This window comes from Phodopus roborovskii, unplaced genomic scaffold, assembly GCF_943737965.1.
Source record: "Phodopus roborovskii unplaced genomic scaffold, PHOROB, whole genome shotgun sequence".
NCBI lineage: Eukaryota > Metazoa > Chordata > Mammalia > Rodentia > Cricetidae > Phodopus > Phodopus roborovskii.
In genome coordinates, this window is record NW_026126623.1 from 3488749 (window position 1) to 3560389 (window position 71641).

The window sequence follows — 71641 nt, forward strand, 5'->3', positions numbered from 1 at the left end:
CTGCTTGTTGCTGATTTTTTCCCCCCATACAATTACCTGGCAGCTAGGAAATGCTCGCCCCCCCCCATATCGACCTGCAGGAGTTACTTCTCCCCCCCAAAAAAAAGCGGCTTTAGTCTTCTCGTCCTCTACTAGCCCCCAGGGAGAATCACTGGCTTTAGCATTAAGGAGTGAGGGGAAAAAATCTTTACATTCTCTGTAGGTGTAAGATACTGTAAGAATTGGGGAAGGTTGCTGATGCTCTACACCTCTCTCTCCCTGCTTGCACCTGGAAAGCCAGTCCTGAGAAGAAGAAATAGTCTTTTCCTGCAGTCTGTCATTCTGCTACCACAAATAACCCGGTGTGAGAAATACCCCAGGCTTGAGAATATTGATAGATGATGGTAGCGATATTCGCAATCGATCCTTTAATAGGCAGATGTCATAAATCATGTTCAATGCCCTGACAGAACGGTACTTCACTTAATAATATAATTAAGATTAAAACTCCAGAGGTATTGAGGCAGCAGCTATTGATAGCTGGGAAAAAAATGCATTCTGGATGCTACAATGTGATGCAATATAATTTGGGAAAAATATAACCTTTTCCCAAAAGATGAAGTCTTACCAGTATTCTATCCCTCAGCTCTTTTGGCCTTGATTACCGACCTCACCCCTAACAGCTCTTTCTTTACCAGTCACACAGACTAAGGATAGCTTTGAATGAGTCAGTCTGCTTTCTAGCCTTCAATATGGAGTCTAAAGAATTTTCACAAGACCTAAGAAACATTTTTTGTTTCTTTCAATACCATTATATCCCTCAATAAAGTTTTCCAAATTGCACATAGAGGACAGCACATTCATATACGCCAGGCAACACCAACCCTGCATCCTAGCCTGTGCCCTTTGAGACTGCTCTGCAGTCAAAACCATGGGCATCCGGATAGGTAACAAGGTCCTGGGAAGTATCATGAAGTGACAGGCTCCTATCCTAGGGTGAAAGTCTGTCATCTGCATCCTGGAGTTGATTGGAAGTGCAGCTTAAAATGATTCTAAAGGGTGGAATATTAATCAGATCAACCAGAGCTGACAGATGAGAAATATCTGATAGTTAGTAGCAATTTACAACTTTGTTATTAGTTAAGAATTGTCTGCCTTGTAAGAGTAATTAATAACGCAGAGAGGAGCCATTTGGAAATCCCCCTGCTATTCTTCTCATTTCCCTCTGTCTCTTAAGGAAGGAAAGAGAAAGGAAACAAATGAGTGATCAGCAGAAACAGGGTGGGGGGGTCCAAAAACCAAAATTCTGCACTTGTGGGAGGCCAAAACTGGAAAAAATATAGAAGGGGGGGAGAGTAACCCCCTGGGAAGTAATCAGTAAATAAGGAAAATACTGAGGGAGGGCTAATAAATGGGAAAATAAATTCTGTAACCACACACCATGCTGGCCAAAGGATAAGTTTCACGTGGCCCAGAAATGCCATCAAAATGGACAGAGCTGCTTCAGTGTAACTCTGTAGCCTAACTCAGCCCTGAGCTCCAGGCAGAGCTCAGTGCTTTGTCTGTGTTGCTATCCTTAACAATGTACTTCTTTACAGTCCAGGAGCAGACATGGGCAGGCTCTTTCCTGGAGTCCCATTCCTGGAGATCCTAACCGGTTTTCATGTGTCTAGTATCAGTTCTCTTCCAGGTCCTGGCCAATCTTCCCTACCCCTAAAACACACACTCATTTTACATTGATTATTGGATGGCTTCAGCACCATTAAAACCACATTTCAAAATAAAGACTTGTTGGAATACTATAAATCTTTTCAGCACTGCAGTTTGGGCAACCATTTCAATCAACAGACTGGCTGTTTTTAAAAAAAAAAAAAAAATCTCAAGAAATTCCCAGCTTTCTGCACAGAAAAGGAAGAACTGCTATTTTGTTAATTTTTTTTAACTTGTTAAATGAGGTGATTTTTCAGATTCAGTTTTTTGTTGTTGTTTTAGGTTGCTTTGCTTTTGTTTGTTTGTTTGTTTGCTCGTTTAAATGAGAGGAAAGAGAAAAACAAATCTCAACTTTGGAAAACTTTATCTGGTCACAATTACAAGCTGTGGTTTTGCCTCACTAAGTCCAGGCTGGATCAACAAAGGGTAGCTGGAAATGCAGATGTATTGGCCTCTAAATGGAAAGATTCACTTGGTATAAGAGGTTAACTCTGAGTTCCTTCACTGTGACTGGCTTCAGCAAATGCCTCAGTGGAGTTAGAATCAAAGTGGTTCTGAGAAGCTTGCAAAAGACACCGGGAGGACATATAAATACACTCATTCACTCCAACCAGATCATCTCTTCCCTTGTCTTTTCCACTGTCACTGGAAACCTCCAACTTCCTCTCCAGGTAGCTAGGAGCATCTCCACCTGGCTGCTTTGTCACTGCTTTGTACCTTTTGCTTTTCCTAGACATTATTGAAAGAATGAGGGGAGGTGGGAAAAGTAAAAAGGGGGGGAAATGAATGAATTCGGATAAGCCAGACTATGTTTGTAAATAGTGTGCATGGAGAAGAAAGATAGGATGGTGGTGGTGGTGGGGGGGTCCAGGATTTAAAAAAGGCTAATTGGTTGGTAAATGAACAAAATGAGTTTTCAAGAAATGGGGTTGGTGTGGGAGGAGAAGAGAAGGGAGGGAGGGAGGGAGGGAGGGAGAGAGAGAGAGAGAGAGAGAGAGAGAGAGAGAGAGAGAGAGAGAGAGAATATGAAATGACTCTATCAGTAACTCTAAGCTTAGAGAAAACAGCAAATAGCAGCCTGAATCCAAGCAGACTATGGAAATGCTAATGAGAGGAAACTAACCTTCGGGTTGGGTCCCTGACATAGGCCCTCCACTGAATGTCTGACCCAGGGGCTGCCAGAAGCTTCTCTCTACACCAGGAAAATGAGATAATCACTCTGCAACCCACTAGCCTTGGTACAAACTAGCTCGGAGCTACTGATATGGACAGCAGAGAGCAACTAGCAGCTCCTTGCAAAGAAAAGGAAAACAAATACTAGGCTACCAACCAGTTCTGCAGTCAGGAGTGGAGAGCAAACCTGGCTATGTTCTTGCTCAGAGCCTCTCCAGACAGAAGGAGGTGGCAAGCCAAGGAAATGAGAAATCACTTCATCCTTTTTGCCCTACTACCAAAGAACCCAGAGAACTAGGTCTCAGTGAGGACATGTAAAGGACAAGTGGATTTTATGTCCACGAGCACTGGGCCAGAGAAACTCTGCCTGGCCAGAAGGAATGTAGTGGGTTAGGGCTGTGTTAGTAAAGAGAGAAGGTGAAGATAAAGGACACAGAAACAGACTGAAATTCAAAGAGAAATTCTTAAAAGTGGCTCCCTGTTTTACATACACAGACACACCAACACACACACACACACACACACACACACACACACACACAGAGAGAGAGAGAGAGAGAGATGGGGTTATTAGACAAATAAGCCAACAACTAAACATGTTCTCCTTCTGTAGTAGGCTAAGAGGGGTTGGAATTGCAGGCCTGGGACAGACTTTACTACCTTGCTCATTCTCGCCCCGCTCCCTCCATTTCTCCTTCCCCCTTTCTCTGTTTCATCACAATATCTCAGAAGTTCCTGATGGAGAAGAGGTGGCTAGCTAAGCCAGGGACAATTCCTTATTGGAGGAAAGGAGGTCGTGTTTCCAAGTAGAGACATCAGCAAACCGCAATCTTAGTGACAATGACAGCACAAAATTATGTTTAATGTTGGAAGGGGGAAAGGGGAAATATAAAATTAGCACAGAGAAAATGTTTGCCAGACCTTCTAGCAATTAGGGCAGAAGCTTTGCCTGGTCAGACTAGTGGGGGGTCTACTGGGGTGGGGAGCTGTGGGCTGCCAGGCTAGTGCCCTAGGTCTAAGCAAAGGGCTCACCTTGTATGGAGCCTTCACTCCCCAGGAAGGACAGGAACACTTCTGAAGGCCATTAGGGACACTCACTCTGCCAAATCACTTCACTTGGTTCTAAAACTTTTTGGAGAGGAAAGGATGTTCTAGCTATCCTGGCTGGCTTGTCCTGAAGCCAAAGGGCTTCATAATTCGTGGTGAGACTGGTGAAGGGGGCAGGGGTGTTCAAGCCTCAGGGAGCAATAAGGAGAAGAAATATATATATATATATATATATATATATATATATATATATATTCAGAACTTGCTATCTGTCTCTGCAGCCACCTATGGGCCATGCAGAGCCCATAACTTCCCCTCTTTGTCCTCTGGGCCAGATAGGCACAACTGTATTCTCATGAACAGGGCCAAGGGCAAAGGGACTACCAATAGCCTAAGGGACTGCCCCAGAGACAGCCAGGGAAATGGGAGTGGCAGCCCTTTGACAGAAGCAGCACTTTCTGCTGAGTGTAGGTGATCACTCATGAACTGATTTTTACAAGAGAGAAAAGGAGAGAAATCAGAAGAAACAATGGAGAGCCTCCTTTTGCTCTGGTTGTAAAGAATAAATTTTACCTTTGTCATGAAACCAGTGTACTATGTGGTTATTAAACAGTTTCCCTTCTTGATGTCAGGCTTGGTGGGGGGGGGTAGAGAAAGTAATGAAAAAATCATTTGCAAATAATACAAATTAATAAGCAAATTTATTAAGAAAAACCTAAAACAGACATGTAAAAAGCAGGAGACAAGAACCTGCTGTGAAGACAGGTGGGGGCGGGGGGGGGGTGAGGTGGTCTCAGTATTGCAGAAGAAATCAGAGGAAAAAATGAGGGATAGAGCAATTGTCATTCCTTACATAGTACTAGCTAGTCCACCTTCTTTTAAAAAGAAGGGGTAGAGCAGCCAGCCTGGGAGGATGTAGTTTTATATTTGTATTTTAGCAACAAGTATCAAAAGATCTAAACTAATTGATTGCCGAGTTCCTTGGCCCTCCTCCAAACAGCAATATAGATTTAATTGTATGTTGCTTAAAACTCCATTTCTTGAACAGTGTGAAACATGTAATAAAAGTCACAAACCGTATCGAAGATTCCCCCTCCACAAAAGCATAAATACTCTGACACTTGAAAAAAAAATCTTAGCTAACACTCCTAATAGGTTAAAAGGGGGGGGGGTCTGAAGGGGTAACTACATAATAAAATTTAAACTGTTAATCCATTTTAACTCATTCAAAATAACCTGCGGTTGTGGGTGGTGTTTTACTCCGGAGGGGTCATGGTGAGGAGACCCACACCACACACCTGACTTGCTCAGATGCATTCCATCTAAACCGCATTCCACTTAAAGGAAAGAAGTTCTACCCTTTGGAACAGGGCAGGCACAGATCTGAAAGTTGCATCCTTACTACCCAGCCAGGAGCTCTACAGCTAGCTGTCCGAAGCTACTCCACCGCCTTTGCTCTCTCTCCCTCCAGACTCAGCCAGACTCCAGGCAGCTACTGGGCTGCAGACGCGGCCCAGCCATTGCTCCTAAACTCCGTGCAGCACAGCGACATCCTTCTTCTGCCCCTCCCGGGCAGCCCTTGTTCGCCCCATTGTCCTCTGTTATCCGTGCCCCGGTGTGGCTGTTCCAGTCTAAAGTCAGCCCAGGTGCCCCCTCGAGCAGCTGCAGCTTGAAGAATGGAAGAGAGACCCAGCGCCACGCCTGCGATTTGGTCCAGGATCAAGCGCTGCAGCCAAGTTCCTGGCCGCCATCAAGCAGGAGGCTCCGCGCATTGCGGCCGTGCCCTGTCGTGGCCACGAGGGCCGGCTGCAGGCAGAGAGCTGTAAAAAATCCACGTGAGCTGCCCCTCCTCCTGCAGCCCGTAGCGGCCCCTGACACTGCAGCATTGAAGCCGGTCCGGAGGTCCCCAAGGTCTCCAAGTGTGACAGTACTCAGCATAGCGGGTAGATGGCACAATTTTCTAACATTTAGAGAGAGGAACCCACGCTGGGAGCAATAAGTCCATTTAAAAGCCCTTTATTTAAGAGGAACAAAGATAACTGACAAGCGAAGTACAGAGACATCTCAATGAAATTTCCAAAGAAGAAAGAGAAATCAGAGGCCAAAGCAAATGCGAGTGGGCTGGCCTGAACAGGCCCTCACTTTCCTCTGCTTCAGAAAGAAAGGAGAAATAGAAAAGACAGAAAAAGAAAAATGTGCTAGTCTTAAGGATCACAACCCAAACCGAATGCTGAAAATCTATGCTCCGGAGGACTTTAAAATAGACAGGTGGATGCGACAGGGTCAGGCAGGAGGTGGTGAGGGGAGAGAGAAACAGGTTCAGTTTAGGGGAAGAGGGCAGGAAGTTGTGACCCCACTCTTGAAGGTTGCCTCTGGTTGGTCTTGGTGGGATCAGGGGGCTTGAGGTGAGGTAGATGCGGCCTGGAGATTAGACTCATCTTAGAACTGTGGCTATATAGAATGGCGCCCATAGTGTCCAGCGGGGACCCCAGGCTTTTAAAACCTGGCCAAAGCCAGGACATTAAAGCCCCCACAGATTCAGGAACAATTGTGATCTCTACAAAACCAAAAGAGATGCCGTGCCCCTACTGATACCTCAGGATAAAGCCAAGACACTCATCCTGCCAGTGGAATCTCTCCTCCCCACTTCCCATCTGCCAATCTCTAAGTCAGATACCCCCATACTCTCAGAGAGAGAGAGGGGGGAGGAGATTTAAGGGGGAGACACCAGGAGATGGATGAGACCCCCTTCTGGTCCTCCTGGTCGGGAGTTGTCCCTGACAACCCTGACCTGTCTGCCTAGCTTGTGCAGGGGCACAGCAGCTAACGCCCGCAGGGGGTCAAATGATTGTATTTGGGTGGGTGCTCGCCGACATATTTGCTGAGTAAACCTCCCTCGCTGTGCTGAAGGCGAATCCCCGTTGATAAATCCATCATTACCGTTTGGATTCAGGGAGGCAGCCACGCCACTAAATTCATCTTACATTTGTAGCGCTTTAATAGACATTTATTAAATGCTTTTAGAGAGAGGCATGGGGCGCCTGATTACATCCTAGTTATAGACAGAACATAAAGACCCACGTTAACACCCATTTGCAGGAAGGAAGGAAGAGGTGGGGAGGGGGTGGTAAGGCAGAGGGATGAAGCATAGAGAGATGGGGAGGGCGGGGGGCCATAGAGCCTGGGCGTTATTAACAAGGCTTGCCTGGCAAGGAGGCGCAAGGAGAGAGCCACGGGAAGTCTCAGGCTGTGGAGAGAAGCATCCGCTCCTCCGTGTCCCCACCAATTCATGCACTGGGGTCTCCCATTCTCTCTGCCAGAACATAAGGGATGCTTGCACTATCTCCACCCCTCTCTTTACTTTATTTCAGGTCTCTTCAGATAAAATAGGAAGGAATAGAAGAGGCATTCTTGAACTTCAGAGTCCTAAGAACCCATTTAGGGCATCCTCTGCCTCACACCTCCTTACAAGATAACTACAGAGCTAGGCCAGATATAAGCAGATGTTTCTACCACCTAGCAGGCCATCCCCACCCCCACCCCGCTTAAGGTCTCTCTGGACTGGCTTGGCAAGTTGTACAGCAGAATCTCTTTTCTTTCTAGCACTAGAAATGACTACGATGCCACATTTGAGCTTTGTACCATTTCTTAACTGGAAACTTGTCCTGGGCTAGTCCCCTCCCAACCACAAACACATACTCTGAGAGCTGAGTCTGAAGGGGGTGCCTAGGCCATTAAAGAGCCTAATGCTATGCAGAGAGGCCCAAAAGCCTCACCCTAATAGCTTAGTGCCTCTACTTGGACATCTGCGGAATGGCTCTCCCCTTGTCCTTATTGCCTGGGGACATAGCAACTGACCCGTCCCAGAGAGCAGCAGACCGATCTCTTGGCCCTCCCAGGCTCCTGGTAAGGAGCATTTCCGCTATCTGAAAGTTGCCATAAGAAAATAAATACAAGTGACATTGTACTGGGCCAAAGCTCATTAGTTCGTTGTCCAGGCCTAATAAAGGAACAGAAGCGCAAATTATAGAGTTCAGCTTCAACACACGCTCTGTCACCCGAGATCAACGTACCGCGAGCCTGATTCCAATTGCTCCGAACTTGCTGTGCAGTTCGCCCCCACCCCCTCCTCACAAGCAGGAGGTTGGGTGGAAAAATATAGTTCCAAAGGGAGTAATGATCAAGCTTTTCCTCTCGGAAGCCTGCACCACCTCATTTCCCATCAGTAATCCCAATAAAATTAACGTCGTGGCTGCAATTGAAAAGAGGAGAGCTCGCGACACTCCTGAAATAACACAATCTTCCCAGCAAAAGGTAAAAAGCAAAACGGCCCTTTGTTCGGCTAATTAACGAAGGCCCAACTCCGAAAGCACATGTGTTTGCCTAACTAATCACAAGCATGCTTCTTTCAAGGAATGTCATTTTCAGGGGCTACTGGGATAGGGGCTGGAGAGAGGGACACCACCTCCATAAGCCCTTTTTGCCTGGAGGTCTCTCACCCTGGCCTAAAATCCAGAAGGGCAATCCCAGAAGCCCATCTTTCACACCTTTCTTCTCATCCACCCAACCCCAGAGGCCCAGTCAGTAGCAAAGGACCTCCACTACCCTACAGCCAGACCTTCAAGTCACCAGGCGAGGGGGGTTAAGTTTTAATGACACAGATGCCATATTAAATGAGGCAGTTTTACAGTTCAGGTTGAATACGACGACACTAACTTATTACAAGTGTGTTATCAGAAGGACGGTAAGATTTATAACTCCAAGAGTTAGCTTTGTGCCCTAATGACAATGGATGCCGGGGAGGAAATCTGTTCTGGATTAGAGGAGCTGGGAGTCCCAGGTTTTTAAGTCCAAGAGGACCCATACCAGCCTGGCCCCTTTGTGTCTCCAAAGGAAAGGTTCTCCCTTTCCTGTTTCACCAGGAAACTGGCTCTGCTTGTGGGGTTAGCACCTCACTCAGCTTTTCAGCCTGAGTATGAAAGAGAAAATAAGGGAAGGGAGGCAGGAGACTGAATGGGACCTGGGGATGCGGGTGGGATGGCAGACAGGCCTGAGCCCTTCCCTTCCCAGCAGGCAAACTCTTCCCCATCTTTCTTTAGCATACAAAAGATAGCTTTCCCCTAAACCAATACAGTCAACAAACTTTAAAAAACCGGGGTCCTATTACAAACCAACGCCCAGCACTAACTGCTTTAAAATTACTGCATAATTAGATTTAGTTGAATTTCACCATTAATTAGGCAGCCGCGCTGCAGGGAGCCTTTGAAATCTGAGAAAATGGGAAAAAATCATCTGAAGCACGTTTTTTAAAACCCAACTTCAATAAATCTTGACGGGGCCTGGAATTCAGAGGACCCTCCCTTCCCTCCCAGGTGGTTGATAGGGTTCCCCAGGTCTAGACTAGGTTTGGAACTAGATGGGAGAAGACAATCGCCCCACATCGAACCAGAGGGGATAGGTCCCAGTCTAGGTTTTCTGCAGAGGCCTGGGAACACTTTCTGGGAGGCCCCAGCCGCCCATGCCTGCTCACAGACCCATGAGAGGAAGACATTCTTCCTCTGAAGATGCGCTCCAGCAAGTGGCACAGTCCACGAGGGTTCCTATACAACTGGGCCTTGTGATCACCCTCCTGGAAGCCGCCTTAGGCCCCTTCTCGGTTCTACTCTCCAGTGAAATCTCTGTCCGCAAAGCCACCTTTCCCCGAACTTTGATGAGCAAGCAGCAAGCTTATCAATCAGGCAGGGTTCGCACATCCCCCACCCCCAAGCAGGTCCCAGGCCCGCTGGAAGCCCAAAGTAGTCTCTGCTTTAATGTGAGCGGGGAACTGACCTAGGTCTGTAAATACTGGCTTCTCCCCCTCCCCCTATACCATTCAAACACTTAAGATTGTTTGTGGATCCCGATTTTTATTCTTCACATTTGGTTCTGGGGGGGGGACATGAAATCAACTCTCCTGAATATATGGGGGGGATGTCAAAAAAGAGGGGTTAGGTTCCGGGTTACCAACATTTTCTCTACAAACGCGATTGCTTTAATTACAGAATAATCGAGGGCTACTCTTACTCTTGCCAGCCAGAGTTTAAAAGAGGGATTTCTGCCTGCAGACCGAATAGCCTTCAAGTCCCCCCCCCCAATCTTTTTTTTTTTTTTTCTTCCTTCTTTTTGGTAACCAATGTGTTTTCTATTACCCGGCCGTGCGGTGCCTGGCAGCCGGCGCTCGCGGTGCAATGGGAGACGCCATGTTGGCTCAGCTCATAGGACCAAGTCAAAAGCGAGCTTGCAGGCAGAGTTTTCACACGCTCGAGCTCCCCCTGACCGCCCTCCGCCCCCGCTCCCCCGCCCGTCGCCGCTCGGTGCACGTCCCGGGAGAGCAGCTGGGCGCTCTCGGCACCCCGGACTTTCCCGGGCTCGAGCGGAACGCTGCGGCAATGGCAGTGGGGGGCGGGGGCTTGGGGGGGAGCACTTTCCCGCAGCCGCTGCCAACTCCCGACCCGGTCCCCACCGACTGCCCGACGCTACCACCAGGCAGTCGCCAGGGACCCAGCTCTGGACGCCGCCCGCTAACTTTGAGCCCCAGGCCCTCGCCCCTGCCACCTCCCCCCCACCCGCCCGCCCCAGCCAAGCTTTAAGTGAAAGGCCGAGGCAGGGCGACTGCGAGCCGAGCGAACCGGCTAGAACTAACCCCCTCCCCCTCTCCAAGCTCAATCTTCTCCCAGGTTTGTTTGAAAGTGGCAAGAAGGAGCGATCGCCCCTCTCTCTCCTCGGACCATTGTTGCATTTCGCCTCTAACTGGGTCCTCTCACACCACCGAGCGCCAGGAGGAGGGGGAGTGGGGTTGGGAAAAGAAATAAAGCGAGCTCAGATCAGATGTAGGAGGGGGAAAAAACAGCAAGGAAAAAGAGACACTTAAAGGGAAAGAGTCGCCATGTTTAGCAGCTTTTTTTTCTTTCTTTTTCTTTTTCTTTCTTTTTTTTTTTTCTTTTTAAGATCTCGTCAATTTCACACAGAACGCACTCGCTGGGTCCCAGCCCTCGTCTTTTGTCTAATTCAGTCGCAGCAAAGATCTTTTGTTCTAACTCAGCGTGAAAAGAAAAACTTTCTTTAAATGCAATAAACTTAAACCGAACTCAAGACTCTAAACAGATCCTCCTCCGGCCACTCTAACGTATACAAGGGGTTTTGTTTTAACCCGTTGAAAATTTCTGAGTCCTGTTTTTTTCTGCCTCGAAGACCCCCAAGCTCATCGCTGAAACTTAGAGAGAGCCTGAGAGAGATTTTTCAACACCTAGGACACATACTTAAAAGCATAATAAAACAGGGACTGTCTTTTGCTTTGAAAATCATAAATTATAATTTAATGCCAATAATAATTTACAACAAATGGCTGTTTACAATAAGCTAACACAAAACAAACAAGGAAAAGGGCCTATGTTTTACTTAGCAGAGAAACTTCACACACTCACATGGATAGCACTTGCAAGAGAGAAAAATAAACAACCAACAAAACCTCCATCTAAAGGTCAGATGCTGTGCTGTAAAACATACTTTATATTTATATGTATCTACAGAGAGAAGGTGAGGGTCAGATGGAGAGTTCTGCCTAAATCAGGCAGAGTTTTCAGGTCTGCATGTGTGAACCAGAACTGAGCATCCAAGTTTAATGCACTTTACAAAATGATCCTTTTTCAGCCCCCTCCCACATTTTAAGATTAAACCTCAACATGGTAAAAGTAATGTCAGGGAGGGCAGCTTGGAAAGTCTAAATAAGAACAAATTGTAGGCTCCCAGCACAGAGCTTTTTACAAACCAGGAAAAGAGAATGAGGGACTGGACCAAACAGTAGACTTCCCAGACCAGCACACCCTGTGAAGTTTTTTTGTTTTTGTTTTTAATATTCTCTCTCTCTCTCTCTCTCTCTCTCTCTCTCTCTCTCTCTCTCTCCCTTTAAAAATTGGCTTCTAAGAACGAAGGATCCCAAGAGCAGTACAGATTGTATTTATACAATCTGAAATGTCCAAATGTCCATGGATTTGTATGTACATAACTCCAATGGAAAAGATTCCCTTGACCTGTGGTCATGCTCTCACAGACTGAAGAGGGAGGGGGAGGGGAAAGGCAGACCAACTGCAAGTTATCATATATACATGAAAAACAGACCCTTCATCGCTAGCAGCTACATCACTGTATTCAAAATCCTCTCAACAGCCAAGCTAGATGAGAACCACAGATTTTTTTTTTTAAAAAAAAATCACACTTACTTAAGGAAAAACTCATTCCGAACAACTGCTCTCTATTTACAGTGCTGTGATTAGCTTGCTTGACCAATCCTCTGTATAACTGTCAGAAATCTACAAAAGAGCATTTTTTTCTTTTTTCCTGATCATAAAATAGATACTGATCTCGAGATTTCTAATACTTTTCACAATACCATCCCTAAGCAGGCACTTAAGTGTGACAAATATAAGGGCCTCTTTTTTTTTTTTTTCTCCTGGAAAATCCATTTTTAATTAAAAGGAGGATTAGGTGAATGGGGGTGGCTTTACTATATCAGTGTGGCACTTCCTAAACCATAGATAAACCATTAACTTCAACTCCCCCCCCCCATACACACACCCAAATTAAACAGGCAAATACACTAGTCTACCTTTGAGCAAACTGACTGAGGGGAGTAAACAAACGGGGCCGCTGGCTCAGGGAGAACTCACAGGGGCTCAGCTTGATGGAAAGACAGTGAGTGGGGACAGCCAAGCAGGTTTCAGATATCAAATAATATTTTAATTTCTGAATACTTTCAATTTTCCTTGGAATATAACACACAAAGACTCGACCAAACAGTTCAGTTATTATAACTTTTACAGTATACAGAAATGTTGCACTTAAAAAAAAACCTTCAGTTTTTTTAAAAACACAAACTGTAAACTCTAAGATACTGAATCAATCACGTTACCTATAAGTGCCAACAGTGTTATTTTGTCATGCTGATTTCAATGGTATTTTTTAAAAAGGGGAAATATCAACAATTATAATACAAAGGGCTTGCAAATATACAAACAGATATAGGATTCATAACAATTCAAGAACTAAGAGGGGGGGACCCAATTCAAATTACAAAAGTTCACTTTTTATTCAAAACCTCAGCTTGTGTCTTGGACACATTTCTTGGCTGCCAATAAATTCCACAGTTCCTTCTCTTTCTTAAAATATTTTTAAAAAGCTAAGTTTTTCTTGGTATGGGGAGGGGGAGGGGAAGCTGTGTTGCATGTGATCCCTCCAACTTGCTAATTAGAGTGCTCAACTTCACCTAAAAAATTTGGCCACCACTTGTAAGTGCGTTTCCATCATCGCTGAGTTGCCTTTTAAAGTTTTATGTCTTCCTATGATAGTTTCATGGACTCAGTTTTAATTCTTGCAGAACATATATTTTAATGATACACAGTTTTTAAGAAGCCAAGATTATATCAAAACTTATTATAGAACCACAGAATAAACTGGTTTGGAACCAGGAAAGTACAAAAAAAGGAAAAAAAATAAAGAAAGAAAGAAAGAACAGCTAGAGGTACATAGACACAGGACAATTAATAATTTGGGAAAAAAAACTTACTTTGTCCATTCTGCTAATTTTCTCTCAAACTCCTTAAATGCACTTTTAGCAGTATTTTTCAAAAATTTACCAAAAGGAAAAAAAAAGACTAATTCCTTTTTATACAAAAATGATAAGTAACAAGTTGTTCTGCCCAACACAGGAGTTGTTTTCTTTTTTAATGCATTTTGTAAAGTTCCTTTGACAGTCTCTCTCACTCTTTTTTGAAATTCACAGTCCATTAAATTCTTCCCCCTCTTCTTTTAGCAAACTTGTAACATCCTTTCTTAACAGAAGGAAATTAAGCAAACAAAACCAGTCTTTTGCCTTTTCTTTCTCTGTTTCACTCCCCCTTCTTATTTTGATTTATTTATTTATTGAATTGCCATATACGGCCAGTTAAAACTGCTGCCGGACAGTAACATATCCCGGATGAGGGTTTCGATGGGGGTTTTACCTACCAAACGGACGAAAAACAATTGCTCTATGACTGAGGAGGAGACCGTGCGGAGGGAAGGGAGGCGAAGCAAAAGCTTTCCGAACCGCGTTGGCTGGTTGGGGTACTGGCTCCTAACGTACTCTTCCAAAGCACACTGGGACTTTTCCTGCAAGCTTTCCACATGGGCTACATCAGACAGACCACAGGCATCTGGAAGAAAGTTTAAAAAAATAAAAAGTGGGGAAAGAGGGAGAGAGAGAATTCATCAGATTAAGAGGCTTGAAATGGGTCACCTGAGATGTGCACTCAGTACTCTGTCAAAGTAACCCATCTAGAGTGGGAGCAAATGCCTATACACTGAAAACTTCAAGGGGGAGGAGGGAGGTGACAAAGCTTGAGATGGTCCGGGAATGTTTACTAAAACAAACAAACAAAAACACTGCTTGGGTGCTACAGGGTTTCACTGCTTTAGTCCTCAGGCTGGGTCACACTGGGAGGCCCAAGAAAAGGTATATTGGTGTATCTGGCCCTATTTAGTACATAGACAGACAGACAAAACCAAAACCACCAATGCTTGCTTCTTCCCCCATCCTCTGAATTTGGCTTATTATATAGTGTGTATAGGAGGAGGGGTGACAACCTGGCCCAGCTTTCAGTAATGGCGTCCAAGACCCAGCCTCAGATTCTCCCAAAGAGAGCGACTCATTTTTCCATAGTCTTTGAAACTGATTTAAGTGGCCCTTTAAAACTGATCTTGTCAGTTTAGCCTATTGAAGGGCAGCCATGCAAACTGTGATCTCTCTGTTCATTTGAGCTGTTTCTTTCCCCTCCTTTTCTTCTCTCTCCCTTTTCTCCCACCCCCCCCTTTTTTTTTAAGCCCAGGTCTCTCCAAGAATCATCCTCCTTCCTGTTATCTTCAGGAAAACACTTTTCTTTTTTCTGATACGTGAAATTACAATAAGTGCCTTTGAAATGAGAGACTTCTTGGTGAAGGCAGTTCAGGTTGTGACCTGACCTTTCAGGGCTTCCCAGACAAGACTGGGGTTAACACATGCATACTGTGAATCATTAAAACAGATATTCAAAAACAGTCACCACCACCTCCACCCCTACCACCAGAACACACATGCATCCTCCTCCCCTGTGTCCAGGATTCCGTGTGGTGTCTACAGATGCCTAGGTGTCTGTGGTCAGGAATGAAAAGATCTGTTTGTCTAGGACTCCTTCCCTCCTCATTGGTACTGCGTGTCTCCCTCGGAATCAGATAACAGGAACCTTTATCTCTTTGTGAGGCCATCTGCATTCTCCATACAGGCCTGCACATCTTGCAAACAGTAATAAATTAAACTGTTTCAACAGTACCAGGCATTTCTTTCCTTGAAAGACCAGGGATAAAGGCAAAGAACTAACAATGATATCAAGAAATTAACAGCCATCCCCATCATATGAGACCATGGGCTGGGTATCAGGTTATGAGAAGGGGGTGAAGGTGGTTATGGGATAGGAACAGTGTGCCCCTACATTTGTGGCAGTCAGACACTCTAGACATGGTATGCTCATGAGAAGAGTACACCAGATTCAATCCTCTCCTGGCTTGGCCAGAGTGCTGCCCTCTGATTGATTATCTAAGGACTTTGGAAGGTAGGGTTTGGGGTGATGGGGGGTGTTCTGTGAGAAAAACAGTAACTCATACAAGACAGCAGGTTGAGAATGAGCCTGCAATAGACTCCACTAAAGATTTCTTTAACAAGAAAGAAGAAACTGTGGCCCTCGTAACTGTTTGTCCCATAAACTCACACATCTTGTCTAGGTTTCTCACTGTAAGCTTACAGATCTGGAGTGGGTGACTAGGTTCCAGGCCCTGCCACTGTCCAAATGTTTGTTATTCTTAGTCAGGAACCCTGTTCTCTGATCAGCCATGACAAAGGAATCAGCTGACAACTTAGTACAAGAATGTGAAGGGTGGGGGTGATTTCCGCCCACCTGGGCTATGGCTGAACTGAGCCTGGAGGCAGCCAAAAGGCTCAGGTGTGGCCCGAAATGGAAAGCCAGACACTTTCAAAAATCATTTGGCCTCAAGAGTTAATGAATATCAGATCTATTACTCACACAAGTTAAACTACATGCAAACTAATTAGATTTCCTAATGCAGTCAGTCAATGATGGTTTTATATCTCCAGCAACATTCATAACCAGCCCAAGTTGGCACACACTTTGGGTTGCTTGAAAATTGCCTTAAGTGTTTGCCTGAACAGGGGAAACCAGAGGCCAGCCTTCTGGAATTATGGTAGTCCCTCAGCCCCTCTGGCCTCTTTCTGACAGCATTCCCTCTTCCTGGCAGTCTGTATGAGAATGTGATTTTGAAAACTGCTGCTCTCAGGTTAGAGTTGCCTGGAGCCCCAAGTCCTACTGAGTTCACAAGCAAACTTTCCCCCTGCAGGAACAAACTTTCTCCCACAGAGATGATGCCAGGGCTGCAATGTGCCCAGGGGCATCTCTTTGAGGTGTCAGACTGGGTGCAAAAAAAAAAAAAAAAAAAAAAAAAAAAAAAAAAGAGCTTGAGGAGTTTCCCTGGGGCCCTGGGGCAACTAGGCCCGAAGTGCCTGGGCTTAGGGAGGAAGCAGGAGAATGTATTCCAGGTTGGATGCTGAGGGAAAAGAAAGGGGCCTGAGAGGCCTAAGGCCCCTCTGGGAGTCAATGTATTGAACACCCTTCTGCACACCAGGACAAGCCAGCAGTTCTATCAAGTTCCCACTCCAAAAAATAATAATAAAAAATTAAAAAGTAAAAACACTCTACAGTTTGACCTTTTAAGAGGGAAGTTGGGCTGGACACTTTTCCAGGCTCTAACACTGCCCTGGGATTTCTTGGGTACCGAGAACAAGTCTCCATCCTACCTGAGGTGAACAGGACTATGGCCTTGAGGCAGCTGTACTCGGCAGAATCGACGTGCAGTGCCTTCAGCTTCTCCACTTGCTCTTGGAAGATCCTTATGTGGTCCATAAAGGCGACCACTCGGTCTGCCGACATGGGTGAAGCGTGCAGGCCAGCAGCGGCAAGGAGCGGGGCGACATGGAGGGGCATGGAGCACTGTGCTGCATTCAACACGAACAACTCGCTCCAGGTGAGGCGAAGGAGGGCCACCTGGTCCGTGATCTGCAGGTCAGGGAAGAAGGGGATGTTCCGGGCCCACTCAACGGCGCTGAAGAGCATCCGCGCGGCCAGTTCGCAAATGTTCTCGATGCCCATGATGTTGTTAGGCTGCATGCACTGGCTGCCGAAGCGAGACGTAGGGTAGGGCTCAGCGCGCAGCAGCAGGGAAATATATCCGGACAGGTACGAGTGGCAATTGAGGGGGTCCCCGTTGGTCAGCGCGAACTGCCCGTGGGTAGGCTGGGTGGGCGGCATCCTGCCCCTCTGGACAGCTGCAGGGAGGAAAGGGGACACTCCACAGTTAATGATTAGCCTTGATCTCGCATCCTTCTACATGACCCCAACCTGTCCAAGGCCCCAGAACAGCGCCAAGAACCAGACAGGCCTGCTACAGCCGGGCCCGGCAACCACTCCAAATCACCACCCAATCTAGCTCTGATCGCCAGAGCTCAACACTTGCCTGTGAGGCCCATCTGGGCTGCTCTGCTGAGAACCCAGAATTGGTCACTTTGCCTGGGGGTCACCTCAGCTGTGAGCGGAATGTAGCATTCGGGGGACACCTTTCTTACCCCCCCCCGCTAAACAGCTGATATTTCTTATTGATTAGAGAAGGGACGCGAGTGGAGTATGGGGGGAGGGGGAGACGCTTTTTTTTTTTTTTTTTTTTTTAACCAGACATCAAGGTTTACCCCAGATGGCCTGCGGCCACTCCAGAACCACTGTACCGAAAGCATGTAACCCCAACCCCAGCCCAGGAGGGAAACCCCAGCGAGAGACAGAGTCTAGGTCCCACGTCTTTGCCTGATCAGTGAGCTCGGAGGAGCGGAGACAAGGGAGAGGGCGGAGAAAGAGAGGCCGGCAGAGACGAGAGGAAGCCGGAGAGAGGCAGGGAGCCCGCTGTGGCAGGGCGCTGGCAGAGCCCGGGCAAGGCCCGTGACCGCCAGGGAAAGCCAGAGAGGCTCAGGCTCCTGCTGTTATCTGACTCTGGACCGAGAGAGTCGCTCTCGCAGAAACACAAAGAAACCCGGCTTTGGCTCGCCCCAACCCGGAGCCCGCGCCCGGCGCGGAGCGCGCCATTGGTAGAGCACTGTTCCCGGCTCTGGGCGAATTTTCTATCACAAAGACCCAACTGGTGCAGAGCGAAAGCAGCGGCCCAAGGCCCCTTGCCCACACTTTCCTACTCCCTACAGTGCTCTCTTCGTTTCAAAAGTGAAAGGAAAAAAGAAAAAAAAAAAAGAAGAAGAAAGAAAAACAAGAGGTTTTGTTTTTTAAGTAGAATGTTAATCCACGGAGGGGGGTCACATGAGTGCTGCCCAGGAGGCAGCGTTAATACGGCGAAGTGCATAAAATTGCCATTTGTAATTTGAACCTTCTGTACAAAAGTACAATCTCAGGTTTTTTTTTTTTTGAGAAGGTGGGGGTTGGGGAGTGGGGTAAGGAGGAGGGACATATGTTAAACATGCAGGAAAGGCAAGGAAAGAGAAAGAGACAGGACTTTAAAACAACAACAAACAACAATCCACCGCTTGCAGAAAGGTGAACTCGAATGAACTCTCAAATCAATGCAATGGAAAGGAAAAGCAGCTTGAAAAGAGTGGACAAGGAAAGTCTGCTAAAGCATGCCGACTGAAGGGTGGGGGTGGGGGTGGTCTGGGCTGCAGTGCAGACCCTGCACCAAATCCCCTTTGGCTGCACCACGTAGAGCTTGGGGCTTCTGTGTCCTTACCCATAGCAGGCTAGCCAAACGCACCCAGGGCCCCAGGACCGCGGGCGAAGGGGGGGAGAAATGAGAAGCCGATACCTTCCCGTCTCATGCCCACTTTGAGGCACTTTTTGAGGCGGCAGTACTGGCACTGGTTGCGGTGGTGCTGGTCGATGGGACAGTTCCGGTTGGCGCGGCACGTGTAGCTCAGGTTCCTCCGCACGCTGCGCTTGAAGAAGCTCTTGCAGCCCTCGCACGTGAACTGGCCGTAGTGCTTGCCGCTTGACTTGTCCCCGCACACCACACACTCGATGTGCTGCTGCTGCTGCTGCTTGTCGCTGCCGGGGCCGCCAGGACCGCCCTGGCCGCCAGCCGCTGTCTGGGCCGGCGTGCTGGCCGGGCCCCCTTGGCCCGGCGTCTGTGGCGTGTGCGGGGCGCCAGGCGGCGGGCCCGGCACGGGCGGCGCCTGCGAGGCCTGGCTGCCCTGAGAGCCGGGCACCTCGTCCTGGGGGTCGCGCCACGTGCTGACTACCATTGCCATATCTATGGGGGCTGCGTCCGGACTTCTGCTCCCCTGGCTGCGGGCGGCGGCGGGGTGGCGGCGGTTCCCGGGTCTCGGGCTCCGGCGCGCCGCCTTTTGTGTATGCGAGGGTGCGAGAGGGCGCGGGAGGGCGCCCCGGGTGGCTCAGGGCTAGTTGATTGAGGTTGGTTAGTTTTTCCTTTTTTGTTTTTGCTTTTGCAAAGTTTTGTCGATTGCTTGTCTGGCCCGGTGTGTTTGTTTTGTTTGTTTCCCTCGGCTCAGCTTTGTTGGTTGGGGGGGGGGGCTTTCCGTCAAGAGGGGAGGGCAAGAGGACAGGGGAGAGAGAGTGGGAGCAGAACGTGGAGAGAGGGAGGGGAGGGAGAGCTGCAAGTCGATTGTCTGGCTTCAAGACAGAAGTAGGAGGCAAAAAAAAAAAAAAAATCTCTCCAAAGATCTCGCTCGCTCTCACTCTCCCTCCCTCTCTCCCTCTCTCGTTCACTCTCTCGCTCTCAGATCTAGAGTGCAGCTGAGGAGTTGGAGGAGGAGGAAGAGGAGGAGGAGGAAGAGGAGAAGGAGAGGCGACTGTCCGGGGGCCAAGTCCAGGGCAGCCCACAGTCAGCCATTCAGGAAAGCCATCGAAATCAGGAGCACTGGGAAAGCGGAGGCGCCGGGCGCGGGCGCGCCCTGGGAGCCAGGCAGGCCGGGGCGGAGGCCGGCGGCCCGCGGAGTGGCCGGAGCTCTGCCCGGGTCCGGGGGAATCAGCATGAAAGTGGTCCGCGTCCGGCGCTGCGCGGCGTCGTCCTGGCGCTGGGCCGCCGCTGCCTCCTGCCCCGGGCGCCTGGCGCGCGCCGCGCTCGCTCCGGACGCCGCCGCCGCCGCTCTTGGAGGCCGCTCGCTGCTCCCCGTGGGCCGCCCGGGCCGCCGCCGCCGCCGCCGAAGCCTCCGGGTCGGGCCCGGAGCCGCCGCGTCTAGCGCCGCCGCCGCCGGTGGAGTCGCTGCTGCCTCTGCTGCCGCCGCCGGAGCTGCTGCTGGTGCTGCTGCTGCCGCCGCCGCCTCACACACATAGGGAAAGAGTCAACTCGCCGGCGGCGGGGGAGAGATGATAAGAGAGAAAGGAGGGCAGATCAGCACCTAGAAGCGCATCCTTCGTGCGCAGAGGGGGGAGAAACGGAGAGAAAGAATGAAAGAGGGAAGAGCAGCCCGGCAGCCGGGGAAAGGAGGCAACTCCGGCAGAGGAGGAGGAGAAGAAAACACACACGCGCGCACGCACGCACACACCGCGGAGAGAAAAGAGCAGAATCAAAGTGATCAAATATGCTAAAAAGGGGGGCGCGGGAGGGAATGCGATTTATAGGCGCCGGGGCTGGCAGAAGTGGCTTCTCCGCGATCAGCTCACTGAGCTCTCTATATAGTGAACTTTGACACGACTGCTGCAACTTAGCGCACGTTACCATGGCGACGGCGCGCCTTATAAGGCAGCCGCCGGGGTTGGCCTGGCCCGGCGCGCGCGCGCCGCCCCCTCGCCGTCATTGGCCGGAGCGCGGCGGCCCCGCCATGGCGGCAGCGGGAGCTGCTCGGTCCTAGTGCGAGAGCTATCTCGATTGCCGCGCGGGGCGCACGGGGACTGAGGGGGGCGGGGAGGGGTGGCCGTGCCGCCCGGGCGAGCGACTGGGGGATGGGCCCCGGCAGGCCCGGGAGCGCGGACCCCGTTCGTCCCGCACCCGGCACCCGAGGTGACCGCCCCAGCGGCGAGGCGAGCGCGCAGGGCACACACTACGCCTCTTAAAGGCTCCTCGAGAGGTTGAGGATGGAGACTAAGACTTTAGTCTCTTGCAACTTGGTGTTGCCATTAAATGCGCGGCTCGCGCTCCACCCGGGGCTCTGGCACGTTAGGTAGAGCCCGCGAAGCCAAAGACGGATAGTGTTTCCCTCTTCTTTGTAGAGGGGTACACAGCGGAGGTGATAAGGTGCCGGGATCTGAGCTTGTAAAAGAAAGATTTGGCTAGTCCCGTGTGGTGGCAAGTCCTTTGCTTAATGAACTCTCATCACTTGCTCTGTTTGGTAGCTCCTTTTTTGTTTGTTTTATAGGAAAAGAAGCCGTTCAATATCTGCCTTTTTCTTTGGAGGGTTAATATTTTATAGATTTGTGGCCTGACATTTTAATTGCTCAAATGAAGGATCTCGGATGCTGAGAAGCACAAGTAGACTTCACCTCATTGTCATGACGGAATTAAAATAAATTCCCCTCAACTTCATTCTCTCTCATTGGTTTTAGCTAGCTGGCCAGCCAGTGACCTGTCACACACCCGGTCATGAAAAGAGGGAGAGAAAGACCTTTCTGTCCGCTGATGGACAGGCGGAGGCAGCCGCTTAGCCTCGCTTGTGCACAGCTTCTGTACACACATGTAAACGCACATGTATCAGATGCGCATTTGTCAATGTACACAGACAAAGACGTCCAAGACGATGCTTTGAGGTCATAGAACAGTTGAATACGGACTTCATTGTTCAAATTCTCTTTAAACATCCATATAGTCATTAAAACACACCCAGAGAGCCTGCTCCAAATTGGAAATAATACCAGCATAACTCACAAGAACCACAAACAAGCCATAGTCTTCACCCCACAGTCTATGTCATTTTGCCCAGGATGCTCAAACCTGTGTCTTTGAATGTGTGCCCGAGTTTTAAACATCAAATATATAGAACCACCCCCCAGGACACATTATATTCCACTGGCTAAACTTGCTGTTTGATTAGGACCAGTTAGTTGATTGTGAGGACTCCACACTTGTATGGGAAATTTGTGTTTAATAGGGAATACTTTGCACCAAGTCAAAACTAAAATCGTAAGTCAAACAGGTTTACCAACAATGAAATTATTTTTTACACAAAAGATGCTGAGCTGCTGGGGAAGGGGGACACTACAAAGAGCAAATTGGCAACTTCAACTTCTGAAAATCATCTTTGACAGCATAAAATTTTGGCAATATTAAAGTTACTTTAATAAAATAAACCGGACATGTAATTGACATGGGTAGACTGCACTTTCAGGCAGTTTCTTTTACACATACAGGCAGAGCATGAGAAGACGAGCACATGAAGATGAGGGCAGACAGAAGCTGGCTTTTCGGCAAGGAAAAAAAAAGAATATATATATATATATATATATGTATACATATATATATATTCCTCCTTAGCCTTCTCTTTCTCTAGTGAAATCACATATTGCACTGAAAGATCATATTGCTGTGGTTATTTGAATGTTTTAAGAAATAATAAGCTGTAGCAGGTACTAAACTATCATAAACCTGGTGTGTTAAATAAGGTGGCCACAGAGTAAAACTGGGCTGAGCCTTGCTGGCTGATTAGAGATACCACATAACTTTCTCCTACAGAGAACAAGAAAGAAAGATGGAAAATAAATCATTTCAGAGAAGTCTGGGATTTTTCTTTTAATTCCTGTTTTGAGGAATTATTTGATCTTGCAAATGTCAGATTATACAGGGAAGTTCAGCATATAGTGAGACTGAGGATGACACAGGAAATCTAATAGGTATTCCCATCTTGGTTTAATAGATGAGCATAATTGATTATAGAGAAATGTTAATCTTGCCTCTCCAAGTGCAGCCATTTTCTTGGCAAGATTACTTTTTGCACACACACAGAGATGGTTTTTGAGGAGAAGCTTTGCACATACACACACACACACACACACACACACACACACACACAGAGAGAGAGAGAGAGAGAGAGAGAGAGAGAGAGAGAGAGAGAATTTGAAGGCTGTAATTTCTTTAGGTAGAAAAATGAAGAATTTCCCACGAACAAAACTGCAGCCAGTTAGACACATGGCCACACAGCTACCATCAAGTCAGGGCTGATTCATTTGAAGGCTCATTTAGCTATAAAAATGCTGTTTAAAGGGGGGGGGAATCACTATATAAATTATAGTTAATTTTACTACGTGGATGGAGAGACAGGACAGCTGGACTGAAGGGTTAAAAAAAAAGCAAAAATATTTTTAAATACCTATTTCAAGGATGATCAGTTGTCTTAACTCTAAGATTTAAAAGTCCTGATTAAAAGATACATATCTACATATTATTTTTAAAAACTCAACCAAGCCTTTTACTGCAAATGTAAATTTATTTTAATGAGAATTGTGGCAAGCTTTATTTGTCTGTTCGAAGTTAGGGAAAAACATTTGTCTTAATCTGGGAGGAAAAAAATCCCCAACTCCCAGGAATATGGTTCCTTGCAGAAAGTGGTTGGCTGTAATTCTTTACAGATTAAATCACAATATGAATACAGACCCCAGCAATGCCGAGTTTAACTCTGAGCTCAGTAGAATCCAGCATCCATTCAATTTCTCCTTTCCCTCAATCTAGTCGTGTGTGTTTCTCTCTTCCACCACACTGGAGTTCCGTGAATAGGGAAGGGGCTTCCATTGTGTCCCTCTGAACTTCCAAGTCAATGCAATTTTTAACCACTGGCTTGTGGTACTTTGAAAATCACCAGGGGCTGTCAGAGTTGGGTCCTCTGAAAAATTTACAGTGCTAAATCAGAGCATATGCTGGGAGGGAAAAAAATTGCTTAAGATTGGAGCAAGTACAGTATCTGTCTGCCCCCTAGTGTAAGAGTCCTCGCTGCCTAAAATCCAACTTTAAAAGAAAAGGAGCCCTTAAAGGGAAACGACTTGGGGCTCACGTAGGCATAGGAGAATGAAACTTCTGTACATTTTAATCTGAATAATTCTTCAGGATTTAAAATTATTTGGCTGTGGCTTAGTTGGACTGCACTGGGATCTCGCTGCCTCTCTACGTTTCTCGAGTCACTGATGAAGAGGTGATTTTTTTTTTTTTTAAACTGGGTTTATGAGCATCCCCCTCACCCCTCCTCTCTTTTTCTTTCTGCCTCTGTCGTCTCTCTCGCTGGCTTTTCAAAAATGAGGAACCGTTCTAAGACCATTTTGCACACAGCACAGAATTGCTTCTAAAGTCAGCCCGGCGCGGTTGCAATAGACAGCAAAAAGGTAAACCGTTTGCCTGAAATCCGCACGTCCGCTCCACCACCCAGCCCGATGGTGAGTACCCTTCTCCTTGCGATTCTCCTAGCTTAGCAGAGCCTTCGCCTTCAGGAACTGCAGCCGAGGGCGCCGGCAAGAGCTTTGGTCCCAGCCAGCCCGCCTGCCCGCCCGCCTGCTCGCCCGCCTGCGTGCCTGTCAGCTGCACAAGGTTGCAAAATGAAGCGCAGAGGCAAAACGAACGGGAAATTCTGATACCTAAAGTCAGAATAGCAGCCCCTTTGCTAACAAACCCTGCTTGGACAACCAGGCTTCTAGGACTGGTTTTGGTCAGTTCTATGGAAGGAAATGAGTTTGAAAAGACAGGATGAGGAGATGGGAGGCAACCACAGTCTTTATGCTTCGGTTTAATCATATTTTGGCAGCTTTGCAATTGTATTCCCCCCTTCCCACCTCTGCTACCACACACATGTAATAAAATATGGCAACGCACTAAAATGACTGCCCCCCCAACCCCTTCAACCACAGTCCAAGGCAATGCATACACGTTAGCAAACCGATTTTCTCAAAAGCCCCAAGTCATCCCCAAACCCACATAGCACAAGGAGAAAAGTGAGAAAGAGAAAAATAAATACAGTAAGCAAACATACCAAAACCATATTTGCCTTGTTCAAGGTCCCAAACCGCTTGCATCTTCCTTCTAAACTGGAATAACTCTCCTTTAGTTTGGCGGGTGAAATAAACGCTTTGTTGGCCCCCTGAAAAGATGTGTCTTTGATAATTAAAGAGACTCTCCTCCTCGGTGTTTATCTAAGCGATTGTGCAAACTGATAAAAAAGTAGGCATTAGTCTGCAGGGAAAAGGAGGAAAGGTGAAGGGAGAGATCTTCCACCTCAAGGAAGTGCTTCCCTGTGTACCAGGCGCTCTCAGCCCTTGGAAAAGCCTGCACACTAACTTTAGAGAGAGACGCGGCTTCAGGGAGCTTTGTACATAGCTGCTGAGGAATGCAAGCCTCGCCTTTAAGAAAAAAAAAAAAAAAAAAAAAAAAAAAAAAAACCCAGACCGTAGGTAGGAGATGTCTGGAGTGATCCTTGTCTCTCATCTGATGCCTTAGAAGGAAGAGTGCGTTGTTACACCTTGTTTGGGGCTGCAAAGAGGAGACTTTAAAAACACCCTTCCAATTGGAAAAAAAAAAAAAAAATCTCCCAACTTAATGACTTTAGTCGGAGGCTGGAGCAACCGGCTCAGCCTTAGCAGAAAACCACAAACAACTATACAACTATAGGCAATATTGCAAGGCAAGACAACCGGAAGCACAGCCAAATTCCAGTTTGGGGTCGAGAGGGATGGAGGCTAATCCTAAAGCAAGTTGGAAGAAAAAAAAAAAAAAAAAAAAAAAAACAGAGGTGGGAGAGGAGGGGGAAAGCTGCAGCCTAGTAGACTGGCAGACAGGGTCCACTCACCCTGGATCAAAGATAGAACTTGAAACAGGAGGCCAACATTTTTTTTTCCTAGGAATCAGTTGGAACCCTCATTTTCTACTTTTAACTCAAGTCGCCCCCACCCAAATGATTTCTCTCTCTCTCCCTCTGTGCATTAGTGCCTCCCTCCCCTTTCTACTGTCCATTCTAGAACTTTCCTGAAGAGGAAATCTATTTCCTTTGGGGGGGAGGGGTTCCCCATTTCAAGCCTTCAAATAATGAATACTTAATTCATCCCCTCCCTTTATCAATCCCCCCAAACGAATAAAGGAAGCAGAGATACAAAACTAGCAAAAACTGAGCCTAGACCGAGCTGCTGCTTGCAGTTTAGCACAGTCTTAACTAATAGATTTTTGCTGTTGTTGTTGTTTTGTTTTGTTTTAAGAGAAGAATAATGGGGAAACATGGATCTTTTATTTTAGGAAACTGTTATGGTAAGATAAATGTCAGACTTGACAAATGGAACTAACCCTCTTCACTGCTTCTTGTCCTTGTCTTAAACAGGAATTAAGTTAAACACAGTGCTGAATGTTAATTACATGTTTACTGGCTAATGAAAATTACAAATGGTTTTGCCACCTCAAACAATGATGAAAACTCTGAAGACACTGTAATTATATACTTTGAGGGAAATAACTCAGAATATTGATCATAAGAAGTGTAAATCTTTTTTTAACTATTCATTAATACCATAAATATGGGCTACAGAAGTTTTTGCTTGTGGTTTGTCTCATCAGTTACACTCAGTGGATGGCTGATGGGACTCCTCCCTAGACAGAGTGAACTGTCTCTTAGAAGGAGGCCACGTGTGTGACTCAGGAGTGCCCCCTCCCTTTTGCCCCGCCCCCTTCATCCCAGCTGAAGGCCCACAGATCTCCAACTGGGAGGCCCAAAGCTCGGGGCAGGTGAAGGTGAGCTCAGTCTGGCCTGTCGTCTCCCCTTCTCTGGCTCTCTTCTCTCCTCCCTCCCTTTTTTTTTCCATGCCAGATCTGATAGATGACCACCTTGCCCAGGCTGGGCGCCTGGGATAACCTAATGAAAGACCAATTAGACCTGGCAACTCATCGCCACCCAGAGATGCAGTCCTTACCACTTCAGCTCCCTCTCTCAGAGGTGGCTAGCGTAGTTCATTACCGGTGAAGAAGGGGAAAAGATTAGGGATGGAGGTGGCTGTTGGGGAAGGTGGCTCAAGCGCTGAACCAGAACTGGGTTTTGCAGTAATTACTTTGTGGTCGTTTTCTTTCAACTTTAGCCAAATTTAGAACACTGGCAGCCACTCCAATCTTGAGGGTCAAAGGTGAGAGATGCACTAACCCTAAAAGGCATGCCCGCCCTGCCTGAAAGACCGAACCAGCAATGGCATGGGGGGTGGTGGCGAAACTGCAGGGCTGGGGTGTGTGTGAAACACACTTGCGGGAGTCCAGCATCGAGTACAGGTTAAAGTGAAATATTGAAGATTTTGAAAGAAGTGTACAAGGCTTGTGGGACTGGAGTTCTCCTTTTCCCTGAGAATCCCAAGGCTCTGGGCTTTGTCTTAGAAGAAATGGAGTTTCTGAATGGCGTGAAAGGGACAGAGAGGGTCGCTTCCAATCGATTTTACTTGTCCTTCCTGCCTTTTCGGATCAACGCCCTTCAATGGACACAGAGGTGCTCTTTCAACCAAAAACTTGTGCTACATTTTCTGCCTGTATTGGTGCTAAATACAATAAGCATTGGGCAGATTTTCTTCTCTTTGCCCTCCAAAGCTAAAAAAAAAAAAAAAAAAAAAAAAAAAAAGCACCCTAATTAAATTGTTTTATATGGACAGTCAAGGCAGACCAATTAAGTATGCATTAGTATAAAGATAGACTCTGCAGATATGGCATTTTAGAAAGCCATAGTTATGACAAAGGCAAGGGCATTAGGGTGTGGAGAGGAGGTGCATGGGCACAATCGGGCGGGCGCCACGGGATTTGTAAAGGCCCAGGCCTCAGGTGAGGGGAAAATCAGGTCAGTTAACAACAGGTGGGCAGGTGGTAATCTTGCAGATTTGCAGACCCAAAACCCCAAGTCTAAGGGCAAAGAAGCCTCCCGAGGGCGACTGGATATTCCTCACAGTCTACAGCTCCCCCAGTTTAGCAGTCCCAGGTGGCAGGACGAGGCCCTGCAGTGCTCACTGTCCATCAGGCCCACTTCCTGTGGTCTCCGGGTCAAGGTGAGGGTATGTAATCATGAAGTTGTGTAGGCGCTGGGGTAGGCGCTGTCACTGCAGCCACCTGGACCCCAGCCCTCTGGCTGCCAAGAGTCGGGGGTGGGGGTGGGGGCTCTCAACACTTCACAGCTAAGCAGCGCGATTTTTGCTCTCTTAGAAAAGACGCTGGTGGTGAAGAGTAAAGTTCCCACCAGAAGACCTACGAGGTCCAACTGGCGAAAAAGACAAGAAGTTGTTGGAGGAGCGGAAAGGCCAAGGGTCACAGAAAGGGTGGCGGGAGGCAGGTTCCTAAAACGCTAGAGCAGCTCTGAGCTCCTCTACCTCTTTTCAGCCCTAGGAGGCAAGGGCAGATGAAGAGTTTCGTGTCCCGAAGGGGACGACCCTCAAAGCAGGGGCTGGGGCCTACCTGCATGGCTACGATAGGTGGTCCTAGGCCACGGGGACTCTAGCGAGTCTCACAATCTCCGCACGGGCTCTCGGGGTGCACAGAGCGCCCTGGGGAGGGAGTGGAGCGTGGAGGAGACAGTGGCAGCCTGGGGGAAGTGGCCGAACGTCAAAAGTAAAAAGGTTGAAAAGGCAGTTTTCCAGACGCGCTTTGCCCCCCACTTCTCTCCTGTCCTAGGGCCTCCCGCCCAGGCTGTAAATCTGCGGCTGGTAGCCAGGGCACCAGGAGTCCCCATGGCGGCGGGTCCGACGCGGCCCCGCCCGCAGAGCGCACATCTCCCGGTGGGCCCCGCATCGATCCCAAGCCTAGTAGAGGATGTCACCGCACTAAATATTTACTGATCACACACGAATAGCCAGGGCTCGAACGATTTTCCTCTGTGAGGAGAGCTCAGAGAGCAGGGTAAATCATTTTATTAGTGTGGATAAAGCCCAGAGCACACTCCGGGCTGGAGTGTTTTAAGATGTGTCTTCAACGGGATGAAAAGAGTTAGGGAAATCGATACGGAGTGATTAGAAGCCCCCGGGGTGAGGAAGGGGGACCTGACTAGCGGGGATTTGGCGGGGCGAAGAGGGAGGAAGCTCAGCCCTGAGGGGGAATGACGGGACTACAGCCTAGGAACTCCAGCGCAGGCCTTAGTCCCTCTGTCCTCGACGGGGAAAGATGACAGCGCAGCTAACGATAAGGGTCGGCTGCCCGGCTTCTCAGATAGGGCTGAACGGGTCGCGGCGGGGCCAATGGCTTAGGAGCCACCGGCTCTGTACCGGGAGTGGTAGTGGCCAGATGGACACCAGAGTTGATGGCTCGGAGTTGATGGCTCGTGTGGAGAGGGGACCACGGACACGTTTCCCCACACATAGTATCTCCAGGAGGCAGCCTGAGTAGCCAAGATGTGGCCCCAAGGCATTTTTATTCTTCGCTTGATATTTTAGGGACGCCTTTTAGGTGCCACTTCAAGCTTCCCCAACTTTCTCTTTGACTAACCTCCATCTTTCGTCTTATTTAGAATCCCTAAAGGGGATCCAGTAGCCCAGCCCCACAAACTGATTTCCCTGCTACTGGCCCAATAGCCAGGATAGGATGGCCACCAGGTAGCGAGACCCGATGCCCCCCTTCCCGTTCCCTCCCCCTACCCCTCAAGCCAGGAATCTGAAAGACCAATAGATTCCAGGTTCGCGGCAGGGTTCCTGGGCAGGTGAGCTGGAGTGTAAGGCGAGGATTAAGGCAGGAGCTCCAATGGAAGCCGCAGGACTGTGGGTTCTTCCTCTGAATCACGGGGAAATCAGTTTTCGCGGGGTCAGGCCCCACTCCAGCCGCTGGGGACCTGTCTGGGATCCCAAGATTGGATGCTGGGGAGCTAAACTGGCCAAGGTTCACGAAGCATTCGGTAGAATTTACTGAAAGGGAGTAGAAAACCTCCACAAAGCCAAGCAGCTATGTTCTGGCTCGAAAATGGATTTTCGCTCCTTGATGCGCGAGTCTCGCTATTGTGAAAAAACCAAGATCTTCTAGACAGCTACAAACAACCTAGAAGGCGCTAATTTCTGGAGATGGAGGGTTGGGACGGAAGGAGAGAAAAGACAATACTTCTTTGCTGTTTTTCTGCTTCCGATCTTTTCTTCAAAAGGCAAAAGGCAAAAGGCAAAAGGCAAAAAAAAAAAAAAAAAAAAAAAAAAAAAAACTTTCATGTGCATATGTGTTTATAAAGATGCTCCTTCCCATTGCTTGATTTTCTTAGCAGTTTGGAGTATTCAGTTCAGTTCAGGATACCCTGCGTGTGCTTCCGTGCAACAGGAAACATATCTAAAGACCCAATTCACCATTTTCCAGAAGGGAGACTTAAAAAAAGAAAGAAAGAATCCCAGTGCATTAGAATGGTGTGTTCAGGTGTGAGGCAATCAGCCTCCTGCTCCTCTGATTCCTGCCTTGGAAGCTCATAGCCTGCTGACCTAGGGGAGAGTCAGCTTGGTCTCCATTAACCCTTACTGGTCTTGGCTACAGAATGAAGGTTAACTACACAATGTACCCAAAGACTGATTTTAAAAGGGATGCAAGAAATGACATAAGGAAAGAAAAATAAATAAATAAAAAAGGGAAGAGAGGGAAGGAGGGAGGGAAAGAGAGGGAGTGAGAACACTTTACCAACCTCAGCTGTAAGGGTTTGAGAGCATCTTACCCTTGTTTATGCCCCACCCTCCATGTCTGCACCCCCTTCCCTGCAAGCAGGGCTTTCTATTCAGAGACAACAGTCTCATCCATCAAGGCCAGGAAGATGGACTTTAGGGAATAAGAAAATAGGATGTAGTGAATTCCCCCTCTCCTGTTTAACTCTCTCTCTCTCTCTCTCTCTCTCTCTCTCTCTCTCTCTCACACACACACACACACACACACACACACACACACACACACAATTATCCTGTAAGAGATTTAAAAAACAAATCCCCAAGACACGGTTTACCTTCTCTCATTGAAGCAAAAGCTAATTTAATAGTGTCAGCAGTCAAATTATAGTCATAAAATCTGGATGAGTTTAAGTAAATATATAAATATATTCATCTGGCTTCAGATGTGGTGGCATTTCTGTGGGTCTCAAGATGATGGGTTTGTGCAGGAAGGTGCAAACACATGGTGGAGGTACTCTCTCAGTTTTAGAAGTGCCTTGCTGGATTAAAGGTTCCTAAACTCAAACACTAGATAGAGGCTGCCACTCATGTGTACAGTCTGGGAGGCTGGCAGAAGGCAGTGCAAGAAGACTTTTGAATGAGCTTTCTGAAACCTCCAGTGCTGGAAGACAAGCTGAAGGAACACAGCAAAGGTAGAACCAGCATGGCTTGCAAAATCACAAAAAGGCACTTGAAGTGTGAGCTTCACACTTTGAGTTGGTAGCATTGGCAGTGTATTTAAGTACACAGTGAACATCTTTTGCCTGATGTATTTATTCAGAAATTCAAGGCTCTCTCTCTCTCTCTCTCTCTCTCCCCATTCCCCCCCCCGTGTGTGTGTGTGTGTGTGTGTGTGTGTGTGTGTGTGTGTGTTTACTTTCCAGCATATTGATGACTTAAATATTAACTGGACTGTAGATGATGGCACCAGGAAATTTTCTGCCCATTTTACCAAGCCTGGTATGGGCTCTCCATGATTTCAATATTAAGGTTACATTTCAAGTTAACTCCTGTTGAGGAAGTCTCGAGGTCATCTGAAACCACATGAGCAGCAGCTCTTATTTAGGAGTGGACAAAGTCAAGAATGATGTTTGGACTCTATATACTTTCATTATCAAGAGCCTGTAATGAAATCCTTAAAAAAACAGTTAATTTTTTACTATGTAAGGTAAAAATATTAAATTGATTGTATCAAGTGCTGCATGTGAAGGTGTTAGTAAGAAAAATATCCGGGAAAAGTAATATTGTGAATCAGCTGCATGAACGAACTTCAGGCAAATACCAGCAGCACAACAAATAAGGGTTCATTTGATTTAAATTCCTTTAACTACACACTCAAAGAAAACTTTAGAAGGAGAAATAGAATTTAAGGATTCACTTTTGTGTTTAGGACATTTGCCCACATCCAGTTCAATATAAAGATATAATTTGAGGATAAGTTGATGGCCAGCAATTTATGCACAACCATATAGAGGAACATTATATATTAATCTAGAAGGTACTCACATTGCCAGCTTTGTTTCTCTTCCTCAAAGAACATTTCCTTGCAAATGTGTAGGTGTGTATTAAAAATAAAGGAACTCTATACAGAATATAAGAGGGGTTTTTAAATATCACATTTAATTTCTTGGTTATAGAAAATATTGTCTTGAAGGTTTTCAATATGTTTGGAAACAAATTGCCCTTGTTAGTTATTTTGAGTATAAGGTAGAGTACAGTAAATTTCCTATCCATCTATTATAATTTATTACACGTTAATTAATTTCATCTAAGATTTCTATATACAGGACTGTGTGGTAAATTGATTGAGATGATGCCCTTTAAACATTCAAAGTAAAACTACAACCATTAAAGGAAAGAAATATTGATTTCAGTGACAATGTCGCACTGGGCATTTCTTGACAGGACCATATCACATCATATGTCAAATGTCAAAGACAAGAAATTAAAAATTAAGGAAGCCTACCTTTGCATAGTGTATGTTAACTAACTTACTCCCAAAGGTGCTGCAATTTTATTCCCTCTTATTGTTGGCCATGTTTCCAAACACTCCAAAGTATTTAGTGCCATGAAATTTCAACACTAAGGAGTCTTAAAAGTCATTTTTTTCTTGATAGACTTTTCTGAGTGATAAAGACTCAGTTTATTTACTCATTATTTTTTTCTTCTAAGTGATTTTGGCTAAATTAATGCCCTTCAGAGTCATGTGTTATTTTGCAAAAAAAAAAAATCTATATTTCCTATATACATTGAATTGAAATAAAAGATGTCTAATCTTTTTAAGGAGGTACAGTTCAGTGTTCCTTAGTTAATGAAGAACTACTCAACCCCCAGGGTTTTATTAAAAAAGGACACCCAATCTGTACTTTTGTTTTTGTATTTTTATGTGGCCATGTGTGTAGGTATGTGCTGAGGCTATGAGAGGGGTCTGGTTCCCTGAAACTAGGATTACAGGAGGTGCTGGGAATCAAACTCTCCCTCTGTGAGGTCAGCAAGTGCTCTTCACAATGGAGCTGTCTCTCCATCCCCCCCCCCCTTTCTTTCTTAACAAATCTTAAAACTGACACTGCTATGGTGTGGATGGTCTTGTAGGAAAGCCTTTGACTCTCTATTTACTTTAGACATGTCTTTCATGCTTGTGTACTTGAAAGATCTTGGGTCAGAATTATCTAGCCCCTCTAAAGATCAGCGAATAAAATTTCTAATGATGAGCCAGAGGTGTGATGTTTACTGAGACGTTTCAGTAACACAGAAAAGTTTTCCTAATAATTTAGAAGCAATTCTATGCTAGATAAATTAAAACAGAGCATCTCTTAGACATGGTTTGGGTTTATGTCCTTCTGCCCTACAGCCTCTGATTGTGACATAGACACCCTGTCTTCAGTTACTATCTCATTGTTAACAGAGTAAATGCTTGAAATATAAATATTTCCAATGGTCTTCCTTATAGAGCTAACAACATTATTAGATATTATTTAGATTTCTGTTCAGATTTGTATGTCCAGTCAGGAATGAGCAGTTTATAGTCCACCTGCACTTATTTCCTTCCTTCAAACAAACAAGCAAACAAACAAAACAATACTACATATGCTAGCCAAAGAGAACCCCTTCCCCCAAAACAAACAATAACCTTTAGAATTCAATGTCTTGGAAGTACAGGCACATTACTTTTACAATTGAATTCTTAATAAGGTTTTGTGTCATCTCATCTGACTGCTAATATGGAACACTTCCGCATTATACAACTTATGACTTTAAAATCAAATTTTAACAACGTGCCACCCTAGGCTTTTCTGGAGTGAAGGGAGCTTTGAAAACTAAATCTTCCTTAAAAAAAGAAAAGTGACAAGTGTCAAAGCAAGATGGCATGCCTCTCTTTTTAGTGATGTCAGAAAAGTTTTCTTTGTAGAATTACTATATCATTTTTTTCCCCAAGTGCAAAAAAGAATGGTAGTGGGAAGACAACAAAAAGAGAGATCCTCTTCACTCTTTACCACTTCAAACCCCACACTTACTTCCCACCCACCTCCCAAAGTAGCTGCTAACTACTGGGAAGAGATTCTGTGTAACTAGCTGCATAGCTTTCAGTACTCTCAGTTGCCTAGCTTTTCAAGGGGACCAGGCAATGGCCAGCCTGAATTAGGAACAGGAGGAAATAGGGACCTACCTAACTATTGGAAGTTTACAAAGAAGGTTTGAAGAGGCAGGACAGTAGAAGCCGATAAAACAACATTTATTTATTTATTTATTTATTTATTTATTTATTTATCTGAGGCATTTCTAAATTTTATGACTACCTCCCCTTCTTTTACTATCTGTCTTTGTGCCTCCAGGGCCAGGGAAAGAGTGGGGTAGAGATTGCTTTCAGAGTTTGGCTCCTCTGATGATGGATTACCATGTCAATTTAAACGGCATAGGATTAATTTGTTTCAATGATTTCTCTTTAGGCTGAGTGCCAGGCGTTTTCTGTCTCTCCCCCTTGCTCTTCAGAACAACAACGAGACAGAGAGAGAGAGAGAGAGAGAGAGAGAGAGAGAGAGAGAGAGAGAGAGAGAGAGAGGAGAGAGAGAGAGAGGGAGAGAGAGGAAAAGAGAGAGGCACCGTCTTTCCATATTTTAAGTTGAGAGACAGTAATGGAAATAGACAAGTTGGGTGTACTATTGCAACACAGTTATAGGTTTGAGTCTTTTTATCTCTGAAAAATACAGTCAGTCACATTAAAATGAAATTGGTCCCAACATTTATTCAATAAGTACTTGTCTTGTAGATAATCCAGTGCAGAGTGCTTTTGACATATAAGGATTTAATTTCTCTTTGAGAAGTTATTAGTACAACACATTTATTCAAACTCAGTACCTATGATGAGGTGATTGAGATTTCCAACAACCTTAAATGCTCATTGTGAAAAAGAGTTTGAATGAGGGAGGGGACACTTTGGAGAAAGCATATTTCACATATGCATACATGTACACATGCAAACAACACAGGCACCCATGCATGTTTGTGCCTGGATCCACATATCTCCTTCAGTGATGCTAAATAATTTCCATTATGCAGATGTATCTAGCCTCTCCTAAAATGAAAATACACAGGTTTCATTTTTGAAGGATTTCTGAAGTGCACAAGAAAACAAATGCTGTTAAATTCCTCTGTGAGAGCAGACCTATTATGAAGCAGAAAGTGGTACTAGAAAGCACTTAGGTACCATCCAAAAATCAAGCACCCCCCCCCACACACACACACACTCTCTTCTTGCCTATACTGAACTTACAGCTAGCTAGAGTATGCTGCTGGAAGGATGAGGCAATTTAAGTGAAACGGTGTACCCTAAAGTGATTCTTAATTTCTCAGTTTAAAGGGCATTCCTTCAGCAGACTCAGAAAGATAGGAGAGGGAGTCCAATGTAAGTACTGATCATCTTGCTCTCTCCTTATTCCGGAACCCCACCACATGAAAATTTAGCATCATAGTTCAGAATAATAAATTGCATTTGAAATCTGAATACAAATAGATTGTAGAGCCTTTTCCCTTTCTCTCAGCCCTCTCAGTGCACAGCAGCTCTTTATTTGTGAAGCTTCCACTTTGTAAGGATAGACACAGTCAGAGGCCAATCAATGGCTGCCAGAACTGAATCTATGCAATTTTAATTTGAGAGAGAGAGAAAAAAGTTGTTGGTTGCTAATCTCAGGGGGAGCCTGTGTATCTCTGAGAAAACAAAATATTGGAGAGTTCTCCCTGGGAAATGGTGTTACACATGAGCAGAAAATCCAGGCAAGAAAGGCTAATTGAATGGAGAGAGAGAATTAGGTTAAAAAATAGAGTACAATCTAGTATCACATTTTCACCAGTGTAACTTGAAATGAAGGTGTCTTCGAGTCGCCAGTGATGCCAGAACGTTTAGATGTCGGCCACAGATGGGAACACCTATTGAAATGTGTCTGAAGAAGATTAATAGGGCTTGTCACTGTTGGGAAAGCACGGCTTGGCTGTAACTTTCCACCAGCCCAAGATGAATTACCGATGAATGCTCACTTATCAACCCCATCACTATCGTTCGACACTAAATCAAATTGAGAAGTTATCTTCGATCAGAAAATTTCTTTTTAAAATAGACATATACTGTTAGGCCCCCAACTCCTTAATAATCCTACTCACAAAACAATCCCCTAGCCCTATATGCTTGTTCAGCTTATGCCAAGTTATAGCTCAATAATGAATATACTTTTAAAGTTCACACACAAACGGACAGCTGGTCAGACTGTGAAGTTTGACAGTATTTTAATGACTATGAAGGCTTCTTGGAAGTCATGATTTAATATTTCAACAAATGTGTTCATTTTCCCTTTTAGATCCCCCCACTCCCTTAATGGGAAAGCAAAGAGAGAGTGGATTTGCTTGTCTTAACTTTGTGACCTCACAGTTATCTAATCTTCTGGTAATATAAAATGATGAGAATTTTGACTTTAGGTAGATAACAGAAGGACAAAATTAAATGGATGGTGGAGAAAGGTAGCCATGTGCAGTTTTTATTGGTTTAATGATACTGCATGCAGCTCATTTGGGGGTTGTATTGAGACCTCTATTTGATGAGACATGCAGTCTATGACTGAGTTAGACTCAGCCCCCAACCCCAGTCACTTTTTTTTTTAAATGGCACCTCACTATGGAGTCCTACCTGTCCTGGAACTCAGAGAGCCTCCAGTCTCTGTCCCTCCCGCCAATGCTGTGATTAAAGGCCTGAACCACCCCTTCATATCTCATTTGGAAGGTAATTTATTTGAGAAGTAAGATGGGAGTCATTTCTCCTTATATTATTTATTAACCAACTCTGAGCATCTAGTGTCTTTCCAACCTTGGGTTCATTATGCTTTAATAAAACCACCAACTGTTGTGTTTGGTAGTGGCCTTGCTATTTACAGAATGCCTTCACCTGCAGGATTCTTTGACTTCTATTGAAATTCTATTTAGGCAGATTTTTTGAATTACCATTTTGCTGATGAGTAAACTGAGGCTGGGTTGTCTGAAGTCTGGGACAATGGAAACATAGACTTGGAAACTATGTTACTATGTCTTTTAGTTTTCCTTGGGGATTTTTTTTTCTTTCACTCTGAGTCATTCTGTAAATAGAAATTCAAAGATGCTGACAATGCTAATTGCAGTTAACATCTAATATATAGTAGAACATGAGCACTAACCTGCTACTTAGTCTCTGTACAATTCTCTTCAATAGTTACTGGTATTTCAATAACTCAAGAAAACTAAACAAGGTTTCTAGATTTTAGGAACCTGTCTAAAACTCCCATTGCTGAGAAATTGGGGACACTCAGGAAATTTGAATGCAAAGCCAATGATGAGGGAAGCTTATTCTAGGTCCCAGTTTTTAATTACTAGAAGCTTTGAATAGCATTGAGTCGATCCAAGACATCTCACTTGTTTTCTGAATATGAAAAAATTTCAGATTCTGAGGCAGTGCAGAGTAGTTCATGGGTTGCTTTCTTTGTATTTACTTATTTTTTGTTTATGTAGTTTGCATTGCTTGTGATCAAACCCTACAGCCTCTCACATGCAGAGAAAGCCATGCATCCTGAGCTTCATTGCCCAGGCCTGAGTCCTATAATGCTGTTTTTGCCAGCTTTGTTGTAAACTCTAGTTTTGCCAATTGCAAATTATATGACCTCTATTCCATGGCTTTTATTGGAGTGATTAGATTCAGTGTACCAAACTATGATGTTTGGGGATATTTTTCTCACTCCTAAGAATGAGGAGAGGAACCAAGAAGCAATCGCCATGTATGAGTTGAGTGACTATAAAACACATTTATGACTAGGCAAGAGGAATAAATAGCTTCTCCCTTCTAGAGACTGTTAATAAGAATGCTCAACACGGCAAGAAATAATTTTATTTTCTTTGTCTCTACACAGCATGGAATAGTCATCTTGCAATATCTCATGGGGCTGGACCAAGACCATGTAGGCTCAGGTCTCTTCTCAAAATAGCATGGTATTTGTCTGCAATTCACACACAGTCTCTGCTGGTTTGAGATCATCTCCAAATTCCTCACTATGCTTATTACAATACAAATACTCTATAGATGGTTAAACTATATACATATATTGCTAATATATATATATATGTATATACACACACATATATATACTAAATATATATAGTTTAGAAAATAAACAAAAAGAGGTTGTAGGCATTGGTAAAGAGACAATGTTCAACCTCCCTCTCTCCCTCCCTCCTTCCTCTCTCATTCCCCTCTTCCTTTCTGTCTGTCTTGATTTTAATGTTCAGCCTGGCCTCAAATTCTCCACCCTGGGCCTCCTAAACAGAGGCAATAGGTTTAATATATTAAAATTACATTTTGAACTTAAGTTGTTTGTTTTCTCTGCTAGAGTGTGTTAACTAGACTCCAAGTAGGAAGGTTGTTTAGAACATCATGTAAGTTAAATCTGAGAGAAAAATCTTTGACTGTTTTGTTTTTCAGACAGAATTAAGAAGACTCGAGGTCTGTAGAGTCATGGGGCAACTAACTCATCTAGTTGGTGCCAACACCAAGATGAAACCCCTCTTTTTCTTGGTCCTCAAACCTTGAGTCAATGCTATTCTGACAATATCACCTCCCACTATGTTTCAATCAGTAATTTTGGCCCTCTGGCTACTTATGTATTATAACTGTTTTTGCTATTGTTGTTTTGTTTATTTTTTGGACTTTTGAGACTTAGGGTTTCTCTGTGAAACAGTCCTGGATGTCCTAGAACTCACTCTGTAGACCAGGCTGACCTCGAACTCACAGAGAACCACCTGCCTCTGCCTCTGAGTATTGGGATTAAAGGCACATGCCACCATCTTCCAGCTGTTTTGTTTTTGTGAAGTGATACCTGTGTGAGTTGCTACTGATTGTAATATGGAAATTTTTCTAAGTCTCTATAACAATCAACACTTGTGAAACTAAACAAAGCTAACCAGCTAGATAGCCAGAGCTTTGATACAGAATCCTATAGTAGGAAAGTTTTGTAAGAAAGGCATGGTGCAGCACATCTGTAACCCAGGCCCTAAGGAGATGGAGACAGACAGGACAGCAGATCAGGGTCATCCTTACCTACATAGTAAGCTCCAAGCCAGCCCAGGCTACATGAAATCCTGTGTCTAAAAATAATCAATCTAGTTTCTATTATATTGCAACAATATTCTGCCCAATTGCTGTTATTTCAGCTCACCCAGTAAGAAAAGCCTGTCTTTTAAATCTTCCCTTTCCAGTCCTAAATCGTCTTTGCTTGGTCATTGCCTGCTTTGGGAACACCCGTCTGGGTTTAATCAGAAGTTACAAGACAAAATGTGCATTATTAAGAAATATAAATATTTTCAGAAGCAATTAAAGGGATGAAAGATTGATTCATCGTGTAGATTAGATGTAATTTGAAGCGGCTTGTCCTAATGAGAGCTACTGGGATCTAACGTCAGGAGCTGGCCTAGCCACCAGTTAGAAACCCCAAGCATTGGAGTAACCTGCCAGTGATTCTCATTCGAGATATGCCCAGATACTTCTTTTTTCTTGCCAACCTCTGAGCTAAAACTCCTTCCTTACTCCCCTTAGGGACTTGTAATAGTCACCTGTGAGAAATCATGACTAATTCTTTCTTCTCTTCAGCATTTAGGAGGGAGCACCTCCTTTTCATAACTCTGGAAGTTGGTTTAGCATTAACTTTCATAAGAACATTTTGGCCTGGGGGCGTCTGTATTACAATTTCTTTCTTGACTTAATAAAAGGTATCGTGTTATCTGCCTGGACAATCTTTATTGGCTTTCAAAATTAGGACATGGAAAAACTTAATAAGCCTTATTAGGATATCTGCTTAAAAAAAAAAACCAAAACAAAAACCTAACAATGTGCGCGCACGCACGCGTGCACACACACACACTGCACACACTGCCCAGCTGTCTCATTTAATGCATTACTTGAAACATCCCATCAGAGCTGGGTGGCCATGACATGAAAACAGGTATCCTAATTTGAAATCTTTGTTAGTCTGATAGTTCTGGGGAAAAAAAGGGAGGGGTGTGGGCTGTGTCTAATATGTAAGGTAGGATTTTAACACACAAAGGATCAAAACCTGATTGTTGTATTTTGTTTTTATTTTCTTTCTTTCTTCCCTCTAATCCCACCTTTTGTCCCCATGGCTGTGTGTGAGAGATGGCTTGATTTTCTAGAGATGCTTCATCCATCCACAGCTGGACGTCCAAAGAGGACCAAAAACATCTTTAAAATCAACTCAAGTCCGGGAGCCTGAGAGAACAAGTTTTCCTTTGTTGTAGGGGATAGTATTATTTGCTGTAGGTTTTTTGATATACATTCTAAATTAGGCCTGCAAAGGCATGCTTCATCTTTAATTCATCACTCTCAGCTGAAAGAGATTAGCAATGTCTAGCACGCACCCCTCGTATGGTGCTGACCTCATCAAGTATGGCCTGAAATTAATTAGCCTCATTCATTCCAAATGGAGAAGGATAATGGAGCAGCGTCTAAGCGATGACCATCACACATTGTATGCAGCATATTTAAAAGGCCTCGATTTTCAAACTGTGTAGATTAAAATTCTTCCAGAGCTCACAATATGCTTGCTCTATCAAGGACCTGGAGCAGAGTCCAGTCGGCTTTGTGCATGCGTGATAGTGCATGTGGCTTGTATGTTCCATGAGTCTTTTCTCTGTGCCTGTTAGCTATGTCTGCTTTCAGCTGGTTTGCTCTCCAGAATCACACCTTGACCAGCAAAAACCTGACATCCAATCCTGTATTAAATGATCTGGTACCCCAGTTGGTATGCTAAGTGCAAGTTTTTGATTGCCAGTCAGAAGGCAATGGCAGAAGAAACACTACAGCTTTTCCACCAACATTCTAGCCGATGTCTAATTTGAACACAGTAAAGTTCCTTAAAGAGAGACTCAACTTTTCTATTTTAACCTATTTTGGAGACTTCCAATGTCTTTTCCCAGTCTTCACTGTTTTGATTATATTTTAAAACATGACCAAGGATCAAGTTAGATGACCAAGTCCCTTCAGTTTACCATCTTGCTAAGATTAACTGACTTTTTTTTTCTCTTCTGGGGATTGACTAAGAGAGGCCAAATTTTTGAATATCAAAACTGCTTTCTTTTTGAGCCAAAAAAAATCTTGACTCGAGTTCTTTGGGATCCTCAAAGACACTGTAAAGTTTATTTTTATGAACAGTAGTTTGGAACCACAGATCAGCAGAAGACAGAACCCATGACTTTTGTGTTTTCAGTTTTTAAATAGTATGAAATATAGTCACCTCCTGAAAAGTTACCAGTAGTATTTTGGTGGCTGGGGTCTTTATATAGTGTACATTTCTTAAGAAAAAAATATTCCAGGACAGCTGTGATGAAATAAAGAAATAGATATTCAGTGTAATACAATAGCATAGCTTCCATGTAACTTACAGAGTCAAACTTGAAGTCTCAGGGAAATATTCAAGTTCGTTCTAGCTCACCATCTTATCTAATGGTCAGTATCATCTATGCGGAGAAGCACATCAGCCAGGAATGGTTAACCTACCATTTGGATGTAAAAGATTTACCTTTCAGTCTTCCCAAACCTCTAGAATAATTGGAGGAAATTAGGCAGCCTACAGTCTGGGTTTCTCTCTAGGGGAAGAAGATGTGAAAGATGAAGAAAGATTAACTTACACAAATTTGATCTTAAAGTCATAGTTTAACAGAACCAGGAATAAGTGGTAATATGCTGTAGAACTTCAAAGGTTGAGAGAAACAGGTAAATTCCAAATCATCATCTAGTTAACTTGGAATGACATGACAAATAAATGCAATTGTAAATAACTAAAGAATGATATTCAGCAGCAGTAGTTGATCACTGAAACACATGCTATAAAACATTTTCCCAATAGTAAAATTGATACTATATTTATTATTGAGATAAGGGGATGCAAGCATTCTGTGCACTGTAGTTTGTTTACATAAAGTACCTCTCACTTTTTACTCAAGTTACTTTATTTTTCAGTCAATAGAGCTCTAAACATAAGGGTTAGTAGCTTCATGTGTGTTCTTTCAAAGGACAAACACAAAGTGAGATTCAGACTAACTTATCTCGTCTCAATTGGAACCCAGGTGAAAACACAAACCTTTAGCCTTTTGGCATTTGAAAGTGGAAAAGAGGGCTTGGAAATACCCATGCCCGGACTCACTGACATTGGCTTAAGCTGCAGTTCCCGTTTGGGTTCATGATGAAACTTTGAGGCCACTTTAGCTGATGATGAATAGAAATTAGGTTAGGTGAGATAGAACTGGAAGATATATGTGGAATGCCTCTGTCTTACCTTTTTATTTCTTGAAACTCATGTGGAGACGAAAAGAACGATATATGAAGAGAACGTTCAGTGATGTGTGTGGAAACAGCTAAAGAGGAACAACAGGAGAGGAAGTCAGCCTTTGAGTTGGTAATTACACTTGCCATTTTTTATGAGATACCAGGGCTTGAACCCAGGACTTTCAGCATGCTAGGTGGTCATTCTGCCATAGAGCAAAACCTCTAGTCCATGGAACACTTTTCATCAAGAACATGGATGAAAAATTATCAGCTAACATCTCAAGGACACTTAATCAGCCCAGGCCCTGTGCTAAGCTGTGCAACCAGACAGGTACAGGTAGATACCGAGAAAACATTACTGTTTCTACCCTTCAGGTGAAGATGATATGAAGCAGTGGGATGCTATACAAGTTGCTCAAGGTCACACTGCTTATAAAAATGACCTGATCCAGCATGTCTCACTTTGTCTGTCAGTGCTTATGTCAAGTATGTCTAATGTTGGACTGCTTGTCAAGAGAAAATGTGATTATGTTGTTGGTGAAATGAATTGCTTTAGACTATGCATGGGAGTGAACGTCCCCTTTCTAGATAACTAAAGGCAGTAGGAAGCACTGACAGCATTTCCCAGGGCAAAAAAAGAAAGTGTGTCTTGTCTCATCTTCTGAGGCCAGAGGCCAGAAGGAAGGGGCTTCTCAGTCCTCCCATGAGTCTTCTCTGATCTTCCATATGGCAAGTTGGATTAGATATGGGATGAGAGAGAGAGTGAGGGAGGAAGAGGTGGGGGTTGAGAAATAGAATGGAATTTAAAGAAAAAGTCTTGACAAGACATTGACTTGGAAGCAGAGATCAAAAGAAGAGAAAGCAGTCTCCATCCAAGCAATTGTTAATGTGAATCTGGAGATACTCTGCAGAAAATAATGTGACTAGGGAAGTTCTGAAGAAGCAAGAAGGCTAGAGAGAGAAAAAGAAGAAGGAAAGTGATAAAGTAAGAAAGGAAGAGAGAGAAAAAATAAAGGAAGGAAGAGAGAAAGGAAGGAAGAAAGGGGAAAGAAATGAAAGGCACTCTGAGATTTTGTCACTTCCTTGAAAGACTCATAAAGAAAGCCACACTTTTTTTTTATTTCTATTGAATTCTAAGCTAAAGATTTCCCAGTGTTAAGAAATTTTGTTCCCTGTGTTGCCTAAGTTGTAGCATAAAAGTGGTCTACTGAGTCTGCTATATGACATGCTTTTTATCGTAAAGTAATATAGGAAGTGCCCTTATCTCTCTTATGTCCCATATCTTTTATCTCTTTTAATGCCACACTGAATTTGCAAGGTGTATGTAATATCTCTGCTTGGTAGAGGGCTCACAGAAATTAGGTAGCCTACCCTCCAGGAGATAGCCTAAAGCACTAAAGACTCCTTCCCAGTCCTTTCCCAAAACACCTCCCTGTTTGTCTCACATGTGAGTGGCACAATTTTAACCTGAAATCGATGTCACAGAACAACTGGTTTAGGCCAATGGCATAATGGTGCACACTAGCAACAATGTATTATGCTGAGCTGAAAGTTCAGTCTTGCCTGGAAGCCTGCCTGTTGTCTTGCAGGTAGTATTCTGTCTGCACAGCTCAGCCAAAAAGTGTTCATGTAGATTAAGCACACTTCCACCCACTAGGATGGGGGACCAAGTGAGAGGGGTTGAGCATAAGAAAACAAAGCAGCACTCTGCAAAGAGGCTCCTACACCTCCTGTGTCTCTACCTGGCTGTTAGTGTTGATGAAAAGAGTGAATTAACACTCCAAACTGTCCTCTGCCACTTGAGAAAAGTTCCAGATTCCTTAAAAATCATGCAAAGCTTCTGTCTGGAAAGGGGTAACAGCATTTGGGATCAATTACCTAGATTAGAAGGCCACAGAGATCTGTTTGCACTTTGTAGCCCAGGGCCCTTTGGCTTTGGTCCACAAGCTGGAGAGTATAAACTGCAGGAATCTCAGCCTAAATTTGACTTCCCTCTTGACCTGCCTGTCTTAACCAGAGAGAAGCAGGTAGAAGGCCCTGTTGTTACTTGCCTGAGACCAGCAAGTAGGATACAAAACATTGTCTTCCAGGTAGAGGAGTTGACATGGAGGTGCCTTGCAGTGAAGACATAGGTTTTCATCACTGAAGCAGTAATGACTGTGAGTGTTGTGTCAGGGTGTGGCCTTTCAGCTAGATGTACCTCAAAATTTATCTTTGCAAACAAAATAAGGGATAACAGCTTCCTGCCATTTTTGCTTCATTACTACAACACTTGGATTTAACTTTGTGTTTTGAATACCTTACAGGTTAGTGACCAAGGGTAGGTAAGTTATCACCATGAAGACTGTGCCAATGAGAGTGTGTTTAGAAACAGGTGATTTTATTTGTTGTTGTTGTTATTGTTGTTATTATTATTATTATTATTATCATTATTATTATTGAGACAAAGTGTCATTATGTGGCACTGGCTGGCCTGGAACTTGCTATGTAGATCAAGTAGACTTTGAACTCACAGAGATCTGTTTGCCTCTCCTTCCCAAGTGCTCAGACTGAAAGTGAACACCACTACACTTAGCAAATACAAATACCTTGACCAAAATGGAATTGTCTAGAACATTTGGTTTAAACTCTGAAGCTGACAAAAGTTTAAACTATGTGAGATTGAGATACAGGTTTCTCCCTCTTCAGAGGACAAAATGTACTCATTTTCCAGAACTTTGATCATTTCAAAATTGTTTAAAGGTATTTATTTTGTCTTAGCATAATCCTGAGGCTAGTGACTTGATCTTGCTTGTTGAAATGTTCACGGGTGAAGAAGGATGAAGAATGAGCAGTATCCATCCCAGGAAAGCCAGCCTGACAAATATAGCATTGTTGAGGAGACAGGCACAGTTTCATTGTGGTCAGAATGTGTGTGTGTGTATATGATTTCAAGCTAGACCACACTAAATGCCACTGGTAGACTGATAAATTGAAAATAACCACAGATAGGGGCTGGGCTCTTCTTCCTAAAGTTCTCTCTCCCTCTTTCTTTCTCCCTCTCCCTCCTTCTCCCTCTCTCTTTAAAAAACCAGTAGCTTTTCTGATATTTTAAACATTTGGTTTTTGTGTTCCAGGAGTGATTGATGTACAATGTCAGTCTTCAATCCCAGCACTCAGGAGACAGAGGTAGGCAGATCTGTGATTTCACAGCCTGTCTCAGCTACCTAGTAAGTTCCAGGCTAGCCATTACTACACAGTGTGACTATGTCTCAAATAGTGTGTGTGTGAGAGAGAGAGAAAGAGGGGGGAAGAGGGAGGGAGAGACTAACAGGGTACATGGGGGGAGTTAGAGAAAAAAACTTTCTATCTCATTGAATCTCAATCTCTCTTGTTTCTGTACTCCATTTGTGTGTCACTGGCTAGATGTCTGGGTGATTCTTCTGCCTCTGCTGCTCATCTCTCTGTAAGAATGATGGGATTACAGATGTGTGCACACATCTTTTTACATGGGAATTGAAATTAGATGATCAAGCTTGCTAGAAAGTTTTTTTTTCCCCCTGCTGGACCTCCTCTTCAGCCCTCTAAAATTTTTTCAAAGGACTTAGAAGAGTATCTGGAGAGACAGTTTAGCGATAAAAGAGCTTTTTGCGCTGGTAGACCCCAGCACCCATGTGGAGTAGTTGCTCACAACTGCCTGTAATTCCAGCTCCAGGAGTGAATGCCAATGCCTTTGGCCTCTGTGGGCACTTACACACATGCCATGCGCACCCACATGCATGTACATAATAAAAATGATTCTTGACATAAAGAACTAAGATTGACCCTGTGATGTAGATGCTTAGAGGTATTTTGATCCCATCATCCAGTAACACCGAAGGCAACTAAAAGACAGTGCTACTCCAGACCATCACACACTTACATAAAACTAGTTACAAAACCCCAATTGCTTCCATGTTGGATTTTTCCGATCCTGGCTTATCTCCACAGTTTACCATTTTCTACAATGTCAGAGCCCCTGACCTTCACAATTAGCTTCCAAATTAACTTAGAGATGATAGTAAGCTCTCAGCTAAATGATAGGATGGCCACTGGGGACCAGACCAATTTCTGAGAACAAGGTTAGGACCAAGTTGCTGTGTAGTGATGCTAAGGCAGATTCTGTCAAAGGATCTATTCTGAAATGAGGAGGAATTCCATGTGACACTAGGGATAGCATCTGTAGCTCTACATGGTTAGCTGATATCCTTTTCCCTGTAAAACAGGCAATCTTTAAATATAGATTTTTCTTTAAATTTAAGGTTCTATAACAGAATCAAGAAGGTGTAGACACCTACCTGTGGGTGAAGACTTGTGAGGACATTGCTTCAGGTTCCTGCTGAAGCCAGAGTTCTGGAGATAGACTGCTGTTCAAGGAAATGAAGAGAGAGTTTGAGAATTGCAAATTTCCAAACAGGTAACTGATGGGAGATGTCACTTTGTATGTTTCTCATACTGGTTAATAATAAAGCACTGTTGGCCAATAGGAAAGGAAGATAGGAGGGACTAGGAGACAAGGAAGAAATAGGAAGTAGTAAGGAGGAGTCAAGATGGAGAGTCTAAAGAAAGCAGTATGCCGCCGGCTCCCCGGTAAGAGAAAAACATAGATCAGCAGAAATGGGTTAATAATTAAAGGCAGGGCTAGCCGATAAGAAACAAGTAACTGGGCCAACAGTATTGTATCAAATACAGAGTCTCTGTGTATTATTTGGGGCTGGCGGCATGGTGGCGGGACAAGACCAGCGGCGGCAGGCGGAAAAACCGTACTCATTACAGGTAACATACCTGTATGAAGGCCTGGGCCAGAATGACAGAGGGGAAGGCTTACTTTCCTATAGCTACCATTCTTAGATAAGTTTGTGTTTTGATGACTTTGATTGTGTATGGGAGCAGAAATCACATTGGCATCAGAGTTGCTTTGCCCTAGAAAAGAAGTTTTTGGTACTTAAAGACAATGAATACATCCCTCAACCTACTGGTTTTGTTTTACTGGATGCAAGTTGGCCTGGTTTACTAGGATATCTTAAGAGATCTCTTGAAACAAACAAAATACTCAGAACTTCTGTGACTTTCACAGAGAGTGTCCTGTTACTGGTTTTAAACAAAGCCTCTCATGGGCAAGAACCCCTGTATCCTGGAGTCAGATGTCAATCATCTTAGGAGTGCACAGGAGATTTAATACTTTGAAGAATGTTTCATGTTTATCCCCATTAAATTTCAGTTTGCTTTGGAATTTTTGGGAGCTTCTAGAATCTATCACTCTCATCTTTTGTTGCTTTGCAGACTGACTAACACTAATCCCATTTCCCCACCCCACAGTTTTTATCCATTACTAAACTAAATTTGGAGCATATTAGGATTTCTGAAGTTTCTAGAACTTTTATGGTAAAAAATAAGTGTGTATTGATTCTGTCAGTTCTTAAGTAGTGGTTAACAGAAATGGTCTCCAAAGTGAGATTTGCTTGGATTTAAATCCTGGGCTTGCCAATATGCCATGTGTATGAGCATCTTAGCTTGTGTGTGACTCAGTTCTTCATTTATAAAATGGAGATACCGGTAGAACTACCTTATACAGTTATTTTAATAATTAAATGAATTTACACATACAGAACACTTACCATTAGTGCCTAGGACATGATGTGCATTACTTATTATAAAGATAAGGTAAATTGAGACTGGATTCTAAGTATAAAGAAATGTGTTTGTTGTCAATATGCTGAGCTTTTGAATGAGTAATTTCCATAGTGGTAGCAGCCGGTAATATAATAAGCTCTGTAGTTTCTAATGCTAACAGATATTCAATATGTCATTAAAAAAAAATCCTGGGCCAGAGAAATGACTCAACAGCTAATGGTCTTTACTGCCAGGCCTTATGAGCTCAGTTTGCTCCCTGGGACCAACATAGTGGAAGGAGAGAACAGACTTCCATAAGTTGTTTTTGGACCTCCACACATGTACTATGACACATGGACATACACACAGAAGAAATAAAATTTAAAAAAAAAAAAAAAAACCAAACCAAACCAAACAAAACAAAACAAAAAAACTAGTTAATAAGAAGGTCATCTTGGAAAGAGAAGTATAGATACTGAATATTAGGCCACCTCTGTGGTAGTTGTTTTCTTTGACAGATACCCATAGGGCCTCCTATATGCTGGACAAGTACTTTGACCGCTATTCCCAGCCCCAAACCAGGTATCTTTACCAAGGCCAAACTATTGTGTTTCTATTCATTTGAAGACATCATAAGAGTCCTGTATGCAAGTCCAGTCCACACTCAGAAAAGGAGAATGCATTCTGCTCTGGTTGTGCCTCTAATAAGCTGAACCAAAAAAAAAAAAAGTAAGGTCTTTTTAACATGAAAAAGAGCAAGAATGTTAGTGTTTTGTAGCTCTTCATTTTGCTTACATTTTGTGCATTTCTAGGCCATAGAAAGACTCACTTAGAAATCCATGCTTGGAAGAAAACTGTTTTTAAGCACCATCTACCATGAGGGCATCGCTGTGCTGTTCTCACTGTCCACAAACACGAAGCTACAATACTGGAAGATCCTGAGTAAGTCCAGGGCAGGGCCTTTCTCCGTTTGCTTCACAGCTGCGTGTTATATCAAGTTCTCATTGGGCTAGAAATTTCAGTCTTCTAGAGACATCTTTTACAGGCAGTTCCTTTTGAACTTCTGTCCTTGTTAGACAGGTTGGTTATTTCTATATTAATACACAGAGCTCAACGAATGAAACTCCTTTGTATGTTTTCAATTACCTCACCACACCCCAGGCACTCACCTGCTACAATGGGAGGAGCTTTTTGGGGGAAGCAGAGGCCGCAGGTAATATGATACACAGTTGTTGTGTGTGTGATGCATTAATACTTTTGACAGCAACCATCTGAAAGGGGTGTAGCAAGTCATTTGAAATTTGTACACAGACTGCCCTATCCATTACACTCACCCATATCATACCCATAATCTCCAAGGGCAGAGATGCTATTACACTCGGCAGGCCAAGATCTTGTGCACTTATGTACACACAGCTCCCACTGACTGTGCTGTGGAGGTACTTCAATGGGAGTTTTCAGTGGCATAAATTTAGTTCAGTTCAGTCAAGAGAGAACACGGCAGGCTCAGCTAAACAGAGACGTGGCTGCGTGTTAAAAAGGCTGATGAGGAACAAAAAGGCTGCCAGTTTTCATAAGAAATTTTATCCCTGGAGCATTAAGAATTGTAGTTGGATACTCACCACCTTCTTTATCCTTGTCCCACCACCTGTGGACCCCGGCTGGGACCTGAAGAAGCTGAAACAGTCTTTTTTTTTCTTCAGATGTGTTCTTGATTCTGAAAAAGTACAATGGGTTAATTTGAAAAAATGAATAATTCAACATTATAATCATGGGCTTTTTGCATAGTTTCCTCTATGAAAGCACTGCTTTATCATTGTTAAGGGAAACTGGTCTATGAACTCTCTTAGAGCTCTCTTCATAAATGCAACTATGTATTTCTTTTCAAGACAAAAGTTAAAAACTCAAAAGAGTAAGTTTGCACAGAGCACATTCAGTGTGTGTGTGTGGGGGGGGATTGGTGATTGCCATGTAACAATTTCTATTTATATAATAAAATCAGCAGAGATAGTATAACAACGTGGGTATGGTGGTTCAGCAAGTAAAGACCCCAAACCTAATGACGGTTCAATCCCCAGGCTCCACATGGTGGAAGGAGAGAACTGACCCTCTGACCTTCCCATGGGTGTGTTTGGCAAGAGTGTCACTCACTCATAAAATAAATAAATACTTTTTTTTAAAGAGAAAAGACAGGTTTTCTATGAACATGAATTCAGGTTATCAATGAGTCTCTAAATGTGAGCTAAAGTTGTTGTACATATATCCAAATCTAAGACAATCCATGTAATGCTAATAATGCCAAGTTCACAGTTTATACACATGGCACTAAGTTTGTTATTTATACCTTATCAACTAAGTAGTAAAATATTAAAGCAGAAATCTGTGTTCTACCTCCTACCTCACATCTATCCATGTTTGTTTAGACTTTCAAGTTCTGCCTGATTTTGTGCGCATCTAGCCCAAAAGAAATCATTGAGAGAAATGAGGTACTCCCCCCACCCCCTGTGTTTTGTGTTTTGCTTCAATTTTGGGTATCCCTTCATTCTCCCCTGCTTGTAATATCATAAGAGTCTACTAGCTGCATCAAATTGATTTAGGACACCAAGCATTTTCTTAAAAATTAAATTCTCCATGAAAATGTAGCAGGACCAGCAGCATCCAAAAAGCATTATGGGAAAAATGCCAAAGGTTGAGCTAAAATGAAGGCCGAATGCTTTGTGTCAGGGAGGAGCGGAAAGGATCAGACAAGAGAAACGAAAGGAAAAGCAGGGCAGCAGGGGAGGCATGGAGGAGAGGAGGGACCAAAATTAGAACAAGAGGCGCTGTTTATTAATAACCTTACTGACCCACAGGCCCCTGACACAAAATACATTAAGGATTCTTGGGACACTCTGGCCTGTCACTCACAGGAGGAGCCAATAAAATGGTGCTGGAGACTGCAAACATTCTGACAACAGACAAAGAAGGAAAAGATAAGTTAGAAGAGGCATAGAGTCAGAGCATTAAGAACCCTGTGGTGGTCCTTGGTCCCCATTCTCTCTTCCCAGCACCCGCTCCAGGTTGCTACCTTCTGCTGATACTCCATACAAGCCAGGAGGAGCAGGCACTGTTCTCTGGGTTGCTGGGAGAATGTACACTCAGGGGAGAATATTTAGAAATGATAGAAACCACGATGAAATAACCCCAATACCTGCGATCCTGCCTCTTACTGATAACAAGTTGGTATATATAGCCTGACCTTTTCCATCTGTTTTTCCCCCCTCTTTCTTTTTCCTATACAGCTCACTATACAGCTGGGTGTGACCTTGAACTTCCCCATCCTCCTGCCTCCACCTCCCAAATGGTAGGATTACATGTGTACTACTCACTTCTAGTTTCCTTTTTGTAAAAGTAAATTTTCCTGTTTTTAAGAAATGAGATTGAGGCTCTGCTACATAGTTCATTGATCTGTAAATGCTTTCCCTTTTCATAAGCTGTAATAAATATTTGCCCATATTGATAAAACTATTTTAAGCATGTTTTATATCATCATTGTATCCTTACACATAGGTTCTAGAATTCTTTATTCTGGGCAGTTGTGCTGTTTGATTGTGATGCTGGGACTGGAACCAGGGGCTTTGGATGCTAAGAAAGCATCCTGTCACTGGGCTACATCCTAACCCTATTTTGCTATTTGTAATTGTGGCCTTTGTAGAATCTTGTGTCACAATTTTTTTTTTTTTCTGAATGTGTTGCTATAGGTGAGACACTTGGGTCAAAGCCTATCTTCCTTCTTTCCTTCCTTCCTTCCTTCCTCCCTCCCTCTCTCCCTCCTCGCTCTCTTCCTCCATCCCTTCTTTTCTTCCCTCTCTCTTTCTCCCTCCCTTCCTTCCTACTTTCCTCAATATTTGCAGAGTTGTCCTCTGAAGCCCTATGCCTTCTTATCATTTTACAGTTAATGGGAATGCAGATCTTTTAAAAAGATAGTCTCAAAGTGCAACCCAGGTTGACTTGGCATCAGTTGGTAGCCCAGGCTGTCTTGAACTTTTAGCAACCTTCTTTCATCAGTGTTGAATTGCTGGTGTTAAAGACTTGTGTACTGCCATGCTTTGTTTTTCATGCATGTAGTGATTTCCATGCTCTGAAACTATTTTTTATTTACTTAGCTTTTGCTTGCCAGTTCTATGGAGTGATTTGTCGATTTTAAACTGCACATTTAAAAAGTGCAATATTGCTTTTACTATTAATATCCAACATTAATATGTAGTTCCAGTATTGGAGGCTGAGGTAGGAAGATTTCTCAGGGTTCAAGGCCAGCCTGTCAGGGAGTCAGTTTCATCTCTCCAAAAAAGTCAACCAATGGGTCATTTCAATCACTCAATCTGAAATTAATAAACCCTTCCCTATCCAATATTGGGGGCACTCCGTTCTTTTGAAGCTTTTTAGCTGTTTACACATCTGTGTCCATTCATGAATGCAGATGTTCCCCACCCTCGGCTCATCTCTCTTCTTTGCTTTTGGGGCTGTGCGTCTCAGGGTGAGGTCATGTGAGATCAGGGTGAGGTTACAAAAGCTAGTGCTTTTGTAATGGCACTTTTTACCTTGGAAACCATTTAAGTCTCTCAGTTCCCTGGGTCTGTTTTGGTCCTTGTGGTAAGAATTCATTTAATAAAACTACCTCTCTGTCCTCATCTAGGAGTCGTGTGCTAGTTGCCATCTTTCTGTGTCTCTGTATTTTATTTCATTGTCTTTTCATCTTCACTTTCCCTGAGCCCTCCCCTTTTCATCATTTTAAGCTGTCCTTCCCTATCTGGTAAGCTCTTCCTCACTGGGTAGCTTTCTGAGAGTTGTGCCCTCACTAATTTCTCCGGGCAGCAGTGGTGTGCACCTTTAATCTCAGCACTCAGGAGGCAGAGGCAGGTGGATCTCTGAGTTGGAAGCTAGCCTGTTCTTCTGAGCCAATTTCAGGATAGCCAAGGTTACATAGAGAAACCTTGTCTTAAAAAACCAAGAGGAAAAAAACCTCCATAAATTAAAAATGTGAGGATGCACTTGTACATCAATGTTGGGAATCTAAGGTTTCTAATTTTTTCATTTTTTTAAAAAAATTTAAATTTGAAACACGCTTGTTTTACATGTCAATTCCAGTTCCCTCTCCTTCCCATCATCCCCTGTCCCTTCCCAACCACCATCCCATCCCCTTTCTGCCCCCTCTTCCCTTCCATGGGGAATCTTCAAAGTCTGTCACATCATTTGCAGCAGGGCCCAGGCCCTCCCCCATGTGTCTAGGCTGAGAAAGTATCCCTCTATGTGGAATGGGCTCCCAAAGTCCATTCCTATACTAGGGATAAACACTGATCCACTGCCAGAGGCCCCATAGACTGCCCAGTTAAGGTTTCCAATTTTGAGTTCTCTTATGCATTCTCATTTATCTTTTTATGTGACCTTCTTTACATTTTGAGATTTTTCTTCTGAATATGACAGTTTCATATTCAGTGCTGTTTGCATGTAACTTTTCTATGATATTTTATTACTGTTTTCTGGGAAAAGTAATTTGTTTATACATTTTCTGTTGTATTTGCAATTTAAGTGGTTTCTTATTCAAATAATTAGCTAATTTTGGTTCTTTTTGAGTTATCTAGACAGATAATATTACCACCCACAGTCAATGATTTTTCTGTGCCCCAAACTACCTAAAAAGTATAATTTCTATTTTTTTTTAAATGTTTTACTTCAAGGCAAGATCCTCCCTGTTATTTAAAGTGTCCCTCATTGGAAGTGCCTCTAACATTTTGCTAGCAAGAATGCTGACCCCAACACAATATGCTTTTGGTCAGCTCTCGTGTTTGGATCCCCCTCTCCCACTTAGCTTTAAATCTCCCTTCCTGAGTCTTCTGTTTGTTGGCTGTCTCATCAGATGCCTCCTGGGCCATTTTTCTAAATATTGAATAAGTGTGACCCCTTTTATATTTGAGTGTTCTCTATGTATGTATGCAGACACCGCCTGCATATATCATCAATTCTTCTTTTCATGTCCAAATACCCATTGTTCCCTGTCAGCAGAACTCTCCTTTAATTCTCAGATAGTAAAGATCTGAGCTGCCCTTGTTTTATTTCATGTAAAGCCACCAGGCTATTTTCTGCCAACTGAAAAGTTAGTGTCTTGCCTAAGATTTTATATTTTTCACATTTTAAGGAAACGCTAAACTATTTTCTCACATAGAAATTATCATTTCATTTGAATTTGCTGACTTTTTGCCAGTGGGGAGTAAAAATAACCCAGAGTTCTGCATATGCCATGCAAAAAGAATTGGTTCCATGAGTTTAGACTGGTTAAAGCAATAAGTGAGAAGAGACTGAGGAGAAAAATAAAAGACTCCCACACCAACAATATCTGAGGAAGCTTGGGGTACCTATATTGAGGCAGGTTGGCAGATGCCTCTGGAGTAGGCTAATCTTAATGATTGTGGGGCCTTGAACATGTCACCATGTCATCCTCTGCCTGCATGTCTTCACAGACAAATTGTAAGATGCTGCAAGAATTAGGGACAACTCCCATTAAGCATTTGGTTAGATACATACTTACTATAGTTGCTGTTAGGACTATTAGATCTAAAGGTAGGTACATGGACGGTATGTTAGAAAACAAATGGGAAATCCAGAATCTTCTCCATCATGATCCTTCTCTTCTTAGAGCCAGTCCCACAAATACTCAACAGTTCCCAGGATTTGAGCCATAGAAAGAGATGTAGTGGGCTTGGGCTTAAACTTCTGCCCACCACAAGAGGAAATGTTAGTTTTCCTTCCTCTCTCCTTCCTGTCAGTTTTCCTTACAGCTGACTTCCTGTCCCATGCTGCTGGAGCAAGCCTTTTGGATGCAGAGACCCTGTTTTTTCTCTAGTAATTTGATGTATTAAATCACTGTGCCTGTTGTTTAAGAAACTTGTCAGCACTCCTTAATTTCTCCAATTTGTTAGTCTAGGGGAACACCATTAGTATGAAACTTAGATGTTAAGGAGAAAGGATATGAATAACTTTCTTCTATCTTTCCCCACACAGAAAGGAATCTATATTTTTTAAAACTTGGTTGGAGGTAACTGTGTTATTGTTATTTAAAATCAATTATCCTTTACTCTATATTTTACCTTGTTTATTTTATCTATCCTCCTTTCCCAGAGGGTAGACTCAGGGCCTCCATTTGGTTTTTATTAGTGTAATCAGTTAATAGCTGTTCTATAATGCTTTACTTATTGTGTTAATTTTCTGTAGTTCTGTCTAGAGGCAGCTTCCTGGAAGACCACATTACAAAAACAACAACAACAACAACAAAAACAAAAAAACAAAAAAAAACCCCAAACAAACAAACAAAAATCCAAACAAACAAAAAACCTTGTTTCATCTTTAATGGGTTTGGTTACCACTTACAGCTTCAGCTCAGATTATTGAACACATTGGTCTACAAGGGTACTGAAAATACATAGACTGTAACTAGCATTTTAAATATCTGTGTGAGCCTAAACTTTCTAGTAGCATGACAGAGCTCAATGCAAACCCTAAAGTCTGCAGTGACACCAGTGTATCCTATCAGCCCCTTGAACTCACTAAGTTATAAGCATCTGTATCTCATTTCTGGGGCCTGAGACACCAGTGTCCACTGCTGATAGAACTTTTCATAGCAATGTACCCTGTGTGAGTTTTGATATTTACAGGACTAGTCCTCAAATGTAAATGGAGCTTCAAAGTAGACCACAGTGACAAATGAAGTTGCCTGAAGGAGAGATCAGGAAATATTTGTCATGCAAACAATAGATCAGGCCTTCCTGTTACTTGGATCCTGAATTAGATAAAAATCATCTCTGAAGTTAACACCATAGGTTCTAGAACTACCTGAAGTGGTAACTAGCTGGCCTGGCTCTCTGGATGACAAGGAGCTCAGATGAGTATATTTGCTGTATCTGGCTGTGGTTGGTCTGTTCAGTGGTCCATGGGGAAAACCCCTTGACAGGTGATGGGATCTATATCAGAAATCACTTGCGTACTGTTCAGTCCCTAGAAATGGTTAGGGATTCACACAAAACAAGCTTTCATTAAGTCTTCAAAGTGGTTGAGCAGTCTTTATGTGACATGCTGGGTATGAAAACTATTCCACGTTTTATTTTTATTTTGGAACATTTGTGCACACATAGTGAGCTGTTTTGGGGATGGAACTCAGACTAAAGGGGAACTTTGTTTTCTGTATACTTTGGACCAAATATTTACCACAGCTGCATTTTGTTTGTGACTTGTCACATGAAACTAAGTGTAGGATTTTCCACTTATGATACCAAGTCAGTGCTCAAAAAGTTTTGGGCTTTGGAGCAGTCCAGACTTTAGATTTTGAGTTATAGAGCTCTAACCTGAAGTAAATTGGTGTTGAAAATAAAGCCAAGGTAAAATTTTAGTTCTAAACTGTGTTAATTAGGTATTAGTTAACCAACACAGCTAGGGTCTTCGTAGGCCTAGCTCACTGTGGGCAGTGCCACTTCTAGGCACATGGTCATGAACTGCATAAAAATGTAAGCTGAGGAACTGGAGAGGTGGCTCATTTGTTTATTGAACTTGTTGCTCTTACCGAGGACCCACGTTCAACTTCTATCACTTACTTGGTGGCTCATTCATCTGCAACTCCAGTTCCAGGGCATCTAGTGCCCTCTACTGACCTCCACAGATAGCAGTCACATACATGGTGCACAAACATACATGTAGGTAAAGCAGCAAGCCAGTCAGCAGCACTCCTCCACAGCCTCTGCTTCAGTTCCTGCCTCTAGGTTCCTGCCTTGAGTTCCTGTCTGGACTTCTTTCAGAGATGGATTGTGACTGAGACATATTAACCAAATAAAGTTTTACTCCCCAATTTGCTCTTTTGTCATGATGTTTTACAGCATTAGAAAGCTAACCAAGATAAGAACTGTTGTAAGTAACAGTTGGAAGAGTAAAAGAGGGGAACATGAAACCACAAATTCAGGGAAGAGCTGTAGACCTGGGCAAGTCTCTCTTCTCTTAATTTTTTTTTCCTTCTCTATTTTACATGAAGGCCCTGGAGAAGATTTGCCAAAGAATCTTACTTCTAAAGAAGCCAACAATCTCATAAGAATGATCAGCAGGATAAATCAAGTCAAAAGACTTAGAAGCTCTACAATCTCCAGCAGCAAGAGCACGTAAACTATGAAACTAATGCCTGAATAAGAATGGCCCTGTGGAGAAGTCCTCAAGGTTGCTATGGAGATGGGTAGAAAGGAGAGAAAGTATAGGGAGCTACATACCAAGGTATGGCTGGCAATGTTATGTAAAGAGGGAAATGAGATCTCTTGCCATTGACTGTTATTGAGGTAGAAGTTGAATGAAATTTTGTGTTCAGATCTCCTCAGCAGAGCATACCACCTGCAATGGGTCTTTCCAAGTTCTATGCATAGTAGAGATTGTTGAGAGCTGTGCCTTTAGGAAATGCCTGCGACAGAGGTAAATTATAGATTTGTAAGTGAGAAAAGGGAGCCCAAATGAAATTCAGTAGAAGTACTTTGAGGTATTTCAAGGAAGAATCTGAGAAACAATCATAAAGTTTAATGGGAGGGAATCTTAACCTGATATGATTTTCTTCCAAGAAGCAATTTTGGATACAATATTTCAAGTGCTAAGCTACAAATTCAGTGACTAGACCTTGAATGTTTTTATTTGTGTTTTGGGGATTCTCTTCCTTCAGTTGAAAAGAATTATTAAGATGATTTTCCAGAAAGATTAATGGGTACAGCATTGGTTAGCCAGCTCTCATAAAAACTATGGCAGCATAGAATCACTGAGATTAAGAACTAGGTTTAAGACGAAGGCCTAGTAATATCAGTGCCTAGTTAAGAAATACCTAGCATTGACTTGATGAAGAAAAACATTATCATGTGTGATTGGAATTTTACCTTCCAGTTGTTGAAGGTGTTAAAGGAAGTATTGTCCTACACAGACTTTGGCAGTCACAGGACTAGTTCTCAAATTAAAACAGTTTCAAATCCGAGCATAGGAACAAACTAATTCACTTGATGGGTAACAAAGGAGGGTCTTACCTAAAATAAATGTGATAGATTGGGCTTCAATGTTAGGTGGCACTTCTTTTTAATTGTTCTAAATCTGAAACCCTTCATAATCATATAGACATGAATGCCAGCCTCTTGAAGGTGAAAAGTGGGTTTTTTAATTTTATTTTACATCATCAATGTCTGACACCTGTTTCTTGGTGTGTAATAGATCCTTAACTGTTTTTGAAACACCAGACTAAGAATATTTGTGTGTGTGTGTGTGTGTGTGTGTGTGTGTGTGCCCACATGGTTGTGTGGTGTTTGTATGTGTGGTGTATGCGCATAGGTGTTTGCAGGTGCAGAGACCACAGGAAGACACTGGACTCATGATCTATTGCTTGAGACAAGGTCTCTCACTGAATGTGGGGCTAGCCTCATCCATCCTCTCCCTCTCCCCAACAGCACTGGGGCTATAGGTCCTCATGTTTGTGAAGCAAGTACTCACACCCACTGAGCTCTTGTTCCAGCTTCAAACTGTCAGTTTTTGATAGTGATGTCTTGCTGTGTACATCCTTCCAATAACTGGATGGTACGGCCATTTGTGCATCAACAAGGAAGCATTCCAGAGACAGGCTTCATTTGGCCAGTGTGAGACTAATGCTGAAAAAAATGAACCTTTGGCTTGACATAACACTACAAATTTCTTGTTCTCCTGGAACTGTGTGATGTGGCCCCTTGATTCACAGATACCTGTGATGACAATTGCCTAGGACCCAGGAGTAGCTGCTCTAACCAGACATCACTCCTTCACTTTACTAAATGTGAATGGTGGGCCAGGAATAATGGTGCATGCCTGTAATCTAAGCACTAGAAAGGCTGTGGCAGGAGGATTGGGAGATTGAGGCCAGCCTAGGTTACATAGTTTGAGACTAGTCTGGGCTATATAGTGAGACTCTGTCTTTAAAAATGTGACTGGCTTTATTCCTGGAGTTAGGGTCAGATCCCAGGTTCTAGGAACCCTAACAAGTCAAGATCAACTACTCATCCTCAACAGGCCAATTAAAGAGACAACTTCATAGTGGAATTTAGTAAAAGGAGATTTGCTCAATGTCACATATTGAACAAATGTGTGAAGAAGAACAAAGAGGTGACATCCCCACCTCCATCTTTGAGGTCCTGCCATGAGGTTTAGGTTTAAATAGAAGGCAGAAACCATGCATTACCAGTCCTGGTCAAGATGTGGTTCTGCCCATCATCATCATTTTGGCTTCAGTATCTCTTATAAGGTGAATTGCAAAGTAGGTAAAGCTACGTGAAATCTCTTTGGGGGAGACATGATCTTTGTCCGGTTGAAACTGGGCCCTAGCCTTTTTCTCCTTCCTGTGTTAAGATTCCTGGGGAATTTTCAATTCCTTGGGATGTGTTGTCTCAAGAGCTTGATAGCCAAAGAAGTGACGAGGGTGTGTTGAGAATGTCTTCATTATTTGCCCTCCCCCCCAGTAAGTCACAAGCTGCATTGTTCATGGCTTCAGGTTGGTGTCAGTGTCTTTCTTACCTGCCTTGTCTATGGGACAGAGCTGTGAATCAATTGAGTCTGGAGTGTTGTCTAAAGGTCCATGATGTAGAGGGTGTGTTCTTCAGCTAATGTTGTTATTGGGAAGTTGTGGGGTACTTACAAGATGGGGATCTACTGGAAGGAAGTTAGGTCATTTGGAGAGTTGCCTTACTCAGACTCTATTGGTCTTTGTTTATAGGTGCCGTATATGTTTGTCCTTTGCCACATCCTCCCACCATGATATTTTCTGTCACCGAAAGCCCAAAGCCACAAGATCACATCTTGATGGACAAACACCACTGAAACTGTAAGCAAAAATAAAACTTCCTTTCTTAAAAGTTAACTTTTCCCAATCTATAACATTTTATTTATTTATTTAGACTAGTGAAACACCAAGTAGCAAGGGGATGGGGGTGGGGGATTGGGATTAAAAGGTGGGGTCCAGTGGAGTATATTCCATTGACTTCAACAAGCTAAAAATCCAAACACAAGCTTAATCATTTCTTTTAGGCCAAGATAAAGAGAAAGCATGACCCTAGACGTGGAGTGAATGGAGTGTGCACATTCCTATGAGTTCACTGTGGCTCCAATGGGGATTGAGCAGGCTCCAAGCACTAAATAACCCTAATGATATCAGGTAGGGGCTCACCAGGGAGCTGTTTGAGAGTTTGTCAGAGCATATTAAAATACAATACATCCCCATAATCCAAAATGGGACATTAGTCCATCTGTCCATACATTCTTTTCTGATATTAAATTAGTTCAGGGGCTTTTCAAAATTACATCATCTACAAAGATAAAAATGCAGTGAGAATGGAAAGAAAAATCAGAATAACGCACAGTGGTGGAAGTTCCATAATTGAAATCATTATTGCTTCAGACACCATTGCTTTAATCAGCAGAATCATAAATCAATGCATCTCACATGTGAAGGTTGAAAAATAAAGTGATGTTAAACAAATTGGTCCTCTTAAAAGGCATGATGCAATTGGAAGCCCCTGGAAATGGATACAAAAAAGTGCTTTCTGAAGGGATACATTGCTCTGGCATTTTATCTTCCACTTAATTAAAAGAAATATATTACCTGGGCCTTTCTTAGAAATTACATATTGGAGGTCTATAATGGCTGAGCCTTTAACCCATTAAAAAAATTTACTCCCAGGAACAGTTAATATTTGACGTTTAATTGCTTTTAGTTGTTGGAGAAGAAAATATGTGTCTTTCCTTCCTTTCTTGATTGACTTTTTCAAAAATCACCTTGTGAGCTATGAAGATAGAGAGGAGAAACTGATCTTCAGAAATACTCAGAACAGATACATGTAAATGCATACATGTGTAGATAACAAAAGCTTCTCCTGTGGGAGCACCTGGTATTTCTCTCTGCACAATGTGTTAGGTAGGTCTTACTATCTGTAGTTAATGGGTCAGATGCAGAGGTCTAGAGAGACTGTGTGCTTGCACAGGTTACCTAGGTAGTAAATCATGGTTGTCCTGTCCTTATTCCTTCCACCATGATCAAGTTGCATACTTCTAGACATACTTTTTGGTGGGTGTAAAGAGACCAGCCGAGCCAGGCCAAATGCACAGCTGGAACAGCTAATCCTGACAAGCTGTTAGCCAACACCTGATTGGAAGACTTTTACCACATCATCTTAAAAAACTTAATGATGACTTGTGCCTTTTCTGCAAATCCTTCATGGAGAGCAACCTAAAGCAGCCACCACCCAATGAACTGCCTTATCAACTCAGAAGGGCTTCTAATGGGAGTTTGTGTGTCCGATGGGCAGAAAGCTGGGCTTCTAGATCGATGCCTGCGTAGACTGTATATGAGTGTTTAGGCCTCACCTTAGCAGGGCAGTGGTGTACAAAGGCGGAGAGAAACCATTTATTTGATTCCCACACATCAGCAGATTTCCATTTCTGCACAATCTAGTTTTCCCCTCCTTTTCCAGGCAATAAATTCTGCACTGAAGACCAAAGTGCTTTTGCTTTCTCTCCTTCCTCCATCACCTTCCCACAAGGCCAGGTATTAGTGAAGGCTTTTGAAAAGCTGCACAAAGCAACTGCTTCTCTAGATTATCCCTTTGGGGGCTCAGGTGATAGGTCTCATCGGGTTTCACCTTCTGCGGCTTGTGGTCACACATGGGCTGTGCCTCTTCCACCACATAGGAAAATATTTGTAAGTTGGTCTTACCAGGTTCCATTTCTCCAAGGACTGGTCCTGCCTGCTCCACCTTCACGGTGTTGGTCAACAGTAAACTCAACTGACTTTTCATGGGGACGATTGCACACCTCCCAGGAAGCCAACAAACAGGCTGCATTTCCCTTCTCTGACTTCAGTCTGCTAGAATTGGTAAGGTTAGCAACTGAATGATTGCAGGGGGTGGGGGGGAGATGAGGAAGAGGGAAGGAAACAAAGAGGTGGGAAAGGGAGGTAGAGGGAGGGAGAAAGGGAGAAAAGGGGGGAGAGTACCCTTCAGCTAGAGAGAGTGAATGTCAGGGTTCCTCTTCTCCATTCTCCACGCAAAGTGGCAGCCATCTTTCTGTCTCTTCCACCTGGAACCCTGGGCAAGGGTTACAGGCTGGAAAGGCTACACCTGTGACTTTTACAGGTGTACTGGGGATCTGAACTGAGGTCCTCATGCTTGCTCAGCTGGCATTCTTATTCACTGAGCCACCTCCCCCTACCCCACCCCACCCCACCCCACCCCACCCCACCCCACCCCACCCCCCAGCTGTTTCTGAGAGGGGTAGTGCTGGGAGAGAGCTCCAGGGAGGAACCAGCTTGGGGCCTGACAATGGGAGTCTGTAAGACGTACATCTTCATCCCCATAGATGGGAAACACACAAATGCCCGCATGCACTTTAAAATAAGTTGATGTTTTTCCTTCCCTCTTCCTTTTTGTTTTTTTGTCATTTTATATTTTCTTCCCCCTTCCCCTTATTAATACTAATTCTCACTACTTAATGAAAAGTAGTGACATGGATGTGCCCATATTGCTGTGGTAGGGACCACTGGCAAAACTCAAGAACTGTACTAACCAACAAATACATCCCTTTCCACATTTCTGTGGCTCTGTCTGTCTCCATCTCTCTCTCCCTTCAGGTTTTTTTTTGTTTGTTTGTTTGTTTTGTTTTTTTGTTTTTTGTTTTGTTTTGTTTTTCCTATCCTAGGCAGGCCTCACACTGTATGTAGCCAAGGAGTATCCTAAAGTTTGGATTCTCATGCCTCCACCACTGAGTGCTAGGATTGCATGAGTATAGTGCCATGCCTAATTTATGCAAGGATGGGGAATGAACCCAGGAGTTCATGAACATTAGACAAGTAGTTCAAAATCTTGAGCTACAGCCTCAGCCCTTGAATCTTTTTTTTTTTTTTCAGCCCTTGAATCTTTTAAAAAAAAAATGGTTTTGAGACTACCTATAATCTTATAATAATAAGATTATGTAATAATTATCTGGAAAAAGTAAACAGGAAAGCTTATATCCAGGGAAAACAGGCAAACTTGTAGGGGCTTATCTGTAACTAATTAACAAAATGTTCAGTAGCCAGGAGCAGGGAGGCTTCAGTGTGGAAAGCCTTTCGTCTGGGTGAGATCTATGTGAATGAGCTTCAGTTAGGAGAATCTAATTGATAATCTGCCAGTTAAAGGGAGGCCCAGAGAAACAGCTCTAACATTGCTGGTCCAAAGATCTCTGTAAAGAAGGCAATCTAGATTCATTTGAGATTTTTCTCTTGGATTGGGGCCTAAAACAGTGGTTTTTAAAACTTACTTTGTTTGAGAAAATATCTGAAAATATTAATGGAATTTGTGGCCTCTTTTCCCCAGAGAAACATATACATCAACAACATCTTTGGTGTATGTATTTGCTTAAGAGTCATTGATGATTTTGGGGTTTTCATTTAAAAGTCCCTTTCAATTTTGCCAGCAGTAACGTGTGTGTGTGTGTGTGTGTGTGTGTGTGTGTGTGTGTGTAAGAGAGAGAGAGGGAGAGAGAGAAAAAGAGAGTTTAGGGGGCCTCTAGCCTAACACTTCAAGCATAGACAAAGTTTCTTCAGAATGCATTTTACTCTTTGATGACCAAAGGCTGTCAAGTAATGATAATGAATGATTCAGTTTCAGTATTTGTAAATATATCATGCTTTTAAATTTTAATTTCTGTTTCTTTCTTTATGTGTCACACATACACATGCCCCACAGTGTCTTTGTGGTAGTCAGAGTACAATGTTCAGGAGTCAGTTCTCTCCTTTGGGGTCAAGAGGTCAAACTCAGATTGCCAGGTTATGTGGCACCTGAGCCTGATGGGCTATCTCTCTGGCTCATTAGGGTCATTAAGATTTGCTTTTCTTGGCACGCCTACAGAAAAGTGGCTTTGTTCAACGCGTGTGTCCTAAGTGCACATGTATAAGACATGGGACAGACACCCATGTGTGAGACTCCGTGAGGGTTCTGAGGCACAGGACTTTGGAAATATGCTCTCAGCCTCTTACTCTCTAGTCTGGGCCACTGATAAGGTTATGGCTGCCCCATGACTCCATCTCATGAAATAGTTTCATCATCTGGAAGACTGAAATTATTTTTACTATTTCCATTTTCTGAAACTGAAAAAATAATCTCAGATGCAAATCCCTAATGACTCTGAGTGTTCTTTTTATGTTTAGAGGTCACTGGGTTGTCGTCATGGACCCCAGCCACCTCCCCATCAGCAGTGCTCTCTGCCTACATTACAGAAGATGGCAAAAATATGAGCATTCATGCATCTGGCCAATTACAGAATGCTCACCAACAGGGGAAATTCCTTCCCCTCTTCAGCTGGTGCACAGTTATGCCCTGGAGCCCAGGACGGACATGCCTTGTAACTTTTTAACCTAGTTAATGTAACTGCCAATATTATTCCCGTTCATATAAATGTCTAATCCTTTCTTGAATCTTGCTAGACTATTTCCCTCAATAATATCCCGCAGCAGTAAATTCCGAAGGTGCATTACACGCTGCTTTAAAAATATTTCCTTTATTCATTTTCAATTGGTTGCCTTTTAACATCCCAACATGGCCAGGGCTCTTGCCTTAACTGGTGAAGGATAAAGACAAAGCTTTACTTCCCCTCAGTACTTTCTTAACAATTATCAAAACCCTGTCTTCTCTCACTATATTCTGTTTTGCCATTTATAATAGCAAGTGAGGTGATTTGACTAAGTGGTTTTGTGCTACTTGGAACACCTAACAGGTGCTGGCCCAAAAGCTTTTTCTTGATCCTCAGTGTGATTTATTAGATAAATATTTACCCAGTACCTATTTGTGTAGGAGCTGTTTCAATTTTGGAGTGACAGCCTTGAATAAGACTAGGCCATTGTTCAGAGGGACCTGATTTTTCTCAAAAGGGAATGAACAATAAGTTAGTGAGTAAGTTTATAAGATGCACTTTCAGGGGAAAAGAACTATCTGCCCTCCATGACCCCTCAACTAGAACCCATTTCTTGCTGTATGTTTCTCTACAATCTGTAGCACTATAATTATTCACAGAGTATTTACATTTTACTAAGTATTATAAGTGATCCACAAATGATTAACATGCATGCGAGCATATGCATAAATTATATCAAGTTCCATACCATGCAGTAGCAGGGACTTAGCACCATGAGATTCCATGATACTTGGGTGAGGGAGTGTTCTTCTGAAAGGGGTGGGGGCAATTGGGCCCAGCCACCCATGAGTCACTTGTGTGGTGTCTCATGAAGATGAGTTAGTGCCAGAAGTAACTGGCTCTGTCTACTTTATTTGTTGACTATGTGAATGAATCAAGGTTAAGAAAGGTCATTTTAGTCACAAAGGTCACCTAGTGACTCACTAGACCTGGGAAGAACAATTCTCCAATGTCAGTGTTGAGCAGCAAGAAGTAGGGATTGAGCTGGTGAGGGTCCAGCTGCAAGACCTAATGGTGCTCTGTCTAAGCAGCTGGATGACCTTGGCCTAGTTACTTGATTCTTCTCACCCAAAGCATTCATCATCAAATAGGAAGAAAGTTCTCCTTTTTACTAGGAATTTGAGCATTTAGGTATCATTATCTGGAAGTACTTTATATACTGCCAAATGATGCAAATGCTGTAGAACTTTGGTTTTTATCATATTTTAAGATTCATTGCTTGATACAGTCTTGTGTGGTCCAGGTTGGCCTCAGATTCACTAAGTTAACAGAGGATGATCTTGGAATCCTGACCCCCTTTAATCTGCTTCTTAAGTGCTGGGATTAGAGGTGTGTGCCACCACTTTCATTTATGCAGTGCTGGGGCTTGAACCCAGGACTTGTTGCATTCTGGGCAAACACTTCCCCAACTTTCCCCAACTAAGCTATATCTTACAACTCTGAGATTTGGTTATTGTTGCAACTGGTTGTTGTTACACAGTTTTTACCTCAAGCATGTGCCATAAGCCACACCCACCCACAGCAGCAGCCACTATCTGGTCTTTCTTTTTTCCTTTTCTCCCTTCCTTGTTTTCTCAGTTCCCTATTTAATTCCTGCCTCTACTGAAAGACCGCCATCCTGGCAGTGAGCTTCACAGAATTAGCTTATGGTAGGGTCAGCTCATCTTCCTGAGCTCCTTGTCAATGTAAGTATTTCCTTCTTGTTGATGCAGTGGACTGGACGTTGATTTCAAATAGTGATTGTTTACTGCTTAGTTTTCTGGGGTCAGGTTATCCAAACTTCTACATACAAAGGCAGAATTCTTGCCTAAATTTCTGAGTGAATACTTCCCTAGAAATCAGACTTTGACCTGATTACCTATCTTTAGCTTTTCTCTCACTGTATCCCAGTATGGCAGTGCATATAATTTCTTTAGTAGCCTCTCAGATTTTTTTAAAATTTCTCCTTAATATACCCCCCCATTGAGGCAATTTGAAGTAGAGTCATATGCAGCCCCACATAATCGTGTATTAAAAAGGCATCTCAATAAATTATTAGGATGTTTACATGCATGGTTAGAATTTACTGGTAAATTCCTTGGACCTTGGTTTAGTAGGGTTTTAGGATCCTGCTGGCCAGGCTCCTTCTGGGTGAAAATCTGAAATAGGAGAAATTGCCCTTTGCTGTCCCTCACCAGCACTTCCTCTGCCTGGTTCCTGGCCTTTCAACACTTCCCCCCCTTTCCTACCCTGAATAACTCTGAGGGCCTGTCAAGCCCTTTGCACCTTCATGCGAAGATGTTTCAATGGGTCCCTTCCCAGATCTGCCCCTAACCAAGGTGAGGTATGCAAAAAAATAAATCTTCAATGGTATAATTTTAGATGCTCTGGCAGCAGGAGAGGGCAGCTATTTTGGGCTGTAGGGCTTTCTCCTTGACCTGAGGTGACACAGTTTTGCCTGTTGCTAGAGTAGCCAGCCAGCCCTGCATAGTGTCATTTTGGCAGTGTGTTTGCAGTTCCTTGGGTGGCTTCTTCATCCCTCTACTGAGGTCTGTGTTCATCTAGAATTTTGTGTTCTTGTGCAGGATCATGAGTCCATTGGCAGGTGCCACATAGACTTGTGGGAGTGTAACCACTCCAGCATACCCTTTGGAGACAGTACAGATGGGACAGATTCCCCTCCACAAAGAAGATGGAGGAAAATTGATGGTCCAGTTTCTGTGCATCTTTCAGTCTCCATTCTTTATCAGTTGCTTGGCCGCCATTGTGTGAGTTACTCCCATGTAGAGCCAGGCAGGTCTCCAGACCACAGTGTCTGCGCCTAGCCACCTACACTGCCTGGCTGGAAGCTGTGTTTTCCTGATGGCTTTTCTGACCACCCTGCTTGCTGTCTTCCCCAGGCTTCTGATGCAGCTGCTATCTGCAGACCTCCTGGACTGCCCAAGGAAGGGAGTGGGAGCTCCTGCTCCAGATGGATGGAATAGCTACAAGAAGGATTGAAGGTGGCCAAAAATAACAGTGCCTTCCAGATGAGGTGACCTCAGAGCCAAGAGCATCATGGGGTAGAGTATCTTGTTCCTAGTTTTATGACCTAAAAAGTACACAGAAGATTCTAAGATACTACAGAGGGAAGGAATAAAGTATTCAGAGAACAAGGAAATGTGATTAATTATTTTTTTAATTGAATTTCTTGTCCACACATGTACACATATATAAACACAAGCCTTATATATGTATGAAAAGAGAACCTAGATCTCTAGTTTGATAGACAGATAGACAAATAGATATCACAAAATACAGTGGAAGACCAAAATGAAGATGATAAAGACAATGTTGCCTTCCTTTGTTTGCTGTGGAAATAAGTTTAATAAACCTTCATTGAGAACCAAGTATGTCTGGTCTCATTACCTTTCTGAATGAAACTTTCTGAATAAAAACTTTCTCATATAAAAACCCAGCCATCACCGTATCATGGTCAGTCATAGTTCCGAGTGTCAACTGGGATGAGCTGGGTGCTCTCAAAGGCTTTCTTGAACTTTAGGCTGGCAGTAACTGAGGTTGGCTTACTGTTGCCTTTCTGGGGCTTGATGCTGTCGAGCATTGCTGCACCCTCAGATGGAGGTATTTGGTGGGATGCCTGAGCAAGGTCATTCTGTGCAGCCAGAATCTCATTGCTGTCTCATTATTATGCTTCTTGTAATTGCTCAGTGTTCCAAAAATGAATGTCCTAAGACAAGGTAGAAATGTAGCCACACCTCTGGTGTAGCTGAATCACATACTCTATTGGTTCTCTAGTCACAAGGTCAGCTCAGGGTCAAGAGACAAGTACCAAGATGTTTCTCTGGAGTTTCAAAGTGTAAACATCTTAATACTTTTAAGATATCTCATCATGATATCAACTGCTTCCATGTCCAAACCTCTCATAGAATGCATCTTGTTGGAGTTATAAAAGTTCTGCAAAGGATGGGGAATGTAGTTCAACAGTACACCCCTTGCTCATCATACAGGGGACTCTAGCACAGCAAAGAAAAAAAAGTAAACTATCCACTGGCCATATCTGTAAGGCAACAGATGAGTGTATGCAAGGTATAAGATGATTCCTGGAAGAGCTATGTGGTGTGCACATCTATAATTCCAGCATGGTCTCTCTCTCTCTCTCTCTCTCTCTCTCTCTCTCTCTCTCTCTCTCTGTGTGTGTGTGTGTGTGTGTGTGTATGTGTGTGTGTGAGTGTGTGGCAGAAGCAGGTGAATCTTTGAGTCTGAGGTCAGCCTGGGCTATATAGCAAGACTGACTCAAAAAATAAAATGGACAAGCAAAACCCCACAAATTTTGCATACATAGAAATTACAGGCAGAAAGCCAAAAGGGAGGCCTATGGCCACTAACTATGGTTGCAGAGACCTGAAGGCTGATTGAAGGACACAGGGACATAGAGGCTAGCATCTTTAAGATCTAGTGTGCCTGCTCAGGCCTACATGCTTGCTTGCAGTAACATTCCTGTTTGCTATGGGCCTTCTCCTGTCCTCCCTCACCTGAACCCCACCAGCTGTTCTTGAGTTTGATGACATTATTATGCTCTGCCCATAAAACTCTTCCTGGTCCCTAGTGTCCTGAAGGGGAGATTCTGTCCTTTATGTGAATGAAGGGCTAACCTTTCATCATTCTCCCTACTTATTCCTACTTACTGAAGAAGAGTGAGCATCTCCCTGCCTTTCAAGTCTTATTCTTTGAACTTGTTGCTTGCAATACCTGTTTTTATTTTGTGTTCCCCCTTAACACAGCCCCCTGTCTTTTGTCCTCTAGAATCCTGTCTTGTTTTCCACATGTCTCATGCTTTTCTTCTCTGCTCTGGTCTGTCTTAACCTATCAGCTAGTGGCCTGCCAACCACAGGACATCAGGCCCCAGGATGCACAGTGCCCAGCATTTCCTCCAGGTCCAGCTTCAACATCTTCCTTCAGAGGGCTTACTCCAATCCCGGGACTTTCAGGTGAGTTTCGCTGTTCTGTTTTTGTTCTGTCTCTATCGCATCATCACTGAAAACACTTTTTATCTGGACTTTCGTCTCTAAATACCAGCCAGGGTGGAATTCACCTTTAATCCTAACAGAGGCTGGGTTTCTTTTCTCTTAGTACAAAGCCACATATATCCACTGTGGAAAATTCAGGACACACGGAAAAGCAAATATTATATTTATATGCACTGTTACTACCCTTTGATGTGGGGCCCTTTCAACATTCCCCTCTCCACATGATGACTTTTATAGACAAAACCCAGCACTACTTAGATGGGAAATACTTTCTTCTATGTCACTTGCTGGCTTGTAGAACCAGTTCTCTGGAAAGTCAGTGCCAGGCCCCAGCTGATTGGAATAGGGCTAGTTATCTGGCCCTGGCTGGGCGTGTGTCTGCTTTTTCCTTGAGATTAAATCAGCTAGTATCTGAGACTGGACCTGTGACATCTCACAGAGGTAGGATTAGTCACTGTGTCTGGAAACTTAAAGCTTTGCTGGAGAAGGTGGTTTGCAAGGAGAGCATGGAGAAGACAGTGAGGCCCAGAGGAAAAGTTAGAGGAGCAAGGACTCCTTACACCTGGCCCCAGTGATTGCAATGACATTTCTCAAGTGGCCTTGTGTCTTTATCTGTCCTTGAACAGTGTCTACAGGATTCTGACATTTCTGTCTAACAATGCCTGCTCAAGATAGTTGCTTTTTGTAAACTGCCTTTGCAATGAATAAGATGCTAGAATTTTTCTGGGAATTATATATTCTTCCAGGTTATAATTTTCAGTGTGTTAGGACAAGTACTGTGAATTCCTAATGCTTAGAGGCAGGGTTGGAGGGTATGCACTTAATGTGAGCATCTTGAGCTCTGGTGCTGAGTTCATAAGTCCTTCCTATTCTCCTTTGCTGCGTGATTTGCATGCATTAAGCACTGTTTATCTCAGTTATTAAGCACTGTTATCTCAGAATTTTCATCTGTAAAATGGCAAATCACAAGGCTACATTATACCAGGAATCTTAAAGTTTCTAGTGTTAAACTTGAACTATAGCAGAGGATGACTTAAATTCCCGATTCACTTGCTTCCATCACCCACATGCTGGGTGATCTGGCTCCTGTACCATTATTACTAACCACAAACCAGTTCTCTATCAATGATCCTTATATTTCCAACATGATGATCACAACCATAACAATAACTTCACATCCTTGGGCCAAGTGGCCCCCAAACTGAAATACTGTATCAGAGATCATGAGCATGAAAAGTGTATAACCATGGCCACTGTGGTGGTTTGAATAGACTCATGTATGTGAATGCTTGGACCATAGGCGGTGGCACTATTAGGAGGTGTGGCCTTGTTGGAGGAAGTGTGTCACTAAGGGGCAGGCTTTGAGGTCTTAAATACTCAAACCAGGTCCAGTGTGACATTCACATCCTGATGCCGGTCAATCCAGATATATGACTCTCAGGTCCTTCTCCAGCACCAAGTCTGTCTGCATGCCACCACACCTCCTGTCGTGATGATAGTGGACTAAACCTCTGAACTGTAAGTCAGTCCTAATTAAATGCTTTCCTTTGTGAGAGTTGCCATGGTCTTGGTGTTTTTTTTCACAGTAATAAAACCCTAACATTGATAGCTACCATCATGCTGCCTGTGACCCCTTGAAGTGCCCACTATCCCAGTCTCTGCCATCTTTATATTTACCGTTCTTGTGGCTTCAGAGACAGTGCATTTCCTTCCATGCTTATGGTGGGATCTACACTCAACTTCCAACAAAATGAAAATACTGTCACATCTGACTCATGGGACTCTTTCAGGTAGAATTTAAAACCATTCAGCTATTCACTTCCATGTCAGGTATAGATTAAGCTTAGAGATAAACAAGGCCTATGGATTAGATTTCCATTTGGAGGCAACTCCCAGGTGGCTAACCACAGAGGTGGCTTTGCAGCCATTGTGTGAAAAATTCCAGATGGTTCTAAGGAAGTCAGATTGTGACTGAGTTTTGATGATATCTATAAACTTCTTAGATTTTATAAAATGTTCTGGGGAATAGGACCATTTGGAACAATGAG

General features: G+C 43.6%; 1 protein-coding gene and 2 long non-coding RNA genes across 3 annotated transcripts; 2 read left to right on the top strand and 1 right to left on the bottom strand.

Annotated features, from left to right (window-relative positions):
* Positions 1-12154: 12154 nt before the first annotated feature.
* Nr2f2 (nuclear receptor subfamily 2 group F member 2) lies at positions 12155-19464 on the bottom strand. The gene is made up of 3 exons (XM_051206507.1): positions 18883-19464; positions 16826-17353; positions 12155-14138 (listed from the first exon to the last, which is right to left on the bottom strand). The coding sequence occupies exons 1-3, from the start codon at positions 19322-19324 to the stop codon at positions 13864-13866; spliced, it is 1245 nt and encodes a 414-aa protein (XP_051062464.1). The 5' UTR covers positions 19325-19464; the 3' UTR covers positions 12155-13863.
* Positions 19465-23545: 4081 nt separating this feature from the next.
* On the top strand, positions 23546-57320 carry LOC127238051 (uncharacterized). Its single transcript, XR_007835900.1, has 4 exons — positions 23546-24389; positions 46734-46888; positions 48897-49026; positions 57137-57320. It is a non-coding gene; the product is annotated as an uncharacterized LOC127238051 (long non-coding RNA).
* A 4560-nt stretch (positions 57321-61880) lies between these two features.
* LOC127238048 (uncharacterized) lies at positions 61881-67955 on the top strand. The gene is made up of 2 exons (XR_007835899.1): positions 61881-62019; positions 67467-67955. It is a non-coding gene; the product is annotated as an uncharacterized LOC127238048 (long non-coding RNA).
* The last annotated feature ends 3686 nt before the right edge of the window (positions 67956-71641 follow it).

Excerpts from the sequence above, each read along its gene's own strand:
- Nr2f2 (XM_051206507.1), bottom strand. The coding sequence starts at position 19,324 with ATGGCAATGGTAGTCAGCACGTGGCGCGACCCCCAGGACGAGGTGCCC. Across the intron at positions 17,354-18,882 it reads AGTGGGCATGAGACGGGAAG|CTGTCCAGAGGGGCAGGATG; the intron begins GTATCGGCTTCT and ends TCCTCCCTGCAG. Across the intron at positions 14,139-16,825 it reads CATAGTCCTGTTCACCTCAG|ATGCCTGTGGTCTGTCTGAT; the intron begins GTAGGATGGAGA and ends ACTTTCTTCCAG.